Consider the following 72089-nt stretch of genomic DNA (forward strand, 5'->3'; position numbering starts at 1 on the left):
ATCTATTCTTCCTACATACTTATATATTTGCTCATGGTTCATTTATAACACTCCAAGGGAACATCTAATCCAACTCAATAGCATCCAGTTCCAGTGACAATTACAGAAAACAAAGAATCATTCAAAACACTTGTTTCTAAAATGGCAATGGTGAGTTTCCAGTTCTAGCCTATGACTTGCCAAGTTGCCTCTGGCATTGTTAGATAGTACTGATGGTTTTGTAAAGGAAAATCTATGTTCCTCTTTCTTTGATTTTTCTCTTGTCATTTTGAATAATATGCATCTTCACAAGTAAAGAGAGAAAAATCTGTCCTCAGTTGTTCTTTGGACTCTGTAGGAAAAGACAGATGGAAAAATCAGTTTTACCTAATGTAATTTTTTATCCTCTGCTTGTGACCTACATATTCACTTTCTATCTTTTCAGTAAAATTGTATTTTAAAAAATTTACTCTTTATTTATGAACTGGTTGCCATGTGTTCGGTCCTGAGGGTAATGAGCAAGTGTGCTATGTATAGTTCTCAGACCATACTTACTATATTTAACTGTGGTTCATTTACAGTTAAACTGAGGAAAGCAGAGATTAGATATAGCCGTGGCCATGGCATATCTTAAATTATGTGGTCACTAAAAATACCTCTCCTCATTTCATTTTACAATTATGTCAGATACTTTTGGCCAAATACTATGTATTATCCGGGAGACCATTATATATTTAGTTCTCCACTCTTAAAGGTCAATAAAATCATAACTGATAAGTAACAGGATAGAAATCAAGAGAAAATTTTGGTAAATTGCAGGTACTCTACTCTGCTTCAATCACAGCAGAATGATCTTATATAAACATAGACTCCAGCATGACTTGTCTCCATTAAATTGACATAGGACCAGACAGTGCAACCCCTGTGGCTCTGCTTAGCTCTGCTTGCATCATGAAAATATTTCCACCTTTATAAAGACAGTGACCCAAGGAATACATTTATAGAGATTCCATTTTAGGTTGCAGTTCTCCTTTATAAATACAGATATATTCACAAAGAATTGTTTTTGATAATGACTTGAGATTCCTGTGTTACACAGCCAATAAATTTGATGTTGTCTTATGAAATTATGTCACTGTTTCTAACTAAGTTTATGAGAAATAATGCTATGGCAAAAATGTTAATATGAAATTACACTTCTAATAATGTTTATGCACAGTTTTTATAAAGATTAAAAATGCAATGCAGATTACTTATACTCAATGTAATTCAAAAATCCCTCATCACCCACTGAGGGAAGAAATCAACAACAAACTCACTTCAAATTTAAAAAGCAGAGAAAATCCAAATGTAATAATTCTGTAGAAAGATCATATTGAACAATATATTTCCAAATCAAATGTCACTGCATGTTATTGAACTTCAAATATTTTGTTTCCTAAAATACTAGCATAGGTGAATATCAATAATTATTTTCTGCAAGTCAGCTAGATCTATACAACATAATAAGTTTACATGTGTTTCAAATTCTCTGTGATACAAACATGTAAATGTCTACCATGTTGTCCCATGGTCCATAATATCACTTTCTTCAGAAAAAATAACTTCTTGGAGTTTCTCAAAAAGAAAATGACAAAATGATTAGTGATATGAAAAACATTTAACATGTGACGATTGTGTAAAATTACATGTAATTCTATGTATAAGGACTAGCAAGTGAACAGTTTCCTATCCAGGTAATGAAATCATTAAGACATCATGGATGCATAAAAAAGCAATTTTAAGTTTTACTGCCAAACTGGTAACTAAATAATGATGTGCTTCCTGCTTGTAGCAGCATGATTACAGAGATTGTATATAATGAACCAAGTGACAATAAACAGCTGTTCATTTACCCTGAATATCGTTGATGTTTTCAATGAAGACTTCCTTAGAACAGACACTGATTTGAAGTCGTACACATGGGTTAATTTGCAAAAAAGGAGAGGCAGTTTTGAATCACAGATTCAACCCCTCAAGATGTAAAACCTACCTATGGAAATGCTGAAAGTTGTGTCATTTAACAATTTTGTATAGTGTACCCTTAATTACAGCTGTAAAGACAGAACAATTTACTCAACAAAGACTATTATTCTGTGGGAGAGAAGAAAGCCACCAAGTTGACATCTGCAAATTATGCAAATAGAGTAGTAGAAAATAACAAGGCTGTAATAAGCAAGCCCTATTCAGATAGAGACGGGGAGTGGGGGAGAGGCTCTTCTGAGATAATTACTAAAGTTGGGAGGGCACTTATTCCCAGGGTGCTTCTCAGAGAGGACCAGTTTGTTTTCGCTTGCCTCCTCAAGTGGAAATTTAAGTGTGAATTAAAAAATGGCATGCTGTGTTTGAGGAGAGGGGCCTCTTCTCTCTTGCCAAAGAGCAGCACTGGATAGAGGGCAACATGTCATTGATTTTGAGGCTCCAATGCGTTTTTTGCTCCCATGCAGTGAATAGTAAGCCATTTAATGTTATTTACAATAGAAGCTTTATGAATAATGTTAATACATCGAGTATCTGCATGGCTGCTCTTTTATCTTGATAGAATGCTCCCAATTGCTCCTTACTATTTTTAAGATTGAGATAAAAATCCTTATTAGTGAATAAGAACAGGCAATTTATTCTCAAAGGAATGTCTTATGCACATGTAAATCCTGTTGTGCTTGAGTCAAGTCTTGTCCTGAGTGAGCTAACATAGGTTAGCTTCATTGCCTGGTGGGGAGTTCAGAAATTTTACCCTAGTCTGATTGCTATCATGAGTATGGTGTTACATACTAAACTTGCAGCAAAGTAGAACACAGTAGAGTTTTTAGGAAATGGTACAGTGCAAAATGAGTTGATAATAACTGTGGATAATAAGAGGGAAAGCACATTGCTCACATGTATATAACCTATGTTACATATGGTAAGCTCTTTAGACCATACGTCATTAAATTCTCCACTGGTGACCTGCGTAACAAAATAACCACAATACATAAGGGTGTTGCAGCATCAATTTAATGGAAGATGATGAAGTATTTATGACAACTGATTAACAATCTGAATGACACTAGTGAAGGGCAATGTGCAACTGAAAGGTTATTTGACAAAGACAGGTGTGCAAAAGCAAGGCTTAGGCTTCCTCACATTTTAGCTGATGGGGAAGATAGAGAAGAAATGGAAAGCTATAGCTAGCATTTGAGGTCTTTACTCTGTGTCAAATGAAAGGGGTTTTAGTTGTATTACTTCCAATATGTACAGCAGTGCTCCAAGAAAAGCATGCTATTACCCTTTTATACAGTGCCTCAGAAAGGAAACTGCCAAACAAGAATGAAGAATACTGTTAGGCAAGAGGTTTTGGGACAAATGCAAGATTGCCTGGGCCAAGAGTTCCTCACCCTTCTCTTCTGACCGGGATCCTGCACTTTCAAACGCCCATGCAAATTACTGGAGTAAGCCAGCTCCTAGTTCCAGATTCCAAAATGATAGCTGAACCTAAGACTCACCCACAGGGCCCTAATCTCACCAAATAAGGCTATAACCATTGTACCTCACCATCACCTCACAACTCCCCCTCAACTCCCCTGTAAAAAGCCCCTCCCCAGCCCAGACTTATTACTTCACTGACCCCCTCCTGTGAGGTCAGTGAACTGCCCCCACCCCTAACCCCTGTCCAGCTGCCCCAAGAAACCTGACTTTTTACTATATATAAAGTTGGCTCAATTTGATTTATTATGTCAGTGGAGAAGCCATTCAAAGACAGCCTCAGCTGGGTTTGAACTCAGGTGTTGTTGAGGGTAATTCCTTATGATCTGGTTAGAGTTCAGTTGTTTTGTTTTTTCTCTGTGCTCATAAGTTTAAAAAATAAAATATTCAATATAAAAATAATGGTCAGTCTATGTTTTTACCTCTCTCAAAGTTTGATTTGTAGAACTCTTAATTCTGCTCTCAACAATGTAGAAATATATAATATGCATAAAGCATTAAGAGGGATACAAAAGAAATTAAAGAAATGACATGTGACTTGAATGAAAATTTAAATCATGAGAAATATAACAATCCCAACAAAACGGAGTTCACAGTGTGTTTCATACTATTGGTGTTAGCATTCTGCTTCAGTCGGCGTACCTGTGATGTCATTGCCTACCTGCCACAGGGACATGGCCCTGCCCAGGGCTATATAAAAGGACAAACCCTCCTCATAGTCTCTTTACTCCCCTTTCTATCTCTTTCTTACTCTTATTCTGTCTCTGTCTCTATCCCTCTCTTTCCTCTCTCTCTCTCTCTCTCTCTCTCTCTCTCTCTCTCTCTCTCTCTCTCTCTCTCTCTCTCTCTCTCTCTCTCTATCCCTCTCTCTCTCTCTGTCTCAGGTATCCGTCCCCACCTTTCCTACCCCCCATGCTATTTTAATAAACTCCTCTATAACATAATATCTGGCATCTGGTACCTTATTACCTTATCTTGTTGCTTTAGATCAACTTCTTATATCTTACATTAAACATAAAAAAATGGCAAAAGCCAAGGCATGATTCACACAGGCATTTTTCAGGGATGACCTAAGAGCTTGCATCTCTGAAAATGTTAAAGATCTGATTCTTGGCAAATGGCGACTCTGGGTGGTAATAGAACCTTTAGGAGAAGCAAGGATGTTAGGTTATAGGAAACATGCTTATCAAGAAGAACTGAGACTTTCCCCTCCCAATTTATCTCTTTGGGAATAGACTATTACAAAGCGATCATCTCGATTAGGGTATAGGGTATCAGCACAGATTCAAAATAAAAAACTATGTGACTAGAAACTGAAACACTTGAGACTACCACAAACTTGGACATCTTATGAATCTCAGGTATTATCACTGTGTTAACAAACTGATTGATCAGTGTCTTTGAGTTTCTATTGCTGCAGTAGCAGCAACAACAACAAATGTGACTGGAAGAAAAGATGGGGAGGAAAGGGTTAATTTGGCTTATATTTTCCTATTGCTGTTCATCATCTAAGGAAGTCAGGACAGGAACCCGGAGGCAGGAGCTGATACAGGGGCCTTGGAGGGATGTTGCTTATAGGCTTGCTACACCTGGCTTGTTCAGCCTGCTTTCTTATAGAACCCAGGACCACCTAAACAGGCATGGCACCACTGAAAATGGGCTGGACCTTTCCCCATCAATCACTAAGAAAATGTCTTACAGCTGGATCTTATGGAAGTATTTTCTCAACATAGGTCCCCTCCTTTTAGATAACGCTGTCTATGTAGCAAGTGTACATAAGACTTGCTAGCACAACTGGATCCCTCTCAAATTGGCACACAAAAAAAAAATCACTATTAAGTCACACCTTCCCTTTATTACCTATTCCCAAGATCTTACATTTAAAACATAAGTGACTTTCCAAGCCCCACACTCTTTACAAATTCACACACACTAAAATTTCTGTCTCTTTAAAATATCCAGTTTCTCTAAAAGTCCAAAATCTTGCTTAAAAGTTCAAAATTCTTTAGCTGTAGGCTCCTTTAAAAATAAAAATTATACAAATAGTCAAATCACTCTGAATACAAAATTTATAGAACTTACGATTGTCACATGGTTGTCTCTGCTGTATGTAGTTTGTTTTATGCATGTATAATAAAATAAATATATATATATGAAAAAAATCAAAATTAAATTAAATACCTTCTCCAAGAGAGAAGAAGCAGGTTACATTCAAATTCAGAACCCAGCAAAGCCAAACTGCAACAATATAAATAACACAATGTTCAGTTGTCTGGAATTCACTCATGATCTGCTGGGCACCTCGAAGGAACTTGTCACTTCCTTAGGCCTGCCCTCTGCAGTGCACACAGCTTGTCTTCTAGGCTCCAGCTTGTTCAACTGCTGTCCTTGGTAGTCAATCCCATGATGCTGGTATCTCCAAAACATTTGAGATCTTCTGCTGCAACTGGGCTACACTTTCACCAATGGCCTCTCATAGGCTCTCTTCATGGTGCCAAACTTCAGCTTCTTTGCATGACCCCTTCAGAACTGGTATTTGTTTTTTTTTAATTTTATTTTATTAATTTATTCATATTACATCTCACTGGTTATCCCATCCCTTGTATCCTCCCATTCCTCCCTCCTTCCCATTTTCCCGTACTCCCCTCCCCTATGACTGTGTCTGAGGGTGACCTCTTCCCCCTGTATATGCTAATAGGGTATCATGTCTCTTCTTGGTAGCCTGCTATCCTTCCTCTGAGTGCCACCAGGTCTCCCCATCCAGGGGACGTAGTCAAATATAGGGCACCAGAGTTCGTGTGAAAGTCAGACCCCACTCTCCACTCAACTGTGGAGAATGTCTTGTCCATTGGCTAGATCTGTGTAGGGGTTTGAAGTTTACTGCCTGTATTGGGACTCTAGATGAGAGAAGCATGGGAGAATGGCAAAGTAGAAAGATCCAGAGGGTCCTAGAAACCTACAAGAAGAAAATTATGATAGACAGATTTGGGCCCAGGGCTCCCACTCAAACTATGGCACCAGAACTGGTATTTGAATAGCCACCAAGGCTGCACCTTTACCAATTGCCTCTCCTTGCCTCTCACAGTACCACGCCTCAGCTGTTCTCCATGATACCTTCATACATTCAAAATCAGTACCACCTTGCTGACTCTTAACACCGTTACCAAGTTTGGATGCCAGCGTAAGGTAAAAGCTCAGCTGCTTCTGAAACATAGGTTGTGTGTGCTGACCCTGAGTAAACAGTTCCAAGATTTTACCTTGTGGATGCTGGTCTCTTATCAATCACTGCTAATTCATTAGCTCCTGCTAGCCAGCATCAATTGTCCCAGCAATGCAAAGGCTTCAACAATTCAATTCTGCTGGTGTCGTCAGCCCCAGATGAACAGAACGATAGAGTCTCATTTCAAAATCAAAAATGGCTTTGATAAAGTGTCTTTAAATTCTAAAACGTCACAAGCCATGATTTCATCTTCTGCAATGCTCTCAACGTTATCTCCCATGCTCCTGCAGAGCGGATCACTGATCTCTCTGTACTCAGTGGTCTTTTTTTTAGCCCAAAGTTCAAGGTCCTTCCACAAGCTTCCCCACCCCCCCCAAAAAAAACAAAACAAACACACACAACACACACACACACACACACACACACACACACAAAACCAGCCCCCAACCCTGAAAAAAAGTAAGCAAACAAAAATCATGGTCAAGTCTGTCACAGCAATACCCACTCCTGGTATCAACACACCTTAATTAAGGTTACTATTGCTGCAATGAAACATTGTAACCAAATAGTGAGTTGCAGAAGGAAAGGGTTTATCTGGTTTAAAATTCCATGTTGCTGTTCATCATTGAAGAAAGTCAGAGCAGGAACTCAGACAGGGCAGGAATCTGGAGACAAGAGCTAATACAGAAGCCATGGACCAGTGCTGCTTACTGTCTCAGAACTCCTGCCTTGATCAGCCTGCTTTCTTATAGAAAGCAGGACTTAGAACTCTACTTTGTGTATCAAGATCACGTAAGACTAACCTGTGAAGAATCAGTCAGCAACAGCTAAGAACAATTCTTGGAATCCAGAAATATATTCAATGAATTGATGAGCTACTCTTTCAGCAATGCTTCAGATTATGTGAATGAATCAGGGAGAATTCTCTGAGCCCATTGAGCATGTTTCTTTAGCCTCTAATGAAAGCAAACTATATTCTTTCTGAAGTTACAGAATGACTATAGTCACATTCAGATCAAGTGTGCCACTCTACTTACCTTCCAGAAACAATATTAAAATAATTATTTTCTCCTCCATTTTCCTTTTCTTTTGGTGACAGAGTGATACTTCACGTAACCCACAGTTCTTAAAAATGAAGTTACTGAGTACAGCCCAGCACAGCAACTATACAAGCACAATTATCTTCTTTTAATAATTTGAAAATAGGACTGCTGAAATAACACTTCCGCCCGGAAAGCTGACTTTTAATAGAACATTTGTGGATAATTAAACTCTTGCTCATTGTTCAAAAGGTCACAGGGCTTGAATGTGTTCTTTTTCTTTGGCCAAATTATTCAGCTTAAGTATTTATTGGCCTGTCAAAATCAAAGTATTGTACAAACTCTCTGCTACTTTTCCGTGTTTCCTAATTTGATTGCATTCTTTTCTGTGTGTAAATGCACCAGAAAATTTGTCTTCCCTCCTGCAATTCCAGTGCAGGGACCTCTTATATTTGCTCTGTGGTCAGCATACTCTGTGTGTAAGCTTCATGAATCACATGGACATGAATTTATTCAATGGGAAAAATTATAATACTGATTGAATGGAGACTTTGATTTTCCTTTCAAGCTTGATCCAATTTTTTTAAGTATATGAGAACATTGCATAAAAGGAGTCTTCAATAGGAAGAGCAAAGCAAATTTTGATGACGTTACTAGTATTAGATTATCAATGGTCATCTATATTAGAATAAAATAACAAAAATGTATATTCTCTACCCCTATCAAATTAGCATGTAGACAGCATCTATGTGAAATATGATAGCCAACAGATTGAGGAATCACAGTTTTAAATAAAATTTGGGTTCCTGTAGGGGAACCTATTTTTCCTGCATTTAGTTTTGGTATTCAAACATTTTCTATTCAAACATTTTCTATCTAAACCCTTTTATGCTAACTTCAATATTCAACAAAGGCTAAAGTGAAAGGTTGCTGAATTTTGGAAAATAAATTTTATGTCCTGCTTTTATTTTAGTCTGATAAGAACATGGCTTACACTGACCTACCTACATGCAGGCCAAGAATTTTATTTTACTGCTTGTAGATTAAGACAATAATTTCTTTCAAATTTTGTTCCTTTTCTTAGTGATAAGTGCTGTAAAAATAAACCAGCATACTCTGTAAGCTTCATGAATCACATACCAACTAATGGAGAAAATGGAATATTATTCAACCATGAAAATAATTAAATTTTATTATAATTAAATAATATTAAATAAAAATAAATTATTAAATAAAAATAATGAAATTCTATTATATGTTGTAGGATGGAAGAAAGCACACAGGATGCTAGAAAGTGAAATTTACATAAATGTCCAGAATAGAAATTACAGAAAACAAAATAGATTGGTTTCTGAAAAAAATGGGAGTGATAAAAATGGATATTAATTTTTTTCTTTAGGGCAATTAATATGTTCTGAAATCATATAGTGTTGTTAGTTGTATAACTACTTAGATATTCTAAGCTTGAAAAGTGTGTATTCTTAGAAAGGTTACTTTCATGGCATATAAATTGCACATCAATTCTTGAAGACAATTATCAGTAATTTTTACTGACACTGTATATTATCATTTCTATACTAGGCACACAGATATCCACTTATTTTCAGTAAGAGCTAATACTAGTAGTCCTATTATACACGTTAGTCTTTAAGTTTGTACCTTAAACACATATACAACCTATTGCCTAGACTTTCATACAGATTAATTCCTCGCTTTTTTCCTCACAATGTTACAAGAATGTAACTATTTTTGTTCCTTATCTGGATCATTATACTTTTTAATGTGCAGATAAAACAGGGCAAATAGTAATTTAGACAAAACTAAAGCCAAATGCTAGAATTCTATACATCCTGGCTTTAGAGTTTAGCATATTACTGCTAGTATTAGCTAAGGGGTAACACATGACCTTATCAGTTAGGGTGAATTTGCTTAATAGATAATTGAAGAATTATTAACAACCGACATGATTATCACCTCTGAAGGTACACAAATTCTGAGTATCTTCTAATAATGAGGCTCCTGCCATAATTTGATTTTCAGTGTATAATGGGATAAATACTTTAATCTTCTAGTATAGTAAGATTTGGAAATTTACCTGACATTCAGTAACTATGTATATTAAATTATTGAAGGCTTCATTGCCAATCTAGTACTTATATCTTATTTTTTGCTGACCATGAAGAAGCCACAATGTAAATAACTTTTATAATTACTTTATATGCTGTATGTATACTTGTATAAAGGTCCAAATGTACGGAAACACTAGTATATTAAAACCTATTGCCATTAGAAAACTATACTTAGTAATTTTGAATATTCATGAAATATCTTTTTTTCCCCTTACTATAGAAATCTGATTCTAGTGTCTGTGGAGCTACAGTACTATGACCAAGTCACATAAGATAGTAATATTACTCATTCATAAACATGACCTTGCAACAGTGAGATGACTCAGCAAGTAAAGCCCCTTTCTAGCAAGTCTGATCTGCAGAACTTACATTATGGAATAAACTCAGCCAAGCTGTCCCCTGACTGCGCACACTGAGGCATGCACCCTGCTCAAGACAAGAACAATACATATAAAAATTAAAAGCAAATTATAAACACATTTATCTCTCTTTGTAAACTTAGACTTTGTGGTTATCTTGTTTGGGGAAGGATATATAGTTTCTAGATGTTTGTGTTCAAATGTTAATAGACAAGCCCCTGAGCTTGTCTGAGAGATGGGCCTCTGTGCATTATTACTGTGAGGAATTCATTGAGATGGGAACACCCCCAGCCACTTCCACATTGATGATGGCACCATTACCTTGGCAAGGGATGCTGGAAAGAGCAGAAGAAAGGATCTGAGCACTAGATGGCCTTCTGTTTCAGATTACGAGTGCAAAGTGACCAGATCCCTTGAGCTCCACTACTTCAACGTCCCTGCTAACATGAACTGTTACTGAAACTGTAAGCAAAGATGAACCTTTTCCTCTTTAAGTTGCTGCTCTCAGAGTATTTTATCAAGTAACGAAAAACAAACCAAGATTTTACTTATAAAAGTAGATGCTGTAAAATAAGAAAGCATGTTCTGGTTCTGAAATCATTACAGAAATTCTCATTTCTGCTTTCAATTAAATGTGTCTCTGGAGAACAGCACATACCAAACATTAAGTTCAAGCAGATTTAAGGTCTGGTTAAATGTAACCAAGTAACAGTGTTTTCAACAAGTCTTGGCTTACTGATTGGAGTATAAAGAACTGAGTCTGTATGATTTGTCAGGTTTTCCTTCGGTAAATTTTAATCTGTATGTACTAAGATGAGTTAAAAGACACTAGTCACCAACACAGCAACTTCAGAGCTATCTTTAAAGGGAAAGTAGAGCTGAATTAAGTGCATTAATGTCACCTCATCTCTGATTTTCCTTTCTTGGTTTTGAGAGGTAGCGTGGTGTGTGTTATTTTAAAGTCAAAAATTCACCATGGCTGCTTTCTGAAATATAGAACACATCATAAATGATTGTAAAGCAAGAGTAAAATTAGCATGAAGATTAATGCAAAAAAAGTTTCTCCCAGAATTTTTTACATCTCTCCTAATTATTATTTTACAAATATTGTAAACAAAATAAAGTGCCATGAAAATAATCAAACATCCTTTTCTTTCCTGCCTCTGCCTCTGCCCTGTTAAGTTTTTCTGGAAAGAAAAGGTGATCAGTGTTAACACACTTGAGCATCAATATCACACACGTGTGCCTTCTATTAATTAATGTGTTCCAGCTGCTGCAAGGGGCTTAGCAGGACCAGTCCTGAGCAGCTTGAACTCACCCTCCTAACTCAGGACAGAACTTTAGACAAACTCATGGATCAGGAATCAAGTCTACTTCTTAATATACAGTATTTATTTCAATACTCAAACAAAATGAAATGGAACTACTATGACAAACTGAGGAATTTAACTGTTTTTCATTTTCTGGATTTATAAACTTAAAATATTCTAAAAGATATTCATGCTATTAACGATACAGTGTTTCTAATGTTACAATATAAAAGCAACATTTCCTTTTAAACAAATGGCTATCTTCTAATCTCCTTAACAGCCTAATAATCTATCTTTATAAAGGCTTACAAGACTTTTGCCTGTAATGGTGTTTTATTTACTCTTCCTTAAAGCAGAATAGTTTCCTAAAGTTCACCATAAATGTTCCACTGAAGAACTTGTAGCAAATCTACACGTAATCTCAGTCTAACTGAAGGACATGTACTTGATCCACTTATTTGTGCCACGAACTTCAAAGGGTGGATTTTGGTAGTAGATGTGATGGGCTAATTCTTCCAACGGTGGTTCTGGAGCAGTTGTAGCAAACTGGGCCGCCTCTTCGACTTCTTTTTTCACATCTGCATCAATTTCCTTCAATTCTTCAACATTGCTGAGATTGTTGTTTATCATTCTCTCGCGGAGAAGCATGATGGGGTCACTCTTGCTTCTCATGTCACGAACTTCTTCTCGTGTACGGTAACTGATGCCCGGATCACTCATACTGTGTCCATGATAACGGTAGGTCTGCAGCTCCATCAAAATGGGCCCCTTTCCAGATCTACAGTGATCAGCGGCAAACTTGGTGGCCTCACGAACAGAGAGAATATCCATTCCATTCACCCGCAGTCCAGGGATAAAAAAGCCTCTCTTGTAGTATTCAGTGCTGGCAGATGATCTCTCAATAGACGTCCCCATCCCATAGCGGTTATTTTCACAGATGAAAACACAAGGTAATTTCCACAGGGCTGAGATATTGTAAGCTTCAGCTAACTGGCCCTGGTTAGCCGCACCATCGCCATACAAGGCCAAACAGACCTCGCCACTTCCCAAGTACTTAGAGGCGAAAGCAATACCAGCTCCCAGGGGTACCTGTGCTCCGACAATGCCATTGCCCCCATAGAAGTGCTTGCCGTACATGTGCATAGAGCCTCCCTTGCCTTTCGCGCAGCCTTCCTGGCGTCCAGTCAGCTCTGTGAGAATGGATTTCACTGAGAGCCCTCGCGTGTAGCAGAAGCCATGAGCCCTGTAGGACGTGATGATATGGTCCGTGGGGTTTATCCCGGCCTCTAGTCCCACACAGCAGGCTTCCTGCCCATCACACAAGTGACAGAAACCACGGATGAACTTCTGCTTATACAGCTGATCGGACTTCATCTCCATGCGCCGAATCACCTGCATGGTCCGGTAGTATTTCAGGGCCTCCGCTCTGGTGAGTACGGTGGAGGTGGGCGGTCCCTCTTCCAGCCGGTACAGATCGCATTTCTTAATGTCACATGTGACATCATTGGAGAAGTTAAGGGATGCGAGCAGCCCCCTGAGACCTGGCTTTTGGGCCACTCCGGAAAACACGTGGGACACCACAACGGCCAGCATTTTCCTCATGGAGAAACACAGGCACAACAGTAGCGGCTCCCAACGATCGCTCGGTGGCTTCCAAGATGGCGGCCAGCTCCTCTGATGCGAGAGTAGCGCGAGATTATCACAGTGCCTGCGTCATCAAACCAGTAGCCACGCCCACTAGCCTAGTCATCGGTTCCTTCCAATCGTAAAATTAAGGTCTCAGATGCCCTCCTCCTAATTAACAACATCGGCCTTATCAGTCACAGCAACTGAGTGTCTTTTTCCTGTATACTTACTAAAAATCCTGGGAGGGTGAGGATTTAGCATAGTGTACTAGCGACTTTGGGTTCCATCCCAGCACCACTAAACTTGGACGGTACCTGTGGCACACATACCTGTAATCTCAGACAGTAGAAATGGAGGCTTGTTGGATCTGAATTTCAATCCCATCCTTAACCAGGTTGAAGCCTCTTTGGCTACATTTCCCTCCATCTCAAAAAGAGGGAGGGAAGGGGGAAGGAGAGAGATGGAAATGAGAGAGAGCAGAGAGAGAGAGGGAGTGAGAGAGGGACGGAGGAGAAGGAGAGGGAGGATAACATTCTTCTTTCTACCTTTACGTTTTTAAAAGAAAAAAAATACTAAATCTTCACGGACTTATTGAAAAGTATGCACAAATACACAAGCACTCAAGTACTCAGATAGCCTGGTCATGGCCTTTTACTTGTTCATATATATATATATATATTGTCTGGGTGCAGTAGTTGTCTTAACGTTTTCTAATGAGGACAAGGTTTGAATATTATATCACTTGTGTTTTGTTTTGTTTTGCTTTGCTTTGTTTTTAAGGTCCTGGAGATAGGTCAAAGCTTTGCTTACTGCTCCCATTCCTCTGCTCTTTTTTTTTTTTTTTTTTTTTTTTTTTTTTTTTTTTTTGTCTTTAAAATACATTTGGTAAGACTACTTCATCCTAAACTATTTTTATTTTAATGAAAAAACAAAGTATCTGTTTAAATTCACTGTCTAAATGCTAACGTTTCAAGATAACCTTGTGTTTAAAACATTTAAAACAAAATATTCCTGAAGACAATTCAACTTTTATCATCCTACTTCTGTGGCAGTGATGAGGTAGCTGAACCTCAGCCTGAGGGCACTAAAGCTTTGTCTTATATGGGCACTTTGAACACAGCTTTGACATGCAGATTCTACTAGAAAGTTTGCAGGCTTCAGGTTTCTTTCTGAATTCATGACAATTCTGAATTATGCCTGGTCTTTTGATGTATCTTCTGGCCATCTTTTTTGCTGTCACTAAGGTGAGCATAGTTTTTCTTGTACTAAATTATATCTCCAGCAGGTTTCCAAAGACTCACACTTGCTTGTGTATTTTGCTTAGAATTCATCTAAATTTCATTAATCTTAGTAGGGGAAATATAGAGCCATGTTCCTGGTGTGCGTGAGTGCATGTGTGTGTGTGTGTGTATGTGTGTGTGTGTATGTATGTGTTTGTGTGTGTGTGTGTGTGTGTGTGTTATTATAAGGGGGAAAGAACTGTGCCACAGCTTATGTGTAAAGGTGAAAGGACAGCTTTGTTAAATCCAAAGCACTGCCCTCCCTGTCTCATCCCCAAAGAACAGTGTCCTAACAGTATTGTAAACAGAAGGACTTTGGCTGGGTAAACAAAAGTCTAAAGGCAATTTTCTCTTTACCAGAAAAGCAGATCTCCTAAGGTAGGGTCTCTGTTTATCATGAACCACCCTTATTCTCTCCTCAAAGGTCAACTACCTTGGTCAAGACACTTAGCCAATATGCACAACTTGTACCATCCTAAAGATCCCCACCCTGAAAGTAAGCTAGGCTTTTCCATTACTTTGCTCTCCATCACTAGATATGGTCTTGGAGTTTGATCTCAGTAAACCTTTCTTGCTACCCATGGAGCAGTCTAGTTCAGTGCCTTTACTATTCCCTGGCTTACAAAATTGTGGGGCCAGTTCTCTCCTTCTACTTTACCTTGGATTCTGAAGACTGAACTCCAGCCACTAGGCTTTTACCTAATGAGCCATCTCACCATTTTTAGAGCCAAGTTCTCTTAATCCTTCTTTATGTAGCAACTGTAAAGCATAGCTTCTACAAACATGCCCATGAAAGAGAATGCTGGTTTGAACTGCTGGGGAGCAATGGTGTTTGCTTAAGTCACTGATACCAGTTCAATCATTTTTTTAAACAGCAGAGGAAAGTGTCATGTACTTTATTGTTGATATGCAATATAAAATTAAAAAATACATTACACAACTATTATCTGGAAAGAGGCAGAAGTATTAAAATCAAGAAACTCACTTTACATGAGCACAAAGACAACAACAATATCTATACAGAAACAAGACTGACTTTTCAATTTAGTATATAGAAAGAAACGATCCAATTGAATGGAATTCCATTTGAGATTAAGAATTGTAGCATGTTTTATATTTTTGAAAACAGATCAAAGAAGCCTCAATTATCCTAGGGCTATAAGGATACTTGACAATCCAGGTGCTGTGGAGCACGCCTGTAATCCCAGCACTCTGGGAGGCAGAGGTAGGTGGATCACTGTGAGTTAGAGTCCAGCCTTGTCTACAAAGTGAGTCTGGACAGCCAAGGCTACACAGAGAAACCCTGTCTTGAAAAACAAAACAAAACCAAAAACAAACAAACAAACAAAAAAACAAAAAACACCCAAAAATCAAAACAAAACAAAACAGAAAATAAAAAAATAGAACAGAAAAAAGGGGAGAAAGAAACTTTTATTTTTTGTAATCAATAAGCCATCCATACTCAAAGATCTTGAGCTGCTTAAATTAGTAAGCAAGTTTTTTTTTTTTTTTGATGTGTGTTCTATCCTGTATCCACTGTTTATTATTCAGTTTTAAAGTTGCACCCACGTTAACCTATTGTAGGTTCAAAGTGTCTTTCTTCTTCATTGAAAGTTGTATTTTGGATACTTTTGATATTCAGACAGGACAAAGAAAATAGGTTGCTAAAAAGTTAATGTACCTCTTAAAGGATGGACCCTCTTACCACATTCCAGAACCTACCAGTACAATAGACCTCTTTTACTGCATTTAGAATTCATCTGTTGAAATCTGTGTTCTGGCTGTGTTGTTTGCTCTGTCTTTGATAGTTAGCCTGAGTCTGCTGTTCTCTCTCATTCCTGCAGGTATCCATAGTCTCCTGGGAGCATTATATCCATAAGAATGAAAAAAATGACACTGCAGGATGGAACAATAGTGTTAATGGGTCACTGAGTGACAGCTGAGCCTTCTCTCAGAGGGATCATCCGGGCTTGTGCTGCCAAGAACACAAGAGCTATACAGTGAAAGTGTGCCAATTTAATCTTGTCACATGTAGCCTGGGCTGCAAAGATAGAGCTTGCCTTAAAAGCCCAGCATGACAAGGTTGAACCAGAATCATGCCTGAGGAGAACATGCAAGATGGCCCATTTTTGCATTAAGATCTAAGCAGGATAATTCGTCATAAAATGTAAAATTTAGAGAGATAACTTAGACATTGGCTATTCTGTCTATTCTATATTTAATGTAAAGATAGATAGTGGGAATCGTGTGTAGAATACAATGTGCAAGGATATTAACTCTATTGGTTAATCTCAATGACAAGCTCTCAGACTTACACTACTCATCTATAGTTTCAAAGACAAATAGAAAGTTCCAGACATCAGTATAACCATTAAAAACTGCCCCAGGCAGTTGTTGATCTTCAGCCCACTCCCACAATGTTCCCAGCCAGACTCCATGCAAATTATTCATGCACTACAAGGCCAGTGGTGCCATGTTGTACTTAATGGGGTTCTTTTTTCTTCTCGTTGTGAAACAGAACTAAGGAGCCTTTTGCATTTTCACTTCTGAAGTGTTTTTGCAATTAAAATCCCCATAAATTCTAAGTGTTTAATTAATGCCAAATCTCACTTTTAATCTACTTCAAATTAAAGAAAAGCAGATGAGCACTTTTATAAGGCCTGTGGCAGATATTTTGGTTAATTAACAAAAATACCAATAAAAGAAAAGACAGTGATTATGGTAGCAGGCATTCATGCCTCTGTGACAGCATTCATTTTATGGCCAGTGGCTGATCTGACAAAGGCGTTTCTAATTTTATCTTAAAAGTGTTACTTTCTTTGCATCAAGAGCAAATCAAAAAATTTACAGTAACTGACAAGGATATATGAGAAAAGAACAGTATGAGTGTTTACATTTCTCTAGTAATAATTGCACTTTCCACAAAATGTTAATTGAGGAAAGCTGTTAATGAGTAAGTATGTTCTTGATAAATAATATCAGGCTCTCATCCATATTAGTGGCAATATAGTTTTCATAGCTCTAAGGTTTGGCAATCAAGAGTGATGAGTAAGAACTCAGTGCACAAATTAGAAGTTATATATAACTCAAAGATAATTTCTCCCATTTGGTCTATTATTTTATCTCCCTTGGAGAAAAGACAAAATATCAGAATCATATATTTTACAGAATAATGACAATTAAGTGAGGCCCGTTTTCAATGTTATAAAAGTGAGGCTATTTTAGAACACATGGAGCTCTGGATAACATTTTCATCTTCTGCTTAGCTCTACTATATTTTTGAAATGCTATTAATTCAAAATCAAGAGAAATTATGATAAAGAAATAATGAAAGGGAAGGACTCTTGTTCTACTGTATGATGACAGTGGGAGAAAAGAAAATCAAAATGCCAATAACCTTAGAAGTAGTTAGTTAAGGTATCATTATTTTACTTCTGGTGACGAGAATAATGTGACTTTGCTCTACTGAATCCCTAATCATAGATTTCGGGACCTGTAACTGACTGTGTCATAGTGAGATAAGAAATACAATTTCACATTTATAATCTGATACCACAAATTATGTGCCTAGGGTCTCCATTAGAAGGGAATCCATAGAGGAGGCAAGAAATTTAAGCTGGTGTCTCTGTTTTGTTTTGGAGCTATTTTCTATATCCACAATCTCCATTCAAATTAAAATTCAACAATAAAGAAAGCGTTCCTCAAAATCAAGGTGGTTATACAAGCTCTAGCTCAGAGCTGTTTATTTTTATCTCCTCCAAAAGCTTTTAACTCTCCCATATTTAAAATGTCATTGTCTCAAATTTTTATTTTGTAAACAAACTATGCCTATAATGTTGATTTTTATTAACTGTGTATTAAAAGTAAACTCCACATATTAAATAGTGACAAGAGGGCTTCTTTATGTGTGTAATCAGTCTTTTATGATGTTTTTGTGTCTTCTGGTCTGTATTGCTGTGTTTTCTTTTTAAATGTTCTCTACCATCCTTCTCTTAATAGCTTTGAGTAAGATACTACTGTTTCTAAAGTCTCTGTGCCCCACCTCCAAATAGCATGGTTAATACATTTACATTTTTACAATTTGCTTCTTTGAAGAACACCTACCTAAGAGGCGATGGGGTTTAAAATAGAAAGAATTATTGGCAAAAGTCCAGGGCATTGCTGCCCCCTAGAAGGAACTTTGAGCAACACACTTGACCAATTCAATCAGATCTGAAGAGAGACTGAGGAAGAAAGTAAACCATGAAGGCCACTTTAACTACCTTCTGTTTCTGCCTCCACCTTTAGTTTCCTGTGCCCTCCACTATCTCTAAGCTGTGGAGAAGTGTAATCCTTCATAATCCAAACTGAGATACTGGTAAAACCCATTCTTACTGCTTGCCAGAAAATCCCTATGGATGTGTTCAGACTTACTAAAGCTTTCATAGTTATTGCTTCTAAACAAGGAATATAAACTTTTATGTCATTGTGGAGATTAACTTGATATTTACGGTACAGTTGTAAATATTGTCCAGCTATGAAACTCACATATATTTGCTAGAGAAACAGCTAATCAATCACACTTGCTTATTTGATTCCCTTGAGTTCAAAAGTCATTTTGAGTTGTTCCTGATTCCCATAGACCTAAGGACTATGGAGATGGGATAAGGGGGAGAAACTACAAACGTAATTGAAGAAAATAAAATGTCTATTCTTATTCCATCTTCCTGAAATGCCTTCTTCTATGTCCCTACTTCTTGCCAAGCAACAGAAATGCAATGAAGACATACAGAACTTTTCCTTATTCCAGTTTATATGAAGCTGTTGTGCTACAATCTCACCCAGCTTCTCTGGCCTGGCCTAGAGAAAAGGACATGCCAAGATTGAGTGACAGAGGAACCAACACAGGAACAGCTGTTACAGAGGCAATAAAATGAAAGTACTGCATCCCAGGCACTGGTTAGCATGACAGTTTATCTTTATTAGAATCAATGACGAACAAATTAAAAATCGAGTACTGTTGAACAGCAACACACAAGCTAAAACACTAATTTTGTAAAGATGCATAGTCCCCTTTAATTTGGTAAAACAGCAGAGCTGGAAAGCACTTTGGGAAATATGAAAATCATAACCTCATAATTATGCAATGCATTGTGAGTTTAAATGCAGTTTCTCCAAGTAACCTAAGACCATGCAGTCAGTTGATGTTTGATGGAGCCATTCTTGTGTGAGAATCTTTCTATTCCCATGGATCCACTGTGCATCTGGATTCTAAGATATTTGAAATGTATCCAGCACGGTGAATCTAATAAAAACACCAAGGGGGATGGAGCCACAATGATCATTTTAAATCAGAAGCCCAGAAGATGTCACCCACATTAGTAAATAAAAGAATGCATTGGGAGGATTTTTCAGGTCAGATAGGGGAGGCCCTGATCAAAAGGAGCATATAGAGTTTGGCAGATCATTAGGTTTTGTTAAACTATTACAGAGTAGGCAGGCTTCTTCCATCCACTTGATTTCTGATTACCACATGGTGTATGCTTCTAGTAGCCAATATACTATTTTTGATCATAAATAGCCCTCTCCCTGCCTTAATCTCTGCTAAAATTTGCCATTATAAGAATGGATTGCAACGTCTCCAAGAGATAGGAAGAAAAAACACATAGTGGTTAGCAGTAAACATCGGACAGGTCCTCAGGTCCTTCATCTCTCTTGGAAGAGGCGTTCCTATCATCAGATCCTGTGCCTCCTTCCTGCACGCACACAGCCCACTGTTTCCCAGACACAGCTCCCTGTCTCCTGATAAAATTTGCCTTCAATCAGGGCTTCCTGCTCATCTCAGCAGAGGAAGACTCTTATCTGGAAATCTAACCCTGGCCTTTGCAACAGAGCCTTCTAATTTATCGTAATGATGCTCTGCACTCCCACATCCCTACCAGAGAATCATTGATTTTGTATTCTTTGGATTGCTCTCATCCTCAAATTTCCTCATCTGTAAGTAGATACCAGAGACCTCATTGCCTCTTTTAGATTCCATCCCACGTTATTCCTTTTATCTAGTCAGGCTCCACAAGTCTGCAGCCAGCACCCACTGTCTCTGTTTACTTTCCTCTAATTGCTTCCATATGCTTCTGCAATCTGTGTCATCAATGATGAACTGAAATTTCTCACATCAAGGACTTAGCTAAATGTAATGACAACTATAGTATTATCAGTCTCTAGAACTCTCCGCCACATAACAGAACTGTTTCTCCATGGATATATTCTTACCCTGATTCAAAAATCAAAACGAAATATTTTGAGTCTTATACCACTTCTAAGCAGACTTCATTTCCTAATACGTAAACCAGTGGGCAAAAGTGAACTTATGTATCTAAAGCTTAGTGATATGTGTTCAGGTCTTGCCAACTTAAACAATTCCCCACAAAGACTCCAAGCCTGATTTGCTTGAATTCCCACCAGTACAGAGATGCCAGTGCTATTTTCAACATTAGCTTCTCTTCATTCCCTGTATCTTCTAGAAAGATGTATTTTAAACTTAGTGCCTATTTAGCCTTGAAAACTTCTAAAAGGAAGGATTTCTGTTCTTCTCTCCATTTAAATAAAAATAACTTTTAAAATGTCTTGTTATCATCAGAGACAAATTATTAACTAATAAGTTCACTGTATCCTTCATTATAGTGGCTTTTTAAAAGATACCATACTGTAAACATAGGAAAACATAAAGACAAAAATCATAAAACATCAGAAGTTATTAGTTTGTAAGTCTTATTTCTCTTCATTTTAAATGTCTGTTGTGATTTTGCAATTTAATAACTTTCTGATATATTTTATCTTATTTCATATAATAAGCATTTCTCACATCATGTTTTCATCTAAGAATTATTCAACCACTGAAAACTATCTTCAATATATGGCTTGTCATTATTAAAGCATTTTCCTGTGGCTATACACTTATGTTTCTATAGATCTTACTCTACCAATTTCCTTCATTCAGCAATTTGCTTGTATAGTCATATGATTGCATATTTTTTGACTGATATGGTCTTTGAGGCACCAGGATTTACAGTTGTATAATGAGAAGTGGTAACTTTAAATATTTATCTATCCAGGTCTTTCCTCATTTGTGTATGGAGTAGTCAGTATCTTTCATTTTTATGGATGGTTGTTTTGTATATTTATAGAACTATTCTTGCATCCTTGTGTTCACAAACTACAATGTTTTAGGGGAGGGGAGCTTTTAGCTCCATAATCTGTCAATTGGTTCTTATGTAATCACTCCTTATTTTGGTTATTACATTATATAATCGCAAGTTTAACAGACTAAAATCAACTTCCATCAGTACTTAGCAAATCCTCTTCCCCTGTGGGCTGGTGAAGCAGCCCCTCTAGGGAGACATGATCAAAAATCAAGCAACAGAGTCCATTTCAGAGACAGCCCCTGCTCCCCTTACTAGGGGCCACATGAAACTTGACCTGTCCGTCAGCTACATCTGTGTACCCAGCCTAGGTCCATTCATGCATGGTTCTTGGTTGGCGCTTCCGTCTCCTCAATCCCTTCTGGGCCCTGGTTAGTTGGCTCCCCTGGTCTTTTTGTGAAGCTTCTATCCCCTGCAGGTGCTTCTACCCTGCCCTGTAGAAGAAAAAGTGGGGAGGAGCCTTGAACTCAGGCACAAGCGACAACGTCCTTAACAGAACACCAACAACTTAGGCCCTATGTCCAACAGTTAATAAATAGGACATCATGAAGCTGAAAAGCTTCTGTAAGGTGAAGGATGCTGTCAATAGAACAAAACATTCATCCAAAGATTGGGAAAAGAACTTCACCAACCCTACATATGACAAAAGGCTAATATAAAAATATATAACGAATTCAAGAGATTAAACATCAACAAAACAAATAATCCAATAAAAAATGGAGGACAGAGCTAAATAGAAGATTCTCAACAGGGGACTCTCAGAATGGATGAAGTGTGAGGAGACTGATATATTTCTAACAAGCTCACTTCTAGGCAATGTTATTCACATTTTCTCATAGTTAAACTTAGTTTTTACTAATGTGTGTCACTCCTCTTCCTCCCCCTCCACAGTGGGAAACATTATGAGTTCTGTAACCATATTTTGAAACAGTTTAGTTTGGCTCAGTTTTAGTTCAACAGTCGTGCAATAGAGAAAGGATTAAAAAAAAAAGGCATGCTTTATGTCTTCAGGGACCTTACATTCTTGTGCAGGGCTTTAAGTGGCCTAGTTAAATTCTACTTCATTCCTGACTGGGCTCCACATAACGTGGCATATACGATAAATGATTCACTAATGGAGAAAAAAGTACCAGGCTGAACCTTTCTGTAAAAGTTCATTGCAGAATACCTCAGTGTGAAAGCAAAGGTGGTCTCCTTGTCCGCAGTTAGGCAGACCCATCTAGTCAGTGAAGGGCTGTGCTCATACCAAAAGATTAGGCCACTGAGAGAGCAGACCTGAGATGAATTTCTGCCACCTATGATATGTTCCTTCAGGAAGGAGAGAAACATAGCTTGAGACTCAGATTTTATTTCCCAAGTTCATCATCTCAACGCCTCACTCTGTGTTCACATATAAGACTTAAAATCTAGAAGAGAAGTAGGGAGGTCTAGGCAATTACAGAACTCCTTTCTCTTGAATTCTTCCCACCTCTGGTCCTTCCTGGGCATCCCACTGGGGACTGTTCTCTGCTGCAGGAAACTACACCCCCCTGTTGTTCCTGTGTACTTGTTCTTGGCTTTTGTTTTGTTTTCCTAATGGTGACTCACTTCTCGGTGTAGGTGGTGAATTCTGTAAATTTTTTATTTGGAAAAAGAAAAAGTAAATTAATTAATACTTGGAAATATCCTTCTAAAATTTGTACCTAGAAAACATAAAAATGATAACTATTTAAATGAATTCCAATGTTAGCTATGAAAGGAGCCCAGAGAAAATTATAAATTTGCATATAACACAATAATGAAAATATAGAAATTAACTGTTTTTATACTTTATTTAAAAAGTAAAACAAGCATCTATAGAAAACCCAATAATTCTAGCAACAAGAGTCTAAAAACCTGATAAGCAAAAAGATCCATGGGTACATTGGATTGTAGGGGAGAAGACATTTTAGCTGTCTTGGATGTAAGGGGTGTTATTGGTTTCTTGTTTGCTCAGTTATAGCTTTTTGGTGTGGTTTTGTTTGTTCAGCTTGTTTGTTTGTTGTTGTTTTTGATAATTATTATTTCATTTAACAAAATAACTTTTTGAGGGAACTCTGGAGTAAGTTAAAAAAAAAATAATAGTAAACGATCAAAAAAAAAAAAAAAAGGAAAATTTCTATTTTGCTTAAACAGTTGGTCAGTTATCCCAATGATATGACACAGTATCTGTACTTCCTTCTTGATATATTATACATTTTTTCCAAAAGGTATATAAACAGAATTCGTACATAATACATATATGTATACATACATTACATCTTTAGTCTATTGCTCTATGATGAATCACACTCATTAGTTTCAATTTAAAATATTTTAACACATTTGCAAAAGAATCATTAGTAATCTTTTCTACATATATTTTAAAAAATGTTGCTCTCTGTATCGCTCTATATTTTCCCTACTAAGATTAGTCAAATTTATTTTCAATGTCGGGAAAATATTCCAGTAAAAGTGGGTCTATCAAAGCCTGTTAGAGACATCTTTGGTTGTACACACACACACACACACACACAAACACACACACACGCACAGAGTATACATGTATGGAGTTTTTAATATGAAAAATGTATAAGTTATAAAGAAAGAAATACAGATGGTGAGTTATAGCATTTAAACAAATGACCAACCATTTAAGAAAAATAGTTAAGAAAGCATTTCACATTTAAGTTTCTATAATACCAAATAAACATGAGTCATTCAATCATTATTTAAGTTGTTTAAAATGTATGCAGTCTATGTGTATAGGCTAGCCTTATGTCAACTTGATAAACAAAATATTGTCATCTGAAAAGAGGGAACTTAAAATGAGCAAATGCCTCTATGAGATGCAAATGCAAGGCATTTTCTTGATTAGTGATTCATTGATGGGCTAGAACCCCTCTCATTGTGGGTGGTGACATCCCTAGGCTGGTGGTTCTGAATTCTACAAGAAAGCATGCTAAGCAAGCCATGGGAGCAAGTCAGTAAGCAGCATCCCTTCAAAGCCTCTGCATCAGCTTTTGCCTTCGGGTTCCTATCTTAGGTGAGTTCTTGCTGCTTTTGATGATTAACTGTCAGAGGGAACTGGGAATAAACAAACCCTGTCATCCTCGGATTAGTCACCGTGTTTCATTGAAACAATAGAATCCCTAATTAAGACACTAATAGGCTTGTGTTAAATTCATAATTGGCATTTCCAAGAGCTGAAATAGCCAGGTTATACTATCCAAATACTAATTAGAAGAGTGAGTTCTATAAGAAAATTTAGGCAGGCAATGGCGAAATACGATTGATATAAGAAAAGATTTGACCAAGTCAGCTTTTTTGTTGTTGTTGTTTTTTGTTTTTTGTTTTTTGAGACAGGGTCTCTCTGTGTAGCCTTGGCTCTCTTGGACTCACTTTGTAGACCAGGCTGGCCTCGAACTCACAGCGATCTGCCTGCCTCTGCCTCCCGAGTGCTGGGATTAAAGGCGTGCGCCACCACGCCTTGCCAAGTCAGCTTTTTAAAAAAAAAATTAATTACAGAAAATGCATGGTAAATTAAAGCTATAGAGTAGGAAATAATTGCAATATATTCAATTCTAAGAGCTGATTACAAATATATAAAGAATAAAGAAAAAGTTATCTAAAATATGAAGTGAAATATATCTTATATATAGAAGAAGGAGCCACAGGTGGATCATCGGAAGGATAAGGTACATAATTAAATGTCACAATAAGGCATAAGAGCATTCAAAAGAAACAGTACAATATATCAAAAATAGTATAATAGGACTTTCTGAACTTCCATGAGAATGGCTCGTTCTTGGAGCTTTTCATTTCTAAAAGGAGATGCTTCCCCTTAAAGCTTAAAGACAACCTTTATTAAGAGGAAAACCTTAAAGATAGCGTAAAATGAGAGGCATCTGGAATAGGATGATAGGAAGAAATCACCAGGATGGCATTCGAGGGATGCTGTGAGCAAAGTAGAGGACTGTTGTTAAGTGTCAGGAGATGGTAGATGGTTCCACACCATGTGATGTAGTTTATGATTGCCTATGTGACAAAAGACATGGGCAACTTGGTGCTAGGGAGAATCATAAATAATGGCTGTAAAACAAAACAAAAATGACAACAAACCCACCAAAAAAAACCAAATATGACAACAACAACAACAAAAATGCACACAATAGGTTCCTAACTCTTCCTTACATGCAGAACGCTACAGAGAGGCATGTATGCCCAGATTTCTTCAGGCTGAAGAATTTGCCTCTTAGAGCGCCACTATGTTAAAGGCAAATGGCCTTGACCTAACAGTGTATACAACCCTAGCTACCTCAAAACTTTAGAGGACAAGATCAGAAACATCCATGAAAAGAAGACAAGTTAGAAAATGTTCTAGGAAAGGCATTCATCATAAGGTTGATTGTAAAATTAAATGTATTAATAATGATTCTTTTAAAGGAACACACACACATGGAGGGAGGCAGGAGAAGGGGAGAGAGAGAGAGTGAGAGAGAGAGAGACAGAGAGAGAGAGAGACAGAGAGAGAGAGAGAGAGAGAGAGAGAGAGAGAGAGAGAGAGAGAGAGAGAGAGAGAAGCAAAAGAAAACCTACTTGAGAATGCTTTTCCCTTTAGACACTTTCTCCACATTGTAGATGCTCACAAGTTCAACAGCCCTAGCCTGTCTTCAAATGCCACTCATTCTACCCAAGAGAAATCTCTTGCTCAGCTAAGTACTCGACTCTATTTATTTCTCTAGGGATTGTGAGACCAACTGGAAGCTAACAGTTTATTTTTCTTCAAGAAGATGCTCCCAATGTATATTTTAGAATTTTGGTCAAATAACAAATGGTTCATTTTGGATCTTCTATGCTGTTCTACTGAATAACACTAAGGAGGTAAAAGACTCCATAGAAAAACTTCTGAAGAGACTATGAAGACAATAGAATGGAAATTTCTCTTATGCTCGTAAATCAGTAAAATTAACCATGTGAAAGTGATCATTCTACCATAAGAATTTTAGAGTTAATGAAATCCTCTTCAATATCTCCATGATGATTTTTAGAAAAATAGAAAAAGAAATCTCAAAATTCATATGAAATCATAAAAGACTTCAAATAACTAAAATAATTCTGAGCCAAAAGAGCAATATTTGAGTGATTAACACATAATACTTTACACTATATCACTATAGGAATAAAATATAGTATGGTAATGACACAAAAAATACATGTACATCAATGGAACAAAGTAGAACACCAAAACTTATGTAAGTTTATGTAGTGAAAGACACATGATACTTGATAAATATGGCAAAACGCACACTAGAAGAAGATGTATCTTCAACAAATGGTTTTTGGAAAACTCAGTGACCACACGCACAATGATGAAACCAGACCCATGTCTATCACCCTATGGAAAATAAACTCCAGACGGATAAAGGCCTCAGTGTGAAATCTGAAATTTGGAAGCCACTAGAAGAAAACATAGACAGTACTATAGAAGACAAAGTTACACAAAAGGACTTCCTGAATAGGACTCTATCACTTAGAGATGGATTCTAACAGTTGGCAAGTTAGACCTCATAAAACTGAAAAGCTTTCATACACCAAGTAAAACAACCCATCTCCATGGATTCTGATAACCTGAACTCCAATCACTATATTTTAAAAAAAAAATTTTTTATTAATTTATTCTTGTTACATCTCAATGTTTATCCCATCCCTTGTAGTCTCCCATTCCTCCCTCCCCCCATTTTCCCATTATTCTCCTCCCCTATGACTGTTCCTGAGGAGGATTTACCTCCCCCTGTATATGCTCATAGGGTATCAAGTCTCTTCTTGGCAACCTGCTGTCCTTCCTCTGAGTGCCACCAGGTCTCCCCCTCCAGGGGACATGGTCAAATGTGAGGCACCAGAGTATGTGAGAAAGTCATATCCCACTCTCCACTCAACTGTGGAGAATGTTCTGACCGTTGGCTAGATCGGGGTAGGGGCTTAAAGTTTACCACCTGTATTGTCCTTGGCTGGTGCCTTAGTTTGAGCGGGACCCCTGGGCCCAAATCTGCCTATCATAATGTTCTACTTGTAGGTTTCTAGGACCCTCTGGATCCTTCTACTTTGCTATTCTCCCATGCGTCTCTCATTTAGAGTCCCAATAGGATGTCCTCCCTCTGTCCCAGTTTCCTGGTAAGTGAAGGCTTTCATGGGACATGCCCCTTGGACTAGTATGCAGATATAAGTGAGTATATACCATTTGATTCTTTCTGCTTTTGGGTTAACTCACTCATTATGATCATTTCTAGCTCAATCCATTTATCCACAAATTTCGGGAATTCCTTGTTTTTAATAGCTGAGTAATATTCCATAGTGTATATGTACCACAGTTTCTTTATCCATTCTTCTACTGATGGACACTTAGGCTGTTTCCATGATCTGGCTATTATGAATGAGGCTGCTATGAACATGGTTGAGCAAATTTTCTTGTTGTATGCTGGAGCATCTTCTGGGTATATTCCAAGGAGTGGAATAGCTGGGTCTTGAGGAAGCCCTATTCCTAGTTTTTCTGAGATAGCACCAGATAGATTTCCAAAGTGGCTGTACTAGTTTGCATTCCCACCAGCAATGAAGAAGTGTTCCTCTCTCCCCACATCCTCGCCAGCATGTGGTGTCACTTGAATTTTTGATCTTAGCCATTCTGATGGGTGTAAGATGGAATCTCAGAGTTGTTTTGATTTGCATTTCCCTGATGACTAAGGAGGTTGAGCATTTCTTTAAGTGTTTCTCAGCCATTTGATATTCCTCTGTTGAGAATTCTCTGTTTAGTTCCAAGCCCCATTTCTCGATTGGGTTATTTGGTTTGGTGGTGTTTAATTTCTTGAGTTCTTTATATGTTTTGGATACTAGACCTTTGTCAAATGTAGGGTTGGTGAAGATCTTTTCCCAGTCTGTAGGCCCAATCACTATACTTTTAAGGCAGGCATTTTTCACACAACTTTCTCCCAACATCACATTTGTTATAGGTAGATGATATAGTTTAGAGGCGGAGTCTTATGCTATTGTGGATTATTAGACAAGCTGACACACTGCGTTTTGAGCAATACGAGCACATTTCCCTGAAGAAGGGAGAGAATAGTGGCAATTTCTGTGCCTAAATAATCTACCCAGGTTTTCCAGGTTGTATCTTCCAAAGAAAGGAGTGAGTGAAAGAAGAGAAAGCTTAGAGATATCCCGATGCTTGAGATATTTTACATGGGAAGAATCAGCAGAAAAAAAAAATCCCTGTCCCCAGTTCACCATCTTTATTTGACCTGATATTATTCATTACTATTATTTCTTTAAAATTATATATAAAAAAAAAAGAGTTCAGGGCATAATTGTACTTTTAAGAAAGGACTTGATCTATTCTCTTGATTAGTGTTTGCCAATAGGAAGTATTTGGCCAAAAATAATGCATCTCATTAAGCACATTTCTCATTGGGCAGTATTCTCCATAGGCAGGATTTTCCACTTGGTAGCGTTTCTTAATGTACTATTTTCATTTTAAGGGAGAAAATACTTAAAAGCAAAACATTAACCCCTGTTCTGGATTGTGTGAGCATCCCTCACTGTTTAGCACCCAGTGGCTGTAATGTTCTTCTTTCTCTCTCCTGTTCATATGAGGCATTCCCCTCTTGTTACCGGTTTTGCTATCTGCACTCAGCTGTGGTGTGTACAGCAGGAGAAAATTTCCACAAAAATTTACAAATTTCAAATCATTTAGGTGCAATGTTTCATTATCTTTATTTTAATATTTGTGGTTGTTAGTCTCTTTATGTATAACTAATGAATTAAATTTCATCGTAAAAATGTATATGCAGTGAAAATATATTCTGGCATGTTGAACATTTGAAAAGTTTTGGAATGTATCACCCATCTCCAATGTAGGAACATCAACAAATAAAAAAGTACTTTTGTGAGTTCTCAAAATCAACGCTGAAATGTTAAATGTGACAAAAAGTTAGATTAATTGAAACACTAAAACAATTCTTCTCTTGTCGTAGGTAATAATGAAGAGTATGAGATAAGGACGTGAACAGCATATTCAAGAGCTTAGTCACAGGACTCTTGCACCTCAGAGCAAAGGCAGTGGGGGGAGGGGTGAGCAGAGAGGCCTAACAACCCAGGTGCTATTAATGTAAATTACAGAGTGGTTTAAAGAGGAAACAGCACATAAGATTTAGTTAAAAGTGGGTGATTTCATTGTGTGATTCTCACTGCTGTAAGCTTATGATCAGATTGTAAATCTGGACATGAATCTGAATATCTTTGTAAATCATATGATGTGTGTGTGTGTGTGTGTGTGTGTGTGTGTGTGTGTGTGTGTGTGTCTATGTGTGTAGTGTTTTGCTTATTTGTTATTTTCAGGGAATCTTTTTTTAAATGAAATATAAGCATTTAATATAAAATGAAAACAGAGCATCTTTTCATTGCCCGTGCCTTCACTTCCCATTGATTTCCACACCATGTAATTTTAATATAAGATGAAAATTAATCCAGTTGTTCAGTAGCACACACATTGCACACGAGCCTCGTTCTCACATTGCTTAGTCTTTGAAATTGAAAAAAAGAAAGCTTAAGGATTTGCTGATGAAGGTGTTCAGTTAATTAACAAATAGTAAAGTAAGAAACACTTATTTTAATTGCTCATTTCCACAGTTCCTCCCCCGAGGACAGACCCTTTCCATAAAAGAACTTTGGTGCTTTCCAGGGGGTGCGGGGATGATCACAAAGAAATCACAACTATTCTAGAAGAAACGTGGAGACACAGACTGGGCATTGTGAATTCCTTCATTTATTACAGTAAGTATAAGTGTGAAGTCCACTTTATTTTTAAGACAAGAGATAGCAATTAACCAGGTAACAAAAATGCCTTCATACAATATGTACAGTGAATTTCTAGTTAATGCTGCTTGTAGAATGAAGTCATTATGTTCAATGAAGGGACTAAAATTTCAACATATCTGGTGTACCAAAGCATACTCAAGGTTAATTTCTTTTCCTCAATTTAACTAAATTCATTCTAATAGTCTGTAATATTCCTTTTGGAGTTTCAGAATCCATCCTTCTACTGATTAGCTACAATAAAGGATTTCCCAAAGTGTACAAAGATATTTTAAAATAAATACTTACCATGACCTTCAGTGCTCATTAAATTGGTATCTAGGAAGCCAAACATGTAATTATACAGTAAATTTGGAGTATAAACTTAAGCTAAAATATTTTAATTTTCACCATATGCTTCCTCTAGTATAATTATATAGTACATGGAAACTTTACAGAGCACATATTTTGGAATTCTTCTGAGAAGTTTTTTTAAGAGTTATTTATTTCATTTTCTGTGTATGTGTCTATGCCTGCATATGTCTATGTGTACCACGTGCTCACAGTTACCTGCAGAAACCAGAAAAATCCATTAGATCTGCTGGAATTGGAGGTACAGGCAGTGGTGAGCTGTATCCTCTGCACCTAAGTCCTCGGCGAAAACAGCAAGTGCTTGTATCCACTGAGCAATTTCTTCAGGCCTTTCTGAGAAGGCTTTTATATTGTAATGAAACATATACTAGAGAGATGCCTCAAGTCTTCTGTCCTAGTTTGCTTTTCCATTGCTGTGATGAAACACTGATGAAAAGCAGCATGGGGAAAAAGGGTTTATTTGGCATATATTCAGTCTTCAAGGGAAGCTATGCAGACGTTGAAGCAGGGACCTTGGAGGAACACTATCGACTTGTTCTCTAAGGCTTGCTCAGCATGCTTTTTTATATAACACAGGACTAGCTGCTGAGAACTAGCACTGCCCCAAATGTTCTGGGCATTCAGATCAGTCGTCAATCAAGAAAATATCCCCCAGACGTGTTCACAAGCTAATCCAATGGAGGAAATTAGTCAAGTGAGGTCCTCTAAACTTAGGGGTTTAGTTTGTTTGTTTGTTTTGGGAGGTTTTTGTTTGTTTTTTGTTGTATTTTATTGTTGTGGTGTTTTGTGTGTGTGTGTGTGTGTGTGTGTGTGTGTGTGTGTGTGTGTGTGTGTGTGTTTGAAGTTGACAGAATCTGACCAACATACATGCCCACAAATGAAGAATTGAAAATATTCAACTTTATACATTTCCTTTGTGGGACTGTTGAAAATACAGGATAATCAGAAACTCAGAATATGGGGGCAGGCGGAACAGAATGTGAGAGGACTTTGGACACTCAGTTCTAAATGGGATGTTCCCATCAAATTCTTCCCCTTAGGGCTTCTGGGAAGGAGGAGGAGGAAAAGGGGAGGAAGTGATTTAAGAGTCAGATAGGAAAGGGGCACCAGAGTTCATGTGAGAGTCAGATCTCACTCACCACTCAATGGTGGAGAATATCCTGTTCATCGGCTAGGTCTGGGTAGGGGTTCGAAGTTTACAGCCTATATATTCCTTGGCTGGTGCCTTAGTTTGAGGAGAACCCCAGGACCCAGGACCCAGATCCGCCTGTCATAAAGTTCTTCTTGTAGGTTTCCAGGACCCTCTGGATCCTTCTATTTCCCCATTCTTCCATACTTCTCTCACCTAACGTCTCAATAGGATGTCTTTCCCTCTGACCCACTATTCTGGTAAGTAAAGTTTTTCATGGGACATATCCCTTAGACTAGTGTCTCGATATAAGTGAGTATATACCGCTTGTCTCTTTTTGCTTCTGGGTGAACTCACTCATTATGGTAATTTCTAGTTCAATCCATTTGTCCCCTGGATGGGGAGGCCTGGTGGCACTCAGAGGAAGGATAGCAAGTTACCAAGAAGAGACTCAATACCCTAAGAGCATATATAGGGGGAGGAGGTCTCCCTCAGTCACAGACATAGGGGAGGGGAGAAGAGGGGAAGCAGGAGGGAGGGAGGAATAGGAGGATACAAGGGAAGGGCTAACAATTGAGATGTGATATGAATAAATTAATAAAAAATAAGAAAAAGAAAACAACACACACAAAGACAGACAGAGGAAAAGAAACTCCAACTTTGACATACTTTTATCTATCTAGATACGAAAAGTGAACAAACCATGCCACATTTAAAAAAAAAAAAAAAAAAAAAGAGTCAGAGGGGATGGGGGACAGGAAAGAAACAAAGGCTTCTAAAGACGGCAGGACAGACAAACACGTTAACTCAAAAGAGACTGTAGCAGCTTGCATAGGGTCTGCAGTGTTCTGGGTCTGATTGGATTCCAGGGCTGAAGGGGAGAATGGATACAAGACACTATTCCTAACCCAGAGTCCACCTCTAACTGATAACCACTCACAAAGGAAAATTTAGAGTTCTCAAGCACCTTCTTTCTGGATATACAAACCACTTTTCCTTTGGTGATATGGCAGAATGAGACAAAGCCTCTATAGTGTTGTCTGACCTCAACTGCACAGAGATCCTACGACCTTTGCCTCTCATGTGCTGGGATTAAAGATGTGTGTCACCAGGGAAGGCCTACAAGCCACCTTTAAGGGCAGGTCTCATGACTGATAGTAAACTGTCAACACAAAATTAACTCAATGGCATTTTTTGGAGGTTCTCTGTCTCACAATGCTTCGGTGAGGCTTAATTTTAGTTTGTTTGTTTTTAATAGGACCTTTGCATATACATTATGGCTTCTTTTTCTGTGTTTCTATGGGATTTCTGTATATGCAACATGTGCCTCTTTATAAAAATACATTTTTTTTTCTGCCTTTTCTCCTCTGTTTTGTTCTATTCTAGATTGAGTCGTTTTTTTCAACATATTTTTTTATCGGCTTAGATGACTGTTTTGGAGACGGGGGGGGGGGGGGGGGGTGGAGGTTGTGATTTGGATAAAGGGGGTGGGATAACCTGGGAGGACTTTTGGGAGGGGAAACTGTAGTCAGTATATTTTATGAAAAGAAATTTATTTTCAATAAAATAGGAAAAATACAGCATAATCAACATTTTATTCATTCAGTGATACTTAATGAGAGGTCATTATGAGGGAGGATATGTAATCAGAAAGACAACAGATCTGCCTCATGTTGGCACTGGAGTTTAGAAAGGCTTTGGATTTTACTTTAATAGTCTGGACCCATAGAAAGTTTGAAAAGACTGGCAAATCAAGATTTAAAGGAGTATATTTAAGTTATTCATCATAATAAAATTTACAACAGGTAAATCAATGTCAGTTGCAAATGAATTACAGTAATTACAGATCTGTGCTGAAAACATGCTGTACAGTTATACTTTGTTACTCATTGAATTCAGAAGAAAGCAAAATAATTCCTTAGATTGGCACTTTCTATAATAAAGAATAATAACCATCATAGTCTTGACCTCTGTTTTAAATAGGCCTGGGTTTTTTTTTTTTTTTCTGACTTCTTACCACATTTGTTACTCATTAGAGGTACTGAGCTGAGTCCTTTCTATATGGCAAAGAGCTGTTGGAGGTAGAACTTTGTTGTAGAAACTTAGAATTAGAAAATACTCTGTTAATATTTAGTGTACAAAAAGGCTTTGAACTGTGCAAGGCGGTATGTCACTGAACAACTCTTAGGCTTTGGGCTGATTCTGAAGAAATGGAAAACACAATTAAATTTATCTATACCATAAAGTAAATGTGTGTGTGTGTGTGTGTGTGTGTGTGTGTGTAGGTGTGTGTGTTTGTGTGTGTGTGTGTTTAAATACACAGACAGGTATATATGGCAATTGTATGTTTAATTCCATCTAACAGTGGAGTTAGAAAAAATAAGGAACAGGAATCTAAGGTAGCTTTGTGCATTAAATATGATGCTATTTGATCATAAACACATAAAGAACTAGCCTTAAAAATGTGATGACACATACAACATGACCACCAAAGAAGTGGTGTGCTATTATCAGCATTTTACAGGGATCATTTTAACTCAAAATTATTGCAAAGTGAAAATTCTTGATGATGAAGAACAGTTAGAAGAATATTCAACAAGCCAACAAAAGCATCATAGATGCTTCAATTAAGGCTATGTAGCAAAGAACATGAAAACTCAAATATACTGATGATGATCTTGAAAGATGCAAACCTACTGAAAGATTTTTCTAGACTATACAAAAGTCACAGTACTAAAGGTGGTTATTTCTAGATTATTTCACCAGAGATAGCAAAGGTACAGGGGGAGATATCAGTAAGGATATAAGATCAATAAACCTCAAGATTTTGCTTCGGACATATTAAGTATGAAGTGCTATGAAACAGTCTGACTGTCTAAGAAGGACTGTGCCTCTGTAGAAAACTGTGAGCTGGGTCTGCAGAGGTCAACAGCACAAGTAGTGATACATTAGGGAAGGGGAGACTAAACACTGAAAATGTGTGATGTGTAAAACAAGAAGAAAAATAACACTAGAGACTTGGGATCATTAGTTGTAAAAGAACATGAAAATGAAAAAGAGATCCTGAAAAGAAGTATAAAATATAATAGACATGAACAGAAATAGGAGACAAAACTCTAAAACCCAAAAAAATTCATTATGGAAGCGGAGAGTTACCACAGCCATACACTGTGGGCAGACAGGTATGTAGAAGTCTTAGTTTACTTTATTTTGTTCAGAATATTGTACTCAAAGCTACCTCTAATGGTTCTGAGTGTGAAGTAACTTGTTTTCCTAGTATTATTAAATGCTGCAAATTGAACTTAGGGCCTCACACACCCTATGCCAGTTCTCTATCACCGGGCTATATTCCTATCTCTAATTTGAATTATTTCAATGCAAATAATTTTAGTGTTTAACAGTATACATTTTCATGTATATGATGTTACTTTTATTTTTTATATGAAAGAATATCATGGAGAAGGCTAATTACATTTATCAAAAGAATCATGGTATTTCTGTCATTATTCTTGTTAATTATATCCTGCATATCATTGGACATATTAGCTCATTATGTTAAATGTTTGTGGATTATGTACTTATGGTACATATCTTACAATTTATAAACTGAAATTAACCTATTATCTGATTTTTAAAAAAGCATTAACGTTAACCATAAACTACCAATGACTTAATGAGGCTTCATTGCAGATAATCAAGGAGTGATGACATCAAGTTTATTTATAAAAACAACTTAAGAATATCAAATACTGTCAGCCAGTGAGTGTAACAAAACTGTACCAGCATTTTTAAGTAGTTACAGTCTTCATTATCTGTCATGCAAACTTGCATGATGTTTTGCTCAGGAAACCACTGCTAAGGATTCAAAGGGATTGCTAAACTTTTGGAGATAAGCTCTTCTCCATAGTCAATGGTTTGGGTAAAGATGATTCAAAATTGCTTTAAGTTTACGTTGCGAGTAAGGTTTATCATTTCAAATCCTCAAGACTTTGGATGTAGTGGCTCGAATGCACCAAAGTTGCTTATATCAGTTAAATAAGAAGCGATTCCTTTGTGTAATGCAAAAGAGTTTCCCCATGTAATGTTTGAAAATGTTGTAAATGGAATACAGTTGTTATTGATTTCCTTGGAAACAGCAATATTTAATGAGTTCGTAACACATATTTGTACACAATGTCCAGTACTCAACTTAGTTTTGGTGTTTACTATGGTCATTTAGGTCCTATACTTCCAGTGGGATGAATCTTCTTGGCACTTGGAATTTTGATTAAATAATGCATTTCCTCATTCTCTTGGAACATGGGAGAAATTGGACTATGTAATTTCAGGGTTCGACTTGCCTTTCATTGTTTAGATTACCACTTTAATTTTGCATCCCATGGAAAGAATTATATAAACAAACTTGAGATGATTATAATTATACTGGCATTTAGGTTAAATGTTTAAACTTAAGAACATAGTTCCCAAGCTTGAAGGCACATTGTTCTCATATATTGGATATCAAAGCCTAGACAAAATTGTTCCTATTCTACTCAATCTGTTGTTATACTTTTTCTCAACATCTTCAAAGAACTAAACAATATGTATGAACTGAAAAAAATAGTAGCACAAGAATTTCTAGACCAAAATGTTCATATTTTTCCCTAATTTTTAAGTATGAAAAGTAGTATTGAGGCCCAGCAGCCCCGGGGCGGATGGCACGGGCCGCCCGTCTCCTCCGCGCGATCTCGCGCGCCCTCCTGCTCCCGCTGCCTCTGCTGCTGCTGCTGTTGCTGCTTCTCCTGCCTCCGCCGCTCATGGCCCGGGCCAGGCCACCGAACACAAGTGCACTGAGCCCTGGATTCAACTACCAGCGCCCCACATACAACCAAAAAAGGAAACCTCGGGCCGGGCGTGGTGGCGCACACCTGTAATCCCAGCACTCCAGGAAGCAGAGGCAGGCAGATCTCTGTGAGTTCAAGGCCAGCCTGGTCTACAAAGCGAGTCCAGGACAGGACACAGAGACGCAGAGACACAGAGGACACAGAGAAACCCTGCCTGGAAAAACCGAAACCAAAAGAAAAGGAAACCCCAGTTACCTGGTACCCAAGGCCTGTGCTAAATGCATCCCCTGGGCTCTTGAAGCAATGCTTACCGGGAGTCTCATCCCCGTGTTAGGCTAGCCACCGTCACCACCCTGTGAAGAGAGGGCCACCGCAGCTCCTGCATGCGGCTCTGCCTAATAGCTTGACATCTGTCCCTGCCTCCCACTGGGCCCCTAGTCCTGCCAGTAGTAGCTCCAGACCTCTTCGATGTGGCGTGCCTGACCTACCTGATGTGCTCAACTCCGCCCGGAACCGACAGAAGCGCTTCGTACTGTCAGGAGGGCGCTGGGAGAAGACAGACCTCACCTACAGGATCCTCCGGTTCCCATGGCAGCTTGTAAGGGAGCAGGTACGGCAGACGGTGGCAGAGGCCCTCCAGGTATGGAGTGAGGTGACGCCGCTAACTTTCACCGAGGTGCATGAGGGACGAGCTGACATCATGATTGACTTCACCAGGTACTGGCATGGGGACAACTTGCCATTTGATGGGCCTGGGGGTATCCTGGCCCATGCCTTCTTCCCCAAGACCCACCGAGAAGGGGACGTACATTTTGACTATGATGAAACTTGGACTATCGGGGACAACCAGGGCACAGACCTGCTGCAAGTGGCGGCTCATGAATTTGGCCATGTTCTGGGCCTGCAACATACCACAGCAGCTAAGGCCCTTATGTCCCCTTTCTATACCTTCCGCTACCCTCTAAGCCTCAGCCCGGATGACCGAAGGGGCATCCAGCACCTCTACGGCCAGCCCAAGCCGGTCCCCACCTCCCATGCCCCAGCCTTGGGCTCCCAGGCTGGGATAGATACCAATGAGATCGCACTGCTGGAGCCGGAAACCCCACCAGATGTCTGTGAGACTTCCTTTGATGCAGTTTCCACCATCCGAGGCGAGCTCTTCTTCTTCAAGGCAGGCTTTGTGTGGAGGCTACGCAGTGGGCGGCTGCAGCCTGGGTATCCTGCTCTGGCCTCTCGGCACTGGCAAGGACTGCCCAGCCCTGTGGATGCAGCTTTTGAGGATGCCCAGGGCCAGATTTGGTTCTTCCAAGGTGCTCAGTACTGGGTATATGATGGAGAGAAGCCAGTCCTAGGCCCTGCACCACTCTCCAAGCTGGGCCTGCAGGGGTCCCCCATCCACGCTGCCTTGGTCTGGGGTCCTGAGAAGAACAAGATCTACTTCTTCCAAGGTGGAGACTATTGGCGTTTCCACCCCAGAACCCAACGCGTGGACAGTCCTGTGCCCCGACGTGCCACTGACTGGCGAGGGGTGCCTTCTGAGATTGACGCTGCCTTCCAGGATGCTGAGGGCTATGCCTACTTCCTTCGTGGCCCTCTCTACTGGAAGTTTGACCCTGTGAAGGTGAAGGTTCTGGAAGGCTTTCCTCGCCCCATAGGTCCTGACTTCTTTGACTGTGCAGAGCCTGCCAATACTTTCCGTTGACAACACCATGGATGCGCTCAGGGATACTGACCCCTGCCACGCCACTTATATCATTAAAGAGACCCATAGCCCTGTTTGGGGCTCTGGGCTTCAGGCATGGGACAGACAGAGACTATAGGTCTCCTCAGGGGAGTGAGTGGGTTGGGGTACAGCCACTATTTGCAGGAAGGGCCATGCTGGTCATGGTCATCTGCCAACAACTGCCTCAGACTGGGCAAAGGCTTTGATATTACTTACAAGTAAGGGAGGTCGTGGGCCAACAATATTCTACCTACCAATATTCCACAGTCAACCTGGCTGCTCAAGGCCTCCATCTGTCCCTCAAAGCAGAGCCCCCCACAGTAATTCAGGAATCACGTTGTCTTCCTTCTATTCCTGTAATGAGTTTCCTATGGGTAGTAGTGTTGGTGATGAGATGTCCAGGGTACCATTCTGCCCCAGCCGAGCACCTGGGCCTCCGGCAGGATCTTTCCTGATAAGTCAGTTACTGGGGAGATGCTGGACTGATTACGTTCCAGCAGGTGATTCAGAGGTGTGTTTCCTGGGACCCAGGCCAAAAGGTACACAGCCAGCCAGGGAGGCAGCTGTTTCCTCCTGGAGACACTGCCTCAGAGGCCCCACATACCTCAGTGCCTTGCCCCAGGCCGTTTCTTCCTGGGGCCCTCTTCCTAGCACAGGTACCCTCTAAGGCCATGTAAATGTGTGTACAGTGTATAAAGCCTTTTCTTAAAAAACAAAAAACAAAACCAAGACTGTCATTAAACATGAGTGTTTTCTAAAAAAAAAAAAAAAAGAAAAAGAAAAGTAGTATTGATAGTAAGAACTTTTTCACAAAGGCTTAGCTCCATCTCTTGACCAGATAGGTGGTTCCCAGTAGTCTTAGCTGATTACAAATACATTTTCTTGTCAGCCCTAATTTAATTGATGCTAACTAGTCCTAATCTAGTCCTGTAGGTGTGGTAATTTCCCCATCACTAATTCACATGCATCCCCAGTTACAATTCTTTTATCCACTAATGACAGTTTACCAGTCTGTTGGTGGCTGAGGTTTCACTCAACTTTTTAATAGGTATTAAATAACCATTTGAAAGACTAGTAGAGCACCTGCTAATGCCCCCATAAACATGAGTCTCTATTAAAGAGGAATGTACTGGAATAGCCAGTGTAACATTCCTGAGGTCATCAAGATGCCCTTAGATGTGTGTGCTAAGTTAGGGTCTTCTTTTGAAAATTTATCTTCACTTTTACTCTTTTCAGTCCCTAAAGAATTTCTCATTTCTCTCCGTTGGAAATCTGATGCAATCTCATGCTTTCACTTGCTTAGTACATACAATACAATCCTGCTCTTCTGCCTTTTAAAACATCACAAGGACAAAGCCTAATACCAGTACCTCACTGGTACTACAACCCCTTGATATACGATTTTACTTATGCTGGCCAGGAACTTATTAGCTTGCCCAGTCTGTTATCAAACTCCCAGAAAACCTCCTATCCTGCCGCCCAGTTCTGAGACAACAGGAGTGAGGCCACATACCCTGATGGCACCTATACTCAAACTATCTCTGAATTTGATGTATTCTATTTAGAATAGATGAAGTCATTTTGGAAAGTTAAACTGAGTCTAGAGGCAGTGATTAATCAATATAATTTATTATATCTCACATTCTTAACAAAACTCTTTTCAAGTTTTCTTATTTTTCATAGAGAAACTTGTTTACTGATTCAGTGATGAGTATACTGCAAGAAAACTCTTGTTGATATGCTATTTAATTTACTAATAAAATAGACACAAATGGGTACCAATGAAATATTTGTGGATATAATTTGTGTTATCTACATTTGTATCTATATTTATATAACTGTCACATTTATAGTTATTTTAGAAAATATTTAGAAAATTCTTGCACAATTAATAGTTAGTATCTATTATTATAAAGAGCAGTCTTTGGGTGGACCAAAGTAATTAGTTGATCCCAGAGGGTCAACTTCCATTATGGATAGAATCCAACTTGAATAGATGCCTAGAAGCAATTCCTCCCTTGGTATTCCTTCCTGTGTCTTTGGCTCCTTTTCAGTTCTGACCTTTGTGTCATAATTCCATCATGCTGCAATGTCTTGAGATCACATCAGAGTGATAAATTCATGGCTACATCCAGATAAAATAATAATAAATTCTTACATTCTCAAGATTGAGAAAATATGCAGGAATACTAACATATCACAATGAAAGGGTAAGAAGAAAACAAAGCATCTTCATAAGCTGTAACAAAAGAAACATCTCCTTGGCTTATATTGATCTCCTGCCTCCAACAGCTTGATAAGTGACTTTGCTAAAAGGCTCCCTTGGTTGAGCTGGTGACGATGTGAAAAAGAATGCATCAGGCAAAGGATTCTGCCTTGCTCAGTTATGTTCTCTCACAGCCCCCCTCTCTCCATCTTGTGTTTTTTCTTCATATTTACATGTAAGCACATTGAAGAACCATAAAATATAGACAATAATCACATATTTTATTTTTTCCAGAAATCCAATTATTCACTTTAACTTCAGTGTCTTAACTGGCCTTATAGCCTTTGTATGTATTACATCACAGTACTGTCAAGTCAGGAACAGTCTCAGGTAATATGATGTTCATTTCTTATATGAATCAAAACCCAATCTGCTTCATCCTTTATACCTCTCTCTGGTGTCTCTGTTTGCCAATATGTTCTCTCAGAGAAAATTAGGAAGGAGTGCAACATTTTCTGAGCAGACCATGAAATGAACAGAACAAATTCTCTCAGGCCAGTAGAACACAGCTGAGTTGTAGTCACACCCCACCAGCGCAACAGATTCATACAATATGATAAATATGTCAATGTGCCATACCTGCACATTCACATAATCACATCGCATGCTCCATCTACATACACAGTCTTCAGCAGAGCATGAGGGCACCATTGGTTGCTTTCCATTCTCTTCAGGGTCATTTCCTCCCACAACAAACTTCCTCTTCCATAAACCAGTTACCCTAACTGGTCAAATGGGGCGAGGAAGACAGCAAAGGGGAAATGGTACTTATTAATCTGGACAGCGCAATGCCGTGACCACGTTGCTGTGTAAAAATAAACACTTCACCAGGTAATATGCTTTTAGAAGACTGTACAGGTTCTGGTGACAATTAGTTCTCTTCCCAGAAGCCCTCTGAATCTCGGTAGACATACACCTATCTTCAGTTAGATGTCAGGGCCTCTCAGACCTACAGTCTCATCTTTCTGCTACCTTTTTCTCATCTCACCATGAAGGCCTATATGTGGAAAATGCAGTGTGTGTTCTTTTCACAAAACTTCTTTCTTTCAAGTGTGGTTAGTATCCCCCAAAATACATGCAGCACTTTTTACCCAAACACTAAACACTGAAGATGTTACTGTCTCTAATTTTGACAGCATAAAGTTACCTATTCCTACCGTTATAGAGTATTCCATATTCCACTCTAAGCATTTTTGTTTTCCAGCAAGCTAGACTACTAATAGAAAGTAGCTCCCTCTAAAGATTCCCTGAAGATGTAATGATGTGGGTGAAAATTTGTGGGCAGGGGCCTTAGGAATCACAAGGAAACTTATGTATCCAATTAAATCTCTTCAGTAATCACCTCACAAGATCTTCTATAAAAACAGTCGGCTTTGCATAAGGCACTTTATCTCTTGTAGTTAGCCTCACAAAGTAATCCCAAAACCTTAAATAAAGCAGTAGAAGTGTGTTTCTTAAAGATAGTTTAAAAACACTTGTCATGGAAGGTTAAAAATACCACCAAGTACTTAATAGGCTTCCTTGCCCGTCCAGACTTTGCTCGAGGTGCCACTGTGTCATCCACGTCCAGATGGAAATCCTGGCTCTCTGCCTTGGGTCTCTTGCTTGTGGCAGCTTTAGAAATTACTTTCTCAAAATCAGAGTCGGAATCATCAGAAGACTTAAGTACTATTATCAATGTCTTCTGTAAATATTTAATATGTCTTTCTATTCTGCTTAATTCTAACAATTTTGTACTTTAATAAATGTTTTAAACATTAAAAAAAAAAAATACCACCAAATCTCAGTAACTTAAAGAACGTAAGATTTATATGTTGCTCTTGTGTATGCATTATCTTGGCTCTGGTCTGCATTGTCTTCCTAGATGCTCTGTGATGGAGGCCAACAGTCCAACCACTATCTAGAGCTGAAGGGTTCAGTAGTAGAAGGAACAGGGGCATGGCACAGCACAAGCTAGCTCCTATTTGTCTGGCTTCACTTAGAGTTAAACAGTAAGTCATTGTCTTGAGGGAAGGGACAAGAAATTCCAGAAGAATATATACTCTGTCACATACTCTGTTTTCCAACTTTAATGGTCAATGCTTAAGATATCTTTTCTGGAACTCTCCCACTCCACTAGATGCACAAAGTTGATTCTTCAACCTCCATTAGTGAATTTGAACTTACTTAAGTATCTTAATTTATGTTGTTTACTGCTAGTTTTGCCTGAGAGTCACTGTGGTCTTATCTTTATCAACATTCACTCTCTCAAATATCTAGGCAGGCCCATGAATGACAATTCTAAAGTATGGATCTTTAGCTCAGCTTCTCTCCTGAGTTCCAGATTAGTGTGCCCAACAATTTGTTTGATATTTATGCTTAGATGTGTAGCCGCATATCTTAGAAGTTCAATATGAAGAGATTCCCTTCCCAAACCTATTTGTTTTCAGCCTTTCTCATTCTACCAAGTAGAGTTAGCAACCAGGTGTTATATGGCATTGCCTACTTTTTTTGAGTGAAAACTAAATTGTGTTCTATAGTTTTTACCTAACCATAATATCCAACTTTTAATCCTGAATATGTTTTATTATACCTTTAATAGATAGTGTCTTAGCCACCTTCATCTCATCTTCCTTAGACAGTTATGGTATTGATCCAAATTCTAATCACTGCACCCTTTACTACACTCCCCTTACAATTTATTTTCTATATTCTATTTAAAGAATCTATGAAATTTTCCTGTGTATAGCTCCTAATTTGAAATAAAATTAAAACTTTCACTTGAGAAACCACAAATAAACCACACCTTCAAACTACAATTTTATTCCTCTCTTCTGAGCTCCCTGGATTTCCTGTAAAACATACAGAACACAGTCTCACCTCAACACTTTGGCTCCACATCCTTCCTATTGTGCAGATCTCCCCCCTCCCAGATAGCTATGTTTTTCACTCTCATGCATCCATCAAGCTCTCTTCAAGAAACACACCATTCACCTGTTTGTCTGCGTCTTCCTGCATTTGATTACGAATTTTATTTGTTTCCTCCATTATCATCCTCACTACTAAGGATTTGAGGTCATTTTCGTACTCTGGTGCCTCACATTTGACCATGTCCCCTGGAGGGGGAGACCTGGTGGCACTCAGAGGAAGGACAGCAGGTAGCCAAGAAGAGACTTGATACCCTATGAGAATATATAGGGGGAGGTAATCCCCCTCAGGAACACTCATAGGGGAGGGGAATAATGGGAAAATGGGGGGGAGGGAATGGGAGGATACAAGGGATGGGATAAACATTGAGATGTAACAAGAATAAATTAATAAAAAAAATAATAAAATAAAATAAAATATAAATACAATAAACAAACAATATTAAGTATGAAAAAAAAGAAACACACCATTCATGAAGGAACTCTCTCTCTCTCTCTCTCTCTCTCTCTCTCCACACACACACACATCATCATCATCTATGTCCTCCTAACTTGACCATGATTTAATCGTCTCAGTGACCTCAATGACATTTACAAGACTAAGATATTTGTTTTATTATTGCTTTTTCTTACCAGAATACAAATCCCATGAAAACTGTGTCATTTTTCTCTTCACCAATGTGCTTTGCCACATGCAAACTAGTTTTTGATATATAACATTTTCGATAAATTATATTTTTGAATGAATAAGTAAATGTGTGTGTGTGTCTGAGTCCTCAAGAGTCCCTTCATTTTGAATTGTTTATCATTGTGTCTGTAGAACTGAGTCCTATGGCACACAAGGGTACTCTATACATATTCAGCAAATAAATACATAGAAATATGATTGTCATAGAAGAAAATATACATCCATAGTAATATAAACATTGGTCTTGCCTGATTCTTCAGTGCCACTATTTCACTAAGCTCCCTGCCCAACTCAGGAAGTCCCGATGAGTACATATTGAAGAAAGGATTGTTGTCCTGAATAATAAATGGTCCTAGATAGAATAGATATCACAAAGTCTTCATACACCAGAATTTACAATATGGAAAAAATTAAGCTAGACGGATTGTACATGACTACAAGGAAGTGATCAATGATTTCAAAGACAAAAACACAATAAAGTGAACAAGGCAGAAGTCAAGACTAAAATCTTAAAATACAGTGGAGAAGGAGACAAGGGAATGGGGGCTGTGTAAGTGTAGGACTAGGAGGAGAGGGGAAGGGCTGGCATCAGACTGAAAATTTAAAAAAAAAATCAAACAAAATATACAGTGGAGTTTAAAATCAGGCAAGACTTTGGAGACCTTAGCATAAAAGGAAAAATAGAGGAAGCATATCCAGTGGACAGAAAGTTGACTATACTGTTTTACTATTAGGACTCATGGTTCCTGAATGATGAGATTACAGGATTGTAACATGAATTTCTGTATTGTAAAATGTTGTTTTTCATCATCATTTAGACTGAGAATCACATGGCAATCCTGACACAGCTAGAAAGAAATCTGTGCCATATAGGTTACATTGAATTTTTATATGAATTCACTGACCATACTAAAAACCATCCAGTAAAACATTCCTTTCTAGAAATGGGAAGTACTTAAGCAGCAAGAAATGGCAATAACAGATTAATACTACAGCACAGCCTTTAGTAGGTATTCTAATAAAGGATTCATTTTGTGCAGTCACAAAAATACAGAGTCAAGCAAATTTTGTGCTAACTTCTCCTTGCCACCTGGTGGTTTTAATTAACCTGTCTTGTGAGTCACTGTGCCTTTATGAATTCCATTTATATTGCTCTGTGAGGGTATGACATTTACTTCTTCGCACCATTTTGATTTCTTTTCAATTATTGCTATGAAAAGGTATATTGAGCAAATGTCACGGCAAAGGAAGCCCTGGCCAAGCCATGGAATTCCTCTGGGTGACCAATATTGAGTGCTATAAAGTAGCAATGTAAAAGAAATGCCTAATTTGACTGTTAATCCAGGAATGGTTTCCAGTTTTCTCTAATTAAGTGACTTAAGAACAATATGCTGCTAACCTAAGAAAAACCTAGACTGGTCATTTGCAAAGAATTGAGAAATCCTTTTGTATTTGAATTCTCTAAAGAGTACAGAGTTATTTTGATCTATGAAATAAGAGAACCATACTTCCATGATTTTGATATTCACAGAACAGAAGAAGTCACTTGATCTCTCCTAGGTACAGTAGTATGTGTCAGTAGCCAGAAAACTTACGGCATCAGATAAACCATCTGCATGGTCCCAATTCCCTCAGCACCCAGGACAGAAAAGGCTGCACTTTGTTTATCCAGAGTCTGCAAAGATTTCAGTAATTAAGACATTGTACTTGTTTGTGAATGGTAGAATGACAAATATTATGAGTGCATAATGAAATGACCTATAGCCTTCTATTAGGATGATATTATCTCCTTAAAATATATAAAAGCAGTAGAAGACAGATTTTGTAGAGTGAAATAAGGATGAGCTCCAAAGCAATGCATAAAACAAGCATCAGGTGTAAGACTGGGGCATGGAAGAATTGATTATGCTACTTGGTTGCTCTCCTGAGGAGCATAAAGGAAGCAGGGACATGCTCTGTTACTCTTTGCATGTGGAAGAGGGCCCTGGAAACAGTATGCTGACAACTCTGCCATACTGATACTCCAACAAGCTCCTGTGCCGAGTCAACCATTATCATTTGTGCACTTTCTGAGTCTACTGATTGACAGCTACACAGTTTGTCTTAATGGCCTCCTCTTCACCAGCCAATTTAAATGAAAAAGAAGCAAAATTACATAGAACAGAATGAGGATCAAAGGCTAAAATGGAAAGTGGGCGACAAAAAAAAAAAAAAAGGAAAAACAAAACATGCTTCACCAAACATCTCATGAAAATAGCAAGTAGATCCCTCTAAGCACTAGTTACATTATGAATGAATCCTATGGCAACTCTGATGTTTTTAGGCACTTCATCATGTAATAGAACAGGCTAATAGTGATTTCTTGACAGCTTTCATTAACAACTTCTTATTTTAGAGTCTTTTTTAATGATACCAACCTTCTTCTTTGGTCCTAATGTGAATAGACTGGGCAACCTGAAGCTCACTGACATCTAACTGGTTAGTAATTCTCAGCACTCATTTCAGAAAGAGGTTAGCTGATGGTTTTATTGGTATTCCACATCCAATATGACAAGTATTCCAGCAGCATATGATCTTGAGGTTTCCAAGAAAGATAATTTCTCTTGTCCAGGTTCAGTTGTAGACTCCACTAACATGTAGCTCTCAGTACATAACAATTATTATTTTTAATAACTCTGATGAACAGTAAGAACGTAGGTATTTAAATGAAGTTCCAGATATATCAGAAAAGATATAGCCAAATAAAAAAACTTCCTACAGGTTTTTCAAATTTAATAATTCTGTCATAATTTTAAATATTAATTGTAGTCACATTACAAAGAACTTTGGAATGTCTCTATGCAAGAAGTGTTGCTGGGTTTATATTAATGATATTCTATTTTCTGCAAATTAAAAAAGATAAAATGAAGTATGGATAATTATATTAATTAATGGTTAATGGCTTCAACAGGTAGTATAACAGTGGTTTATTCAAAAAGAAAATATGTTGTATATACTTGGCATCATAAATTATTTAAAGAATTACTAAATATTTAGTGAAAAATTGATTGAATATTTTAATCAATAAAGGCTTAGGCTTCTTTACTTATATCTTTATCATTTTCCCCTAGTATTTTTAGATTTAAATTCAAATTAATAAAACAGAAGACTAGCATTTAACCTTACCCACATATGTTAAGACAGTATAGATCAATTATTATTACTTGAAAATTTGCTTTCAATATATTAATATTCCACAAACCGAAACATCATGGTTTTTTAAAACAATATTTGCATTGTAAATAAATATTGCTGAAATATTATTTTTCAAATAAGTAACATTTTGGCAACTTTCAGATTGTATGCATAGGTAATGAAAGCTTCTTGACTTCTCTGATGCAGTTCTGAGTTCCAACCACAGAACTGACTACTGATGAGGTTCAGGGATTGTTGCCCCAAAATATAGCATCTTTGTGTTTGAGATAAGATCGGTGTGAGCCAGATTCCAATTGCTATGACAAAATTTCTGAAAAAAACAGTGTAAAGCTTATTTTATCACATAATTTTAGGGATTTCAGTTCATAGCCACTGTGCTCTTGTTTAGAGGCTGTAGTGAAGGAAGGGAAGATGCGGAAGAATTAAGAAGCTCACCTTATGGTTGCCAGGAGGCAGAGAAGAAGTGAAGATAGACTCTCCAAGGAAACACTCCTTAGGAACCTCTGCTTTTTGTTTTTTAGATATTATATGATCTTATTATTTGGAAGATGAGATATTTGGGAAGAACAGGGATGACTTTAGGATTTGCAAACAAGTTAATGATGCAAATAGTTTGCAAATTTGTCCTCAGCTATGTTCATATTAAAGGTCTGTATACAGATTTTTTTTTTTTTTAGTTTTGAAATGCTTGTCATAACATATACTAAATATTTTAATGGAATTCTACACCCCATGTATATTCAGGTAATTAATTTTATTCTTTCTCAAGTCTCTAATGGGGTTGAAGACCAGATAGTTGAGTTTGACATTAAGCTTAGTTGTTTAGGGCCTAAGATGTTTTTGGTCTAGTTAGACATTATAAGTTAACAGAAATGAGACATGATAGATAATAATTTACAGTCAGAATTTTAGACTCACCAAGATAGGAAAGATGTTTTTCTCAAGGCTGTCATATATACGGGGCCAAATGGCTGAAGTCAGATTATTTCCCTTTTAATCACTGTTTGAGTTCCTTACCTATTCTAAAATTTACGACTTTGTTGGATGAATACTTTGCAAATATTGTCATGTGCGGGCTGCCCCTTCATTCTATTGATTGCTCCCTTTGTTGTGTAACCCCTTAGTATACAAAATCCTATTTGCTTATTTTTAATATTGTTGCATAGCTGTTATAGTCATATGTAAATACTTCACCCAGACTAATGTCTTCCAGAATTTCCTCCATGTTTGCTTCTCATACTTAGAGTTTGGGCTATTTCAATTTATTGATGAATCTTGACTTCTGCGTAAGGTGAGACATGGGCATCTAGCATCGTTGTTCTGTGTACATCTGCCTAATATTCCAATAATAATTAATTTAAAGTTTTCTTGTTCAAGTGTACCTCGTTGTTGACTTTGTCAAAACTCAGTTTGATATAAATGCATAGATTTATTTCTGGATTCTCGCTACTATGCCAATTATCTATATGTCTACTTATAAATCAAACACATACCTGGATTTAACTGTAAAGCTAAAATATAAATTATCTACACCACCTTCCAGGGACATACTATGGCACTATCACACAGAAGATACAAACCTTTTTCTCAAAATGTCCTTAGTATTCAGTGAAATGAAAATATACCTCATTAGAAAACAAAACACACCGTGATTCATCTCCTCCAGTAAGGGAAATAAGGTTGTTAGTGGATCAGAAAGACACAAATTCCATACTATAGATTGTTATAGAATAGGCATGGGAGCAATATTGCCATTAAATGTACAAGTAAACGTGACTAGGGTTCCTAACTTCAAGTCCTAGGAGATCAGAAGTCCTTAAGTGCAAAAATAAATGGCTATTCTTGGAAGGCCCACTGGACACCCCACAGTGGGGAAATCCCCCACAGCAGAACAGTTGCATAGGATGTTGAGTGTCAGCACGGTGTGGGGGAGAAAGATTCACACCGCCAGTGCAGCATCTGCTCACAGACTAAAAGCAGAGCCACACTTACCCTTCTGTCCATCTGGAACCCGCAACAAGACTTAATTCATCCCCAAATTAAGCATGCACAGCTATATTATGGTACAAATTTCTAAAACTTATTAGTAAAATATAAGTTACTTTACCATGTTCAATTTTCCGAAATACTTTATCTGTGGTTTGATAATGTAGCCCATGAATTTTCTGAACTTAAAATAATTGTTAAAAAATATAGTGTCTGTCATTTTAGCCAAAAAAACCAAAAAAAACAAAAAACAAAACAAAACAAAACCATGCACTATATTTCTTGATAATAATAACAGCTTTTTAATAATAACATGCATCTCATAATCTCTACTTGTGTTAGAAATAATTTAATAAAAATAGTTTCATTTCACATGTGCTTCCCCGCCCCCCCCAAAAAAAACTAAGACTGAAAAAGAGAAAAAGAAAACAATTCATTGTTTGGGTGTTCTTAGAATAGAGCTGTCACTGAGTTCCACACCCAGTGGATAAATTAAAATCTATTGTCTGCCATTGTTGGGAGCCCCAGATGCTCGTTTAGCATATATATACCTTAGCAATTAGAACTTAGATGTTAAATGTTGCATGATTTAAAACAATAGTAATTAGTTATTATCACCCATGGTTTCTCTGCTTCAGGTAAGAGAGTGTGTAGACCATCATGTCTCCTGTTGGCTGAAAATACAGACCCTGCTATTATGCAAATGTTATCATTCACTTTCATGACAGATGATGTTGGCTCTTTGGGTCAGGCATACTTGGTGATTTCAGTGATAACTACTACATGTAATCTCTCCATTTGACCTGGATTAGAATGTCATGTAGATATAAGAGAGAAAAAGAAACAAGGCTCCTGCAAGCCATGTTACATTTTTAAATCAGCTCGGGGTGCCATGCAGTAGCATCTGTGCTGTTTGCTATTGATTGAAGAAGAGATGACAAAGCTCTCTCCCAGTTTAAGCCACTACACATCAAACAGTCTACTTATCAAAAAGGAGAATCTAGGTCATAGTGAAAGAGTAGGAAGCAGAATGGTATCTCAAATATGCATACATTTTGAAAAGCACAATTTGTCATCCCGTAGAGTATGATTCACTGACCAATCATCAGAAAGATATTCTCTCAGCCAGACTCCACCTGGCATTTTTTTTTCCCCAACACTAGATACTGCTCTGAATGAGTTGGAAAGATTTTAAAGGGTGTTTGCAATGGGTGTCTTCTAAAGATGTCTGAATCAAAAGTAACAAGAAAACAAACATGAAGATAGTGGGGTTTTAATTAACTCATGCACTTGACCACATTTTCTCTCTAGATTAAAAGTTCTCAAACTGTAGTTTGTAATAATCAGCTTGGGGCTTGAACAACCATTTCATAGGGATGGCCTAAGGCCATTGGACAACACATATTTACGTTATGATTCATAGCAGTGGCAAAATTACAGTTCTACATGTGTCTTAATAAAAAAATATGTAAAGATGGGCAGGGAAAGTGACAGTGTTAAAGAACAAATTGGAGAGGAGGAAATGGGGTACTGGGTCTTATCAAAATGTGGTATTTATATATGAAACTCTCAAATGACAAATACTTTTAATACTATTCTGTGTTGGTGTACACTGTTTATAGGACTTTGATGGTTCATGAGACATTGGTGACACTGTTCAGAACCTGTCTTTGACTGCTCCTACTGCTTCTATGAACACTCAGCTTTGATTTTAAGGCCCAGAGTCATGATGGTTGTTCCCTCCAGCATAACCATATTGCAAACAGTGGCAGTGACAAGAGAAAGAAATAGAGAACACCCTCTCTCCCTTTACAGTCTTTTGCCAGAGGTATCCCACTCTGTGTGCTGAGTTGAAACTTGTTTATATTCTTCCTCCAACAAAGAATGCAGTCAAGCTATTTGTACATGTGAAACTTGATTAATACAAAAATGCACAGGTTAGATATTAGTCAATCACCTTAGTCACAAGCTAAACAGTGGGTAGATCCAAGTTGTCATCCTAGCTCTATAATGTCTCTGCTATTGGGAATCTCTGATCTTGTGAACATTAAACAGCCTTAGTAACCTCTACTTATCTGATTGACCTCAATGAGATACTGAGAATATTGCATCTAACCATTACTACCAAATATTGACTATTTCATTGAGACTGTTAGGCATGCTCGGTACATGAGAACTCAAAAGGCGGGAAGAGTGAATCCGATTCAGAAAGGACATTATGATTGGTGTGTTGACATAGACAATCAATGAATAACCCAAGAGCTAAGGACTAGCAACAGAGCACAGGCCAAACATATCTGACTGCTTCATTGATTTTTGTTTTCATGTAGCCATTTATTAGCAGTCATCAGATAGCAACAACTTTTCCAGTTATGTGTACTAAATTCAGCATTCTGTATTAATTTTGATTCTCTGACTGACTGAATGAGGTAATCTCCAGCCAAGTTCAATGAGTTCAGAGAAGAGTCAAAGGTGGAAAAATTACTTTCCTCCTCTCATTCCTATTACTTTCTTCAGGATGTTGGCTAGACTAAATCATCACTGGTACAGAAAATAAAGTAGGTTATGAAAATGTAGTATATATCTAGAGTCAGTGGTATATAGGAACCTCCCTGAAGTCCTTAGAAAGTGTCCCAAGAAAATGCTAATTTCAAGTCAAGAGTCAAGTGTCTAAGGCTATATGCAAGTTGTTAATAAAACAATTCATCCACTGTATATTTTCTTTTTTAGTGAGATGGCTTTGTTCTCCTGTAGGAAATAAAATATTTTCTATTACAAGAGTTGGGTTATAAGTGGTAACCTGAAGCTATAAATTATTTCATTTATACAGCTATTTATACAGTTATGTAGTTGTAAATTATCTACTTTAGCTACATATGATAGTTTTCTTTACAGAATCCTTTTCCTTCCCCTTACATGTTCATTCTCTTCAACCATTGACTTCCTCCTTTGTTCCACTTCCTCTGATAAACAGAAATCATGGTTTACGAGCACTTCAATATACCTTGTTGAACAATCAAATCAGATGGACAAATATCAGCTCTCACTGATAAGACAGTCCACTATCAGAAAAGTCTATAATCAAACCGTAATCATTACCAAATGTAATGTGGGGAGAATTCTGGACTTCAAGATAAAACACAAATATACAGCCAACACATGCTCTTTGGTTAAATTCTCACTGATGTAACTCATAAGTTATGTCAACACAAACACACACGCACACACACACACACACACACACACACACACACACACAGAGAGAGAGAGAGAGAGAGAGAGAGAGCTCAGAAGAACTTAAGACAATATTGTTTTCACTGTCTTGATATTTCCTACAAAAACCTAACTGAGAGAATAAACATGTAAATAATAAGACACACAGGAATATTAAGATATTGTTATGAAATCCAAGCTGTAATCCACTGCTGTTGGGCTGTGGTAATTTTGCACTGATGTAGTGGGTTAGAGTAAGTTTTCCTTTGCAAAAGTGCAAATGTGTGTTTGGTGCCAGGATGAACATGTCATAAAATTTCCATGCTTGTACAGATGTACATATCGACACAGATGCTTATGTGTGATAAAAGGTATTCATACAATTAAATTCATAAATGTGAAGCCAATACAACTGGGTGTTGAGTAGGACAATGATTTAGAATTGCAGTTGCTTCAGCATCTCTGTGGCAGATAATGATTCTTACGCACAAAATATTTTATCCTCTGTCTTTCCCGCTGTTCCTTCCCGAAAGTCTGGAAGTGAAAGTTATGCCTTTTACAACAAAATGTTATTCATTCATTTCAGTTCTAAGAGAGAGCAATCTTAGCCAGGGTTGAAGCATATAAAAATTATCACCATAAAAATAGGAACTTCAATTATATTTTATAAAAATAGGAACAAGACCCAAAGAAAAAGCCATCAGGTAGCAAAAGAATGTCATTCCTGAAACAGCCAGTGAAATCCCAAAACATGGTAGAACTTCAGCAATGGTATTTTGTGATTCATTGATTAGACATGCTTAACCTTGATGTTGGAGAGATACAGCAGTGGCTAGGGGGCACTGGCTGCTGTCCCAGAGCACTTGAATTTGTTTTCCAGGACCCCCATGGTTGCTTACAATTCTCGGTAACTCCAGTTCTAGCTCCGGCTCTTATGGGTAATGCATGCAAAATAACAACATACTTTTAAAAGACCTGTGCTCAGAAGTTGATAAGATAGAATATTTGTGGTTCCTGTATCAATTTTATTTACCTGGCATATAATTACTTTACATCCAGGGAATATTTCTGTTCCTCTTTTTTTTTTTTTTTTTTTTTTTTTTTTGTTTGTTTGTTTGTTTTTTCGAGACAGGGTCTCTCTATGTAGGCTTGGCTGTCCTGGACTCACTTTGTAGACCAGGCTGGCCTCGAACTCACAACGATCCACCTGCCTCTGCCTCCCAAGTGCTGGGATAAAAGGCATATGCCACCACTACCTGGCTTCTGTTCTTCTTAAAATGTATATCCTATATCATTACTCCTCCCTTTCTAGATAAATTTGGACAAATCTCTTATACTGAATCCATGAACAGCTTCCTTTTGCCCATTGATAACGTTTAGTAATATGTGGACCATCTTATATATATTGAAATGCATGCAATGCCATAATTACAGTTGTCATTGAGTATAGATATAGGTTAATGAGCACAATTTAAAATACATATATATACAGTTAAAACGTTGAGCTTGGTAAGGTTTCAGTAATCAAGATATTATTCCTGCCTACTAGTCCTAGTTTGAGATAGGCACATTTCAACATTTGTCAAATAAAGCCACATCTCAGCCTCAATGTCTGAATTTAACCAACATGCATTATTCATGCTCCATTACAAACTTATGAGTGAATTTTAATAAAAGAAACAGTAACTTTGTATGCAAAATACAAAGTGAAAATCTGTGTATTTACAATAAAGATGAATTCCAAATGCCTCTTTCTTGTTATCAAGTTCTCTCTGTTATGGAAAAAAATAGGGTGAAATAAAATGCATACACTGTGATTTTTTTCCCTTCTTAGAGAGAAACAGATTTCCTTTGTAATATTTCTTATCATCAGCAAGTTTTGTAGCAACTCCTCAAATATTTAAGATTAAGTGAGTGTTTAAAGATAGTGTAAGCAGAAAATATTCAGATTTAAAGGCGAAACTGAAGTCTCTATATAAAGAAAGCAAATAGCTTGAAGATTACATTTACTAAGGGATAAAGAATCGTGTTTGCTCATAGGCGAATTCTTGTCTACAGTGACTCTCTCAGGATTTCTTTGTGTAGGCCATGATAAACTGACTTTGATAGCATGGGGCAAATGAGCAAAATATATTCCAAAACCGTGACTTGAAGACATTTGCAGAAGAAGGTGGGGATTTTCAGGAAAAAAAAAAAAAAAAAATGCAGAGCCCATAGGGATTCTGCTGAATTTGCTTTAGTTCAGGACACTTAGGAGAGCTTCTTAACTTATAGATGGGCCACTCACCGAGCAACTATTTTGTGCTTGTTGATTTTGTTATCAGAGTTTTAAGATGAGAACAACCACTTAGCAATTTGGGTTGGTTATAAATGGCCAATTCATTTTACTACTAGTTAGTTATCTATATTACTCAGAGAGAGAGGAGGGGGGGAGAGAGAGAGAGAGAGAGAGAGAGGAGAGGAGAGAGAGAGAGAGAGAGAGAGAGAGAGAGAGAGAGAGAGAGAGAGGAAAGAGAGAGAGAGAGAGAGAGAGAGAGAGAGAGAGAGAGAGAGAGAGAGAGAGAGAGATGCTGACATTTTAAAAATAAGCCTTTTGATTTAACTCTAGAAAACTAAGTTGATTACTGTTCTTCTTAGATTTTTTTTTTTTTTTTTTTAAAGGAGAAATGCTTCCCTAACACTTGCTGCCAGCAAAACAGGACAGCCCACTAAAATTCTACACAGGACAATCTGTGATGTTCTGGGGATGTGGGGATCAAATAGGTGTTTCTTTCCCCTGAAATGCCAAACCAAATTGCATGAACCATTTTGTGCTTGTCCACCCTTTGCCGACACAGGAAGCCAGACCCCTTCATTGGTTGCCTGTCCTTTATCTCACATCCTTCTGCAGGAGGACTATGATAGCATCCCTACTCCAAGAAGGTCCTCTGACATGTAAGTGAGGCAGTTTTCCTTAAAATCTAATGGCAGCAAGTAGTTACGAAAGTCTTTTCTTGTGTTTGAGCTTTAATGGTGATCCTGGAGCCCAGGCATGTGAGAGGCAAAGCACCTATCCAGCTTAGGCAATTGAAGTCTTGCCTAAAGCAACATTCTTTAAGATGATTGATATTTGCTCACTGAATAGATATTCCACTGAATATTGAATCTTAGATAAAAAATGAGCTAAAATGTTGATTGCTTTTCATTGATAGAATGCACTCTACCATATAGTCTATTAGCTTTATGGTTCATTTTGTGAGAGAAAATATTCTGTATTTAAAACTGAGGCAAAACTATATTACATTATTTTCATTGTAGATGGTAAATAATAGACAATGAAGATATAACTAGATTTAAAAAAATGTAAGAACAACAACAATATTAAAGAAACAAGGCTTTGTTTTGTTTCAAGTTTGACTATCAGAGCTGAAAAACAGCCTACAGAGTATCTGTCATATAATTCAGCTTTTTAGGTGGTCTCTCTCCCCTGTGCTATGATTCACTTAAATATATAATTGACTATACAGTCCCAAGGTAGATTAGGTAGCTTGAAAATACAGAGGGCTGAAGTTATAAAGAACTCTTATTACTGGCTTGCCATAGAAAGATGTTAACTTACTCTGAATATAAGGATACAAAACATTCAGAGATGTGCCTAAAGATATTATAACAATTTGGGCCACACATACACTACTAATAGTTTCAGGTAGAAGTGCATGTCTGAAATTAATCATAAATTCCCTTAACTCCTTTTTTGGTCACTAAAATAAAAGCTCTGAATAATTCAACTTTGCGTTAGAAAAAAAGAACAATGGTAATATAAAAGAAATAAGGCAAATGGACATTGGCACATGTATTGATTAGGCTGAATATTAAAAGTCACAAATATTTTATCTTGTCTTTGAGGAACAAGCAATGTACTATAATAAAATGAATATATAAAACCATGTTCTAAAGACAACCAAGAATTTTTGCTTTTTCAAGGAATGTTTTTAAAGTCTTATATTATCAAGAGATTTTTGTCTACAGAAATCAAGATGCCTGTCTATCCTAATGCCTCATTTCCCCCATTTTTTGCTTACTGTGTAATATCAACCTACATTTATCAAACAAGCATTACTTCATCTGTTAGATCACACTAGAAATAGTATAAAATAGTTTTATTCAAGATATTTATAATCTCTCAGGTATTAGTACTTCCCTAGTTTTTATAAGCTGACCATTTTGTTGAGTACCAGGAATAGATCTGTCCAAAAGGAGATCAATTAAAGTAACTCAAGTTTTATATCGCCATCAAATTGCTTCATTCAGGACACCGAGCTGTACTTGCTGCAACCCATCATTTTTAGTGCCAGCTTTTGTTTCACAAAATTTCAAAACTACATAAAACATATCATATTGTAAGTATGGCAGCATTCCATGTCTGGGCCTGACGTGAGGCAACTGTGTTACTGATTTATAAATATATGATGCTATTTGGATTCCTCTCAAGTAGAGCAGTGGTGCTGTTCCTTGATAGTCATCAAAATAATTTCTCAGGATTTTTGAAACACTGTACAACTTCAACTTCTTCCATGCTATTTTCTACTTCTAATTCTTAATGTCCTCAGTATATGGCATAACTACGCAATCATAACTTGAATTTTCCACTTGTGATTTTCTGATATGACATTCTTTTAATGTCATGTAAAGCAAGCATTAATCTCTCCTAGTAAGTACTGGGTTGAAATAGAGATAGTCAAATATATAGATTTTATGCCCTGTTTTAGAATAGGCGTGGCTGTCTTGATAGACATAGATTACTTCAATTGTAAGCCATTAGTCTTCATCATAGAAGCTTCATTTGGTACTGGGTTGGCACTGAATATAAAAACTCAGAACTTTTCAAAATACAGGGAATAAGTGATGGTAGAATTCTCATCCCTAAATTCAATGCAATGTCTACGTCTCACCTCCTCACCCAAGGCTCAGGGCACATTACTGCAGTGGAACCTGAATTTAATTTCAGGAGACATATATGCCCCTTCTTACATTGGTGTTCTCTTGGAGCACCAAAATAATAATGACAAAGAGAAAAGTGTATTAGAGTAAAATGCTACAATTCTTAAAATTCCAAAGCTGAGAGATCCCCCAAAATGAGGAAGGTCAGAAACTGCTACTGTGAAACAAATATCTTCCCCTGGTTGTCATAACAATTATACATTGTAGATTTCTAAATGCTGAGATTTCCCCACAATAAAGTGGTGAATATATCAGTAAACCTATATACTTAACTTCATTTAATCATTCTATTATAGTGTATGTATATGTATCAAAATATCACATATTTCCTGTTACTATGTAGAATATTTAGGTATTAATATAAGTAAATATCAATCTACATTGAAAATTACTAGAGAGAGTAATATATTAATGAATATATTAAAATTTAGTGGGAATAATAGTGAACCATAAATATGTGAATATACATGGAAATCCCCATTTTATTATGAATGTATTCATAGTTGTTGCATGCTTTTAGGCCTTAAATCTTTACTAATACAATAATTTTAATGTGTGCTTTATATGAAACTAAGTAATGATTCTGCAGCTAGTAGGCCTCTATTTCAAAGGCTAATCAAGCTAAAACCTTTTACCTTTACCCTATCTATGTCTATGAGCTGAAATTATGTGCCTTGTGACTCATATACATTTTGATATTTGTATGAGTCACGTTTTTGTCCATGGAGCAAAATACTTGGTTAAAAGAACTTAAAGGAGGAAAGACTAACTTAGGCTAAACCTTAATTGGTTTTAATTCATGCTTTCTTGACTACAGTTTTCTGGGTATGTGGTAAGTTGGAGTGTCGTGTCAGAAGGATATGGTAAAGGCAAGCTACTCACCTCACGAGATCCAGGAAGGAAAAGAGACAAAGAATGAGGGCCTGGAGAACAGATGTACCACGCAAGACCTCTTTCCAAATAGACTGTTTCCTAATAAGCCCCTCAGCTCTAACCCCGTAGTGAGTTAATCCACTGGTGAAGTTAGTGCCCTCATAAGTCAGTCTTCTCTCAATAACACCAAGAAACATTTATAGAAACATGTCCTATTTAAAAAAACAAAAACAAAAAACAAAAAAAAAAAACACTGTGTTCTAAGCCCTCAAAGACTCACTTCTATTTCATGTGTTAAAATGAAGCTACTAGTCCATTTGCAAGATTTCCCAAATTCCAAATATTCTAATATTTCCTTTTTAAAATATTCAAGCAAACACTTATCTGTGATTCCCTATAAAATTCAAAAAGTTATATACTTCCAACACGCAATGATTGGCAAATATTACCATTCTGTAGGAAAGAGGTTTTGACCTTCCTGCTCAGATGAAAATGTGTCCTGAGACTCAGAAGCCCAGGAACCATACAACTCTGAGGGGAGAAGTTATCTAATGGAAGGTATGACTCAGTAGCTATCCTTCTGTGATCTCTTCCAAGTATATTCCACCTTTATTATGACCTGGGTCTATAGGAACATATAGAAATATATCAGTTCTCCCTATTTGACATAATGGCCTATTTTATACCACAATTAATTTCTAGTCAATATGATGACCACTCTCATGCTCCTATTGATAATCAGTATTATAATCAAGAATTAACTGCACTGTTATTATTGTCTGGTTTCTGTCACCCAAGTATAAAAATTGTTTTTGGTCCAAGAGTCAGTTTTCCCATGAGCCTTTGTAAATCACATTCTTTCTCTACAATATCGAGAATACTTGTCTTGCAAATCTTCTCTAATAGGAATCAGCCACAGACTGTGAAGCCTTAAAGTATATCAGTTCATAAAGAGGGCTCACTATTGTGAAAATACTTCTACAACTTTTCCATGAATTTTGTCAAATTTCTCAAAGCAGTTGGAATACTTTTTCATTGCTTTGAGGGAAGAAAGTTTTCATGGCTCCTCATTTAGGCTTTCTGCAAGCTTCAGCCTGAAATACTCAATGTTAATTAAACCATATGACAGAGAAGCCAAGTCAGTTTTAAACTTTAAACTTTGAAGATAATTTCCCATCAAGTTTTGTCCCTAGCCACTAAAGTTGCTCTATCTAGAAACTTGTAAAGACACCCCTGTGTTCTTTATTTTTTATCTCCCACCTCACATTTCATGATCAAATTCTTTGATATTCTCTAGTGTAAATATTCAAATTTATGGAGACTTATGAAGAAGGAGTTTTATCAGTATGAGGAGAAAGAGTTTACTGGTGGATTTAATATGGGGAAATGTCTAACTTTATAGAATTTGGGGTCTAGAAATAGACAGTGGAAATAAAACATGGCATACTATTTGAGACTAGATCCAGTTACATATAAATTTAAGTCTTGCCCTAGGCTATAAAGATAAGGTTACCTGAGAAAACCCTGTATGTTTGCAGTTAGTATAATCTGGATAACCTGATGTTCTGGTTTCATTTTGTTTCTATAATAAAAATATCATGACAAAAAACAAAGGGGGAGAACAATTTATTTTAACTCACAAATGCTCACTACAATCCATCACTGTGGTAAAGTCATAGCAATAGAAGCTTAAGGTCACAGCACACCCATATTCAAGAACAGGGAGAAATAAATGCATGCTTAGTGCTCAGCTAGCTTGCTTTACTCTTACACAGCCCAGGGCACAAAACCAGAGATTGGTGATGTCCACTTTCAGATTGAGTCTTCCCATATCAATTAAGATGGTCCTTCTCACACTGTATAGTATATGACACGTACATATTAGTTCTGGATATCTTTACTTTTCATGTATAGTATTAATATCATGGCTTGAATATAATAGTTGTTTTCATTTTATATAGAAAATTTATTTTAAATTTTTTTCTATATTTGTACACTATTTCTTTTTTCTTTTCTTTTCTTTTCTTTTTTTTTTTTTTTTTTTTTTTTTTTTTTTTTTTTTTTTTTTTTTTGGTCCAATTTCAGTAGCACCTGCCTTGCTCACTGCTGTGTGATGTTCACAGAGTCACATGAAGCTAGATGCTTCTGTGCTTGCTGACTAATTGTTTATAATACCATTTCTGAATCTTTACAGTCACGGAAACAAAAGAAGAAATACATTTCATAGTATCAATACATCATTACTACAAAAATGTCAGTGTTCCCATGTTGGCTGTTACTGTCTTTCAGCTTACATCCTGCTCCTGTGCAGGTTATTTCTGGGTTTTAATGCTGACACTTTTTCATACTGTCTAAGCCTACCAGGACCACGAAACTTTGAAAACCCTGACTGATATGTCACAGACATTTCTGTGCCAGAGTAGACAGTCCGTAATTATTTTTAAAAACGCATTTGGGTAAAGGTAAAGATATTCAGGAGAAACTATTTAAGTGATCAGTTCCTTTTCTCCCATTGAACTCATATCTACAGACATATATGAAAAGAAGTTATATTAAGGAAAACAGCAATTTATTGCAAAGTACTTATAATTAACGATGTCTAAGAACAAAGTTTTAGATAAGTAGAAAGCAATTAACACTTGAATCCTATCTTAGTCACAGTTATTAACCACCAAATGTTTTATAGTTATGAATAGACATTCGTTTAAAATTATATTGAGGGGGGGGTGCTGGAGAGATGGCTCAGCGGTTAAGAGCACTGGCTGCTCTTCCAAAGATCTGAGTTCAGTTCCCAGCTACCACATGGTGGCTCATAACCATCTATAATGAGATCTGGTGCCCTCTTGTGGCGTACAGGCCTACATGCAGGCAAAACACTGTATAAGTAATAAATAAATATTTAAAAATAAAATAAAATGATATTGAGAATTTTCCAGGTGCTACACACATATCGGGTGCTAGATATATAGGAACATACAAAAGGGGAAGCTCATGTCCTACTGGAACTTATGTTTTCACAGTTGAATTATTTGTCTAAGACAAAATTAAAAGATATAAATTATAGATTTATACTCAGACTTATTAAAGCACTTAAATACCAATGACAAACATGGAAATACATTTGTAGTGATTTTAGCTCATAAAACTGTGCTTCTAAAATATAGAACTCATATGGATGTATAAATGCTAATTCTTTTTTAAAGTTAATTAATTTATTCAGACTACAACTCAATTGTTACCCCATCACTTGTATCCTACCACTCCTCCCTCCCTCCCACTCTCGCCCTATTCCCCTCCCCTAGATTTATGGCCAAGGGGTACCTCCTCCCCCACTTTATGGTCATAGGTTTTCAAGTCTCATCTTGGTAGGCTGCTTATTCTTACTTTGAGTGCCACCAGGCCTCCCCATCAAGGGGAGGTTGTCAAATATCTTAAGTATAAATGGTTATTATTTATAAATAATTTTCAAAACAAAAATTACTGATAGTACTTGGTAACATGTTAACAACTGTGTAAATACAGCCAAAATAAAGAGTCCATTTTACTTGCATAATTTGCTGTAACTTTTTAGTATTATTTTAAATATTAATGATTATGTTCTCAGACTAGTGTTTCAGGGACTATGCTGATAAGACTTTGGCAAGATTTTTTTATGTAACACAGAGAATATCTTTCATTGGCAACCTATAACAGATCCTGTAAGCTCTTCCTAATACAATAATTTTAGTTACAGAATTTCCTCTATTAAACAAGTTTGGAAAGGTTCATACATATGTATCATTGCAATTTCTTTGTATATATGTATGGAAATTTCATTAGCCCATTCCTTTGAATAGTCAGTAAATTTTTAATAAAACAAAATTAAGCACTATTAATGAAAGAAAAACATAACACAAACTAGCTTATAAAGAATTCTTCGGGGCCCGGGAAATGACTCAGTAGATCTGAGCGTTTGCTGTACAAATGTGAAAACCTGAGGTGAGTTTCAAACATCTATGTACAGTTAATGTTGGTGGAGATGGTGGCAACAGAAGGATGACTGGGCTTGGCAACTACCCAGCATAGGTGACAAGACAGAGAGGTCCAGGCCCAGGAAAGAACATATATCAAACAATATGGTGGAACGAGATAGAATATAACATCCAACATCTTCCTATGGCCTCTGCAAATTCTGTCTCTCTGTCTTGCTGTGTATGTGTGTGTCTCTGTCTCTGTCTCTGTCTCTGTCTCTGTCTCTGTCTCTCTCTCTCTGTCTCACACACACACATATATACACACATGCGCGCGCACCCACTCATGCATGCACACACACAAATGAATAATAAATATAAAACAAAGAGCATATGAACATTTAATGCAAACAAAATGAAAAAATAGAAAAACACACAAAAACTTTCCATATCTCTCATACATTTTTAATTATGCTAAAAAAAATATCTATTGGTTTTATCTGTATAAGTGCTTTGCCTGCATGAACATCTGTGCACCACATGTGTACCTGGGGCTTCAAGAGGCCACAGGAGAGCATTAAATCACCCGTGACAGTAGTTTCAGGAAGTTGTTAATTGCTATGTGGGTGCTGGGAATAGAACTAGGCCCTCTGGAAGAGCAATAAGCTCTCTTAAGTGTTGAGCCATCTCTCCAGTCTCGATCTCTACAACTTTTAATGGAACTCTCCCAATACACATTGTTTTCCTACCCACAGTATGCTCACACTTCCCAATCTATGGGCCAAGACTTACTATGGGTACACACATTACTTTCTATTACAGTGACTTGATACATTGTAATTTATATTTATACGGACTATGAAATCAATGTCATTTTTCTATTTCTGATAACTAGAAGATTTTTCCCAAACAATAAAAACTCCTGTGATGTAGGTTTTAGGCTTTTGATATCTAAATTTAAATATTTAAATAAAGAGGGTAAACTGATTATTCAAAATTAAAAAGAACATAAATATGCCAGTTTAATATCTGAGAAATATTTTATTTCTTTTAATTATATTTTGGAAAACCCAAATCATCAAAATTAAACATATTCACTAATGGACTGAAAACAATATATAGTCAGGAAAAGATTTGCATGCCTGTTGGGTAATAGTGATTAGACTCTTGGGCTTCTCTGCCCCAGCTAGTTCCCAAATCATTGAGACAGAGACCTTTTAGATTTATAGAAAGCTTTAAAGCACAGTAACTGGGCCGATATCAACCCTCTAAGGGATTTAGCTACTTTCCAGCTACACATCCCAAGTTACTTGCCATAATCATTCTTGCCTGGGCTGCTTCTGTCCCATCAGGCCAGCCTCATACTGCCCCATGGTGACTTCTTTCACTCAGGCTTCCTCTCCTGGTCCTCTCTCTAACTTTATGGTCCCCATCTGACCCCAAGCCCCAGAACCTAAGCTCTTCCTGCCTACTTCTCTTCTGCCAAGGTATAGGCCTTTCTTTATTTTAAACAATCAGAGAATGTTGTGGAGTAGGATTTACAGAACAAAAGCCAGTGTATGTGAGAATGCACTCATCTCAGAGACAACCAGATCTTGGGGACCAGCACTTGGCATTTGAATTCATAGCACCAGACCAACTCCCAACACATTCTTTTCCCTTTACACAAGGAGATATTTGCATTACTATGATCCTTTCATACAGTTCCTCATATTGTGGTGCCACCACCAACCATAAAATTATTTTTGTGGCTGCCTCATAACTATGCTTTTGCTACTTTTATGAATTGTGATATTAACATCTGTGTTTTCTGATGGTCTTAGGCAACTCTTGTGAAAGAGCTGTTCACCCCCTCACCAAGGGCAGGTTGAGAACTGATGCCCTAAATTGTCCTGTTTTTTGAGAAAGACAGTAAACATTCAATAGTTTTGGTTTTTTTTAAATCAGGACTTAATAATCTCAAGGTTTTTTTCATCTAAGTAAATAACATTTAGTTCTCTTTTGGTGAAAATAAAAAACGTTAACAATTTATACAATGATATAAGAAGTAGAAAGTTTTTTATTGTTTGTAAATGAAGGTAAAGGCAAGAAATGTAGTCAAAGAATAAGGAAGCAACACAGGAAATTTGTTAGCATTCAGTGATATTCTCTCAGCCTTCTTTAAGTAGTCAAAATTCATTCAGCCAAATTCTAATGGACTATTTCAAGTTAATAATATTCTTATTCACTTTACAATTCAAAACTATGAAATTACTAACCATTCTACCTGTGCCATTAAATGGCTTTTCTCCCCTTTTCTTTGTGATGCGATGGTTTCAGTGCTCTGGGCTGGAAAAAGAAAGACCTTTGCACTATGACCTGGAGGTCAAGGTAGGTCCATCCTCCCAGGCATGTTTCAGCACTTTTAGCAATCCTTTGTGTATTGTTTTAGCTTTCATTTTTTATTTAGTGATGCACAGTAGCTTCATAAAAATTATATCGTTTGATCAACCCACTTCATAAGTATGCAACAAGAGTTTCAGAAATCTCATAGACCATATTCCAGGCCACATGGCTAATGGTATATTTCAGATTTATGTGACCTAAAGCTCTACATGATTGTGTCCAGTGACTTAGTTTTTTGATGAGTTCTATTTTCTTGGAATTATAGGGAATGCTTTAATGTTAATAAACCAATCCAGCAAAACTTTTATTAGAAGAAATAATTTCTGAAAATGCAAACAAATATGCATCAGGATTCATAGGGATAGTTCAAAGACTGCAAGCTGTAAATAAAGAATGAAGCAAATATTTTATCATGTGCATATCTGGGAAAATTAATCAGATCAAACTACTTATTGATGAGATTAAGCTGTTGGAGCTTAATTCTGATCTGTGTTGAATATAATCTTTCCTGGAGTAAAGATAACATCAAACAGAAGGATTCCAACAAGTGAAAAACAGATATGGGACTTGGTTGAATTGCTGAGAATCTAGTAATAGAGACAGAGACCCAGTGGCATAGTTTTTTCCATGAAAAGTGAATAAAATTTTATATCAAAAGGCATATACAATTATAATACCAGTTATTCAAAATGCAGAGTACAGTGTCTACAATATGTACTATAAAGAATTTTAGTGTAAACATTAGTTAAGAAAGCATAGTCCTTGAGTATCATATCATATTGTCCTTTTTTCTCCCTATACTAGATTTAGATAGTCATGACCAATGTGAATAAAATATTTGGGTACCTTGGTAACAGCACATCTTATTGATTTATAAAGCAAAGCAACACTGTAGAAGGTATTAGAATTATCCATAATCCTTCCTAAATCTGTGAATTCCTGAATTTTCTTTTGGGAATTCAGAGATCCAGTAGAGCTCCTCTGAGGCCAAGAGATGCAGAAGTTAACTGATGCCCAGATAATCCTGATGAAGATGGTCTTGGGACATATTTTCTAGAATCTTGCTTTATAAAACACTGACTGGCTCATGAAATATTAACCAAAGTGGCTCTCTCTTTCACATTTCTGCACCTTTGGCAGTCTTTCAATGCCATCTTCATCACTGCAGTGAAATTTTCATGTACTAGCCAATTTTTCAATTAAACACAATTCTACTCAAATTTAAATCACACACACCATTTATCACAGCTGCTAAACCTGCTGGTTAAATAACTTTTACACTCCAGTTTAGAAATGGCTCATTTCAATGATGAATTAAGAGATGCCTATAAAGTAGAGCATCTACTCATTATTAGCTGTCCTGGGTGTTTAGAATCTAACAGCTTCAGGTGCTGAGGATGAAAAGAGAAATTGGAGACAACAGTATCAAGAAGAAAACAACTGGCCAGTAGACAGGTTGGACAGAGATATGGTCTATCAAATGAGTAGGTTGACTGAAAAACTGATTCATGTAAATTTATTGTGAAGGTGTTCAGTTTTGTTGACTTTCTTACATTAACAATAGAGATACAAAGTAATGCCATAAAAGCAGCAGCAATAACCAATCAGGACAATAACATGTCTGAGAAAAATGTGTGCTCTGTGGCGTTCAAATAAGCACCACATGTGAATCTATCACCAATTTTAATTTCAAGACTACTGTGTGAAGTGGGTAATAAGATTGCACCGATTTTCTCAAATAAAACTAGGTTACTCAAATCCCCAAGAATTCAGTGAGTGAACTAGAATGCAAATTTACCAATGTGCCATGAGGACTATAATGAGGAAAGTGACCCAAGAGTGCGCTCCTTTCACTAAAAAGAATCTACATGGGAAATAAAATTAATCAGAGCAAGGAGAGTTCATTAGTTGAATGAACCTAATGGTTAATGACATCAGGCTATGATAGCCTACGGCACTTATGGAGACTCCTGGGGAAGCACCGACAAATTATTCTTCTCAGACTTCCCTTCCTTCATGTTATGGCTGGGATGCCTTTATGAGTGTTAATACCATTGATCAACTCAGTTTCTTTTGTATCAATTTCATTCAAGTCATGTATTTCTAAACATAGTCTACAATCAGTGTGATTAGATAGATTTTTTCTCAAATATTCTACAGGATAAAATGAGAGACCATTTCATTGAATGGGTTATTATATCAGCTGACTAATCTAACACATTGTTTATTGATCTTTACTGGTATGATTCTCAGGGCCAGCATAGGATGGACATTCCCTCGGTCTCTGCTCTATCTTTATTCCTGCACATTGTAGGCAGTGTGAACTTTGGATCGAAGTTTCTGTAGAAAGGTTGGTGTTCCCCTCCCTCTATCTATGCTGTTATTTATGGTACATTGTTGAATATTTTGTGGAATATTCTCCACTTGAGGTGTTCAACAGTCTGCTCATTTTCAACAGGGATCATAGATATTTTTAAAAAGGTATGCAGAGATTAAGTGTTAGTCACACACATCGCATCAAAGATACGAAACTCATTTACAGTGCTAACATTGATCATCTAGTCAAGACAATAACTTATTCAATGAAGTCATGCTTTGTTGTGCAACTGAATTTATACTGTTGCCTTTGGAAGCAAGCATAATCCATACTACAGCATGAAGGACAGGAAGGAATCAGGTATCAGTTTCCATTTCTTAGAGAGATGTATAAATCAAACTAAACAAACTACTTAGAAATTTTTTCATATAAGACATTCATTCTCTTTTTCTCTTTTGCATATTTGTTCAAGCATTCACCGTACTCTAGATATTTTGTGGGGCTTTATTTTTGTGTTGGGTTACAATCATATACTCTGCTTGATATTTGTTTCTCAAATTGTCTAGCTTAGGCTATCAGGACCTATTTTGTTTTTTTTTTCTGTGCCTTTTCTCAAGTTCCCATTGTTTTGTTTACCAAAGGCTTCCTAAGTTCCTGGAATATCCTTGATTCACTTTATGAGTTGTTTCTTAACCTTGAACAAGCCACTTGACCCCTATGTGAATAGGCACAACTCTGTAAAGTTTGTTTCTGCTATATTAAAAAGAAACAACAGTGTAGCACATAATTCATATCGTATCATATCAAATCGTAAGAAACAAGTTAAATTCAAACTTTGCTAAGTGAAGAAAGAAACTGCCATAGAAATACAGTTCTTTAAAAAAAAAAAAAACAGGACAAAGCAAAACAGAAAATTGAAGAGATATGGTTGTAGAAAATTGAAGGAGAAAAAGTTAGAGTTCAAATTAATTGGGAGATGTAAAACAACCATAGTCACTCAATGAATGGGGCTTCTGACTGGGTTCAGAATTGTGGTTCCTGTATTTGTATTTTCAGCCTCTGTCATGGGTGTCATTCATGTCTTCCGGAATATAAGTTCGCATAGAACCTTTGGCAGATGCACAGGTCAAAGTTTTCTTCAAAGACTGAACATTCTCTTGTCTGTGCCCCAGTGACCCTCACTGTTCAGGCATCTGCAGAAGCTCCAGAGTAGTGTTCATCTGCACTGCTAGCATGGTAAATGTTCCCGTGGGAAACGACAAAGTAGCTTAGAGACTATACAGGGTTTTGTGTGTTTGTTTCCTGGTGCTGATGTTGTTTCTAGACATGGTTATGTCTGGGGAATGATACACTAAATCTCAGCACTCCTATATGTAATTTCATATGCTGTAAATTGGAGAATTATAAGCTTAGAAAAAGGGACAGAATTAGAGTTTCTTGTATAAATGCCATGTATGTCATACAGAAGGGAAGAGGGTATTTCTTTACATTAACTACCACAAAATTAATATCAAGAAAGATATCTTTTCATCTTATGCATGGTGGGATATTTTTGCACAGAGATCTAGGTACAAGTTCCTAATGACTTTGCCTAATACAAGGAACTACTTTTACTTTCTTGTTCTCTCATCTCTAAAAGGCTTTTAGGCCTAATGGGAATAAAATAAAATAAATGGGCAATGTCTAGTAGTATGTCCAGTGAATGGTTCAAGCTCAGTAAGCAGTAGTTGTTATAATTACCAGTCAATAAACATTCACTACTGTTGTGAGAGCTAAGAAACAGCAGGGTATTCTTCCTACTTTCACAGTGCGGCATAGAGCATTGCTGATCACCAAAGCACGCAAAACATGACACCAGTTTCTCTGCACCAAAAGCATACTTTCAAAAGGGAAAAAGCTCAATTCTCTCCAACTGTTAACACTGTAGACCTCTAACCAGAGGTCGCTTTTACAGTTTTATCAGGCCAGTCCCACTAGTCTGTCTTCAGATGCCTCTCAGACCTCCAGTTTGTGACCTGTGCTACTGATCAATTCTCGACAAGTTCTCATTACCTCCTCTTCACATTCCACAAACTTGCCAGAGCAGCTCATAAAAATTAGCGGAACACTTACCACTTCCAATGTTTATAGAGGATTACAAAGTACCCACAGGAAGGGGGAGTAGTGAAATGTAAGAGTGAGAAAAAGAAACACCCGTGACCTCTCCAGACACCCTGCTTGTCAAGCACTGGGTAACTGTGGGTGCTCTCTGAACTCTTGTTAGCGAGGTTTTATAGAGGCCTTCCTTTTTTCTTTTTTTCTTTTTTTTCATCAGCACAAGGGATAATTAACTCAGTTTCAAACACTCTTCCTTTTCCTAGAATGTAGTAAAGAGTCTGTACGGCAGGGGCCACCGAGCAGTCCAGAGGCTGCACGGGTGTCACTTGATCAGAGCAGACGATGTGGCTGACACCAAGGAAACGCTAAGGGACTGGGACTACTTTTGTCAGTCACAGGTTTCGGAGAGCAAATGTGAAAATAAAGACACAGAGTTCTCCCTATCCAGAAGATTCTAAGTCAACCTGCAACTGTGAGCAGAGACCAAATATATTTTAATGATGTCACAATATCACCACTACCTTGCCAATGCCAACTTCAGAATGTCTCACTCAGAGAAGCATGTTCACTCAGGTAGTTTAGCTGAAAAGAGTTCAGTGAGCAGTATGGAAGAGATGAACACAAGGTAACATTATTTTGAAAAGAATTTTTTTACACATGTATCCTGATGGCAATATAACCTTATATAAACATGACTTTTTTTTTGGGGGGGGAGTTGATTTCTTAACTTCTGTCATGCTAAGTCATCTAGGGTATTTACTGACCTTTGACCTCCAGGTCAAATTGGCATAAATTATATTCAAGAGATATTCTTTTCTGGAGAACTGGCTTCAAGGGCTTGTTATGTATTTTCATTCCATTATGAATGCTTCATAATACTTATTAAATATGAGACATTCATTTTTATAAACTACAATTTTTAATATTAATTAATTGTTTAACTCACTTTACATCCTAATTGTGGCCTCCTCCTCCTCTCTTCCTGGTCCCTTTCTCCCTCCGTCTTACCCCCTCCCCCCTCCCCTGTTCCTCAGAGAAGGGGATGACCCCACTCATCCACCAAAGCTCATCAAGACACATCAGGACTTAGCCCAAGGCAGCCCTGCCAGGGGGAAGTAGTCAAAAAAGCAGCAACACAATCCATATCAGAGGCAGCCCCTGCTCCCCTTACTAGGGGACCCACACAAAGCCTGAGCTGCCTATTGGGTACATTTGTTTAGGGGGCCTAGGTCCAGTCTATGCATGGTCCTTGGTTGGGACTTCAGTCTCCACAAGCCCCTCTAGGCTCTGGTTAGTTGACTCTTGTGGAGCTCCTGTCTCCTCCAGGTTCTTTTCCACAATTCTCCCTGTGCGTCACTCAGTGCTTGGCTGTGAATCTCAGCATCTGTTTTGATATAGGGTAGAGCCTCTCAGGGGGCAGTTATGTGAGACTCCTGTCTGCAAGCCTAGCAGAGTATTGCTAACAGTGTAAGGGGTTGACTCTCTCCAGTGGGATGGGTCTCAGGTTGGGCCAGACATTGGTTGGACATTCCCTGAATCTCTGCTCTGTCTTTATCACTGCACCTCTTGTAGGCATGGTAAATTTTGCGTTGAAGTCCTTGTGCATGGGTTGGTGTTCCCCTCCCTCCATTAGAAGTCCTGTTCATAGTACTTATTAAATATGATATATTCATTTTTCTAAGATATTATTTTTCCATATCTCTATGGGAAGCAATTTAAAGTTTTGAGATAAAGGCAAGCCAAAAAGTGATTTATCTATTAGACCATCTTTAGAATGTTATGAATATCCTGGAAAAATATTTCTGGGATAAGAAATTGCATCAAAAATGTTTTGGGGGAAATAGGAGCTTTGGGAAAATATTTCTCTCAATATGCAGAAGCGATCATTATTTGCTTCTGGAATAAGTCAAAAACCCCTTCCAATCATGCAGAGGGCTTTGTAGCACTAAGTGAGTGAAAACTCAAGTACAAACTTCTCATGTTACAGAGTCTCATAATAGATGTTATTAGCAGAATTATCATTTATTATATTTAAAATTGGTTACTGTTATCTTGAGTAATAGAACTTCTAGAATAAAATGATAGATAGATAGATAGATAGATAGATAGATAGATAGATAGATACATAGATACATAGATAGATAGATGAATGATAGATGACTTAGAATGAGTTACAGGCTGCAGTCCAGCTAATCCAATAATAGCTGGCTGTGAATGGAAAGTCCAAGAATCCAATAGTTGCTCAGTCCATGAGGCTGGATGTCTCAGTTGGTCTTCAATACACTCTAGAATCCCAAAGAGGTTGCTCTAATGCCAGTAATGGAATTGACTTGCTAACAAGGTGAAGGCAAGCACACAAAGAGCAAAAAATTTCTTCTAGGTGTTTATATAGGCTTCTAGCAGAAGCTGTGGCCCAGATTATAGGTGTGTCTTCCTACCTCAGAGATCCAGATTAGAAGTGCATCTACTTACTTCTAGTTCAGCAAAAATCCTCACAGATGTGCCTGCTGTTTTGGGATTTTAGTTAATTACAGTGTAGTCAACTTGACTACCAAAAATAGCCATCAAAGTTACCTAATTTATTATATATTTGTCTCCCAGAAAGCAATTGGTCAATATTTAGGAATGGAGGGAAGAAAGGAAGAGATGTAAACAAATATAATAGTTGGCAGCATTTCTGAGAACAGATACCAGCCCACATGTTTGATGTATTTTCT

At 37.4% G+C, this 72089-nt stretch overlaps 2 protein-coding genes across 3 annotated transcripts; one reads left to right on the top strand and one right to left on the bottom strand.

Moving 5' to 3' along the window:
- Positions 1-11964: 11964 nt before the first annotated feature.
- Pdha2 (pyruvate dehydrogenase E1 subunit alpha 2) lies at positions 11965-13140 on the bottom strand. 2 transcript variants are annotated; one of them, XM_051166025.1, is made up of 2 exons: positions 12628-13140; positions 11965-12534 (listed from the first exon to the last, which is right to left on the bottom strand). In XM_051166025.1, exons 1-2 carry the CDS (start codon positions 13138-13140, stop codon positions 11965-11967), a joined length of 1083 nt encoding a protein of 360 aa, XP_051021982.1. The 2 variants fall into 2 exon arrangements, with proteins under 2 accessions (XP_051021982.1, XP_051021981.1); XM_051166024.1 differs by having other exon boundaries at positions 11965-13140.
- Positions 13141-36650: 23510 nt separating this feature from the next.
- LOC127206503 (stromelysin-3-like) lies at positions 36651-38875 on the top strand. The gene is given in 2 exon segments (XM_051165786.1): positions 36651-36794; positions 37111-38875. Coding segments are annotated over 2 exon segments (1515 nt in total). The 5' UTR covers positions 36651-36664; the 3' UTR covers positions 38496-38875.
- Positions 38876-72089: the final 33214 nt, after the last annotated feature.

This window comes from Acomys russatus, chromosome 23 (genome assembly GCF_903995435.1).
Source record: "Acomys russatus chromosome 23, mAcoRus1.1, whole genome shotgun sequence".
Classification (NCBI taxonomy): Eukaryota; Metazoa; Chordata; class Mammalia; order Rodentia; family Muridae; genus Acomys; species Acomys russatus.

Excerpts from the sequence above, each read along its gene's own strand:
- Pdha2 (XM_051166024.1), bottom strand. The coding sequence starts at position 13,140 with ATGAGGAAAATGCTGGCCGTTGTGGTGTCCCACGTGTTTTCCGGAGTG.